Source organism: Primulina eburnea, chromosome 15 (assembly GCF_022965805.1).
Source record: "Primulina eburnea isolate SZY01 chromosome 15, ASM2296580v1, whole genome shotgun sequence".
Classification (NCBI taxonomy): domain Eukaryota; kingdom Viridiplantae; phylum Streptophyta; class Magnoliopsida; order Lamiales; family Gesneriaceae; genus Primulina; species Primulina eburnea.
The window spans coordinates 23,738,991-23,811,079 of NC_133115.1; the positions used below are offsets into that span (position 1 = coordinate 23,738,991).

The 72,089-nt window shown below is 38.3% G+C and overlaps 5 protein-coding genes and 1 long non-coding RNA gene across 6 annotated transcripts; 3 read left to right on the top strand and 3 right to left on the bottom strand.

Annotated features, from left to right (window-relative positions):
* Window positions 1-14,439: 14,439 nt before the first annotated feature.
* Window positions 14,440-15,024, bottom strand: LOC140815564 (uncharacterized). Its single transcript, XM_073174643.1, has 2 exons — window positions 14,896-15,024; window positions 14,440-14,772 (listed from the first exon to the last, which is right to left on the bottom strand). Exons 1-2 carry the CDS (start codon window positions 15,022-15,024, stop codon window positions 14,440-14,442), a joined length of 462 nt encoding a protein of 153 aa, XP_073030744.1.
* A 9,292-nt stretch (window positions 15,025-24,316) lies between these two features.
* Window positions 24,317-25,976, top strand: LOC140815565 (uncharacterized). The gene is made up of 5 exons (XM_073174644.1): window positions 24,317-24,396; window positions 24,512-24,914; window positions 25,050-25,220; window positions 25,271-25,681; window positions 25,779-25,976. Exons 1-5 carry the CDS (start codon window positions 24,317-24,319, stop codon window positions 25,974-25,976), a joined length of 1,263 nt encoding a protein of 420 aa, XP_073030745.1.
* Window positions 25,977-35,952: 9,976 nt separating this feature from the next.
* LOC140815566 (uncharacterized) lies at window positions 35,953-36,558 on the bottom strand. Its single transcript, XM_073174645.1, has one exon. The coding sequence runs from the start codon at window positions 36,556-36,558 to the stop codon at window positions 35,953-35,955; it is 606 nt and encodes a 201-aa protein (XP_073030746.1).
* A 6,213-nt stretch (window positions 36,559-42,771) lies between these two features.
* Window positions 42,772-47,194, bottom strand: LOC140814857 (uncharacterized). Its single transcript, XR_012114183.1, has 3 exons — window positions 46,796-47,194; window positions 46,420-46,480; window positions 42,772-43,069 (listed from the first exon to the last, which is right to left on the bottom strand). It is a non-coding gene; the product is annotated as an uncharacterized lncRNA (long non-coding RNA).
* Window positions 47,195-49,821: 2,627 nt separating this feature from the next.
* LOC140815567 (uncharacterized) lies at window positions 49,822-52,903 on the top strand. The gene is made up of 5 exons (XM_073174646.1): window positions 49,822-50,124; window positions 50,283-50,517; window positions 51,626-51,910; window positions 52,002-52,672; window positions 52,781-52,903. The coding sequence occupies exons 1-5, from the start codon at window positions 49,822-49,824 to the stop codon at window positions 52,901-52,903; spliced, it is 1,617 nt and encodes a 538-aa protein (XP_073030747.1).
* A 1,404-nt stretch (window positions 52,904-54,307) lies between these two features.
* LOC140814817 (rhomboid-like protein 14, mitochondrial) lies at window positions 54,308-57,410 on the top strand. The gene is made up of 2 exons (XM_073173910.1): window positions 54,308-54,715; window positions 56,390-57,410. The coding sequence occupies exons 1-2, from the start codon at window positions 54,512-54,514 to the stop codon at window positions 57,167-57,169; spliced, it is 984 nt and encodes a 327-aa protein (XP_073030011.1). The 5' UTR covers window positions 54,308-54,511; the 3' UTR covers window positions 57,170-57,410.
* The last annotated feature ends 14,679 nt before the right edge of the window (window positions 57,411-72,089 follow it).

Below are 72,089 nucleotides of genomic sequence, written 5' to 3' on the forward strand. Positions count from 1 at the left end.
TTACTTTTTAAAATAAACACAAATATATTACTAAAAATCTGTCAACTATCACAACATAAAAATGATGAACATTTTGAAATATTGTTTTAACCTTAATTCTCAAAAAATTATAATTTGCGGAAGAATCGCAAGGTCCTCAGGCTTCTCGTGCGCTACCAGCTCAGTCCACTCAGTCCTCAGCACCTCCAGTCTCCTCGACAACAAATTGTTCACCTTAATCAATCACACCCACTGAGTCTAAAGACTCAATACACCTGAACCGCAATAACAAGGTACATATTCATATCCAACAGTGAAAAATATTATAATTTAAATTAACTTACATGATCTTCAAAAGCATGAATATAAACATAAACATATTCATATTCATATCATGTCATCATGTACATATTCAATTCCCTATTATTGAATTCAGATCATTAGTTGTGACTTTAGTATCAAGTGTTGTTCGAGGATCCATCTATGTACAACCATGGTACTAGGCAACGGGGACATCAGTGACACTCTCACTCGTCAGCTGAGCCTTGACCTTACATGTTTCGTGTTCATGTTCATATTAATCACAATCAATTCACCTCCATCATATCATGTCGTTATATTCATCACTTATAAAAATTTATTCATATACATACATTTTGTTGAAACCAATCATGCAACATATTTTCAGGATTTTTCATAAAAATTCCATATTCATATAAAATAAACATTTTCAACATGCATTTTCAGTTGTCAAAGCACTGCCAGAACTTATAACTCAATTCAGATGATAAATGTCCATTTTGCATCTGAAACCATAATTTGACCATTTTACTCCTGGACCTTAAAATTTCGACCCGAGTCTATCCAAACTTATTAAAACACCTTAAATCATACTGATAATCATTTCTTAGACATAAAATTGAGCCCATGCATTAAATTCTATAATTCGTTTCAAAACTTGGATCGGAGTCTGGTTTTAATCCGAATCAAACCGAAACGAAACCAAACTTTCCTAAACTTAAACCACGACTTAACCACGCCATACAAGACCTTAAATCACATAGACCAAACCTTTTAAACCATTGACATGCATCTAGAAGTTGAGGGATATTTTTCACATTAGAAGACCAAACCCTAGCTACATGTTCAAGCAAAAAAACTCGTCCCAACACCGAACCAGCTCGGACCAGACCAAAAACTAGACCTTCCTAGACCATGATTGGACCATCCCGGACTGATATAACTCTGGACCACTGCCCCATGCTCGCGGACGTGCATGGTTTGACCTAAACACTCCAAAACGTAACCCCCTTCGAATCAACTGTGCGCCTATCCATATTCCTTCAAACCAAACATGCACCGGCCATCTAGGACCTCGACTCAGACCATTTGGAGTCTGAACCACAGCTTGGAACGGTCCTATGCACAGCAAACCCTTGCCGAAATGCGATCGCCTCCAACACATCCAAACCGAGCCAAAAATGTGAAGTCCGATCAGCCACTACAAGGACTTGTTCCAGATAAGATATTTCCACCTAGACCCTCTATAAAACTCCTTTATATCATCCCCTAACCATCAAAACATGGCAGCCCCTTCATCCATGTCAAAAACGTGAGCCATAAACAAGTTTTCCAAAGATATTTCATGTCAAAACCATGTAAAACAATGCATATAAGTGGATCTACGATATGGCATGCAAGACCCATCAAAATTTCATAGTATGACATGAATGATGAGAAAACAAAGGTGTAGAGTGTGGCTTTGCGTCCATATGCTCGAAAAATCTCAAGAACGATACGTAGAACGAACACCGGAGGGACGGGACAATTTTCATTGGTGCTGGTGTGTGTGATTGTGTGCAGCCGTGAGGTCGAGGGGATGGATGCTAGGATTTTAGGGTGTGTGGAATGATGGGAAATAATAAAGAGATGGGCAAAATCTTGATATACAAAAGTGTAGTGACCTAGGCCCAAAAAATATACTAAACATGTCCATCAAGCCCAATGACGTGCACGTAAAAGGTATCATTTTGGTACGTGTTTTAAAATATTAGCTGAGTCCTCAATAGTCCTCAATTTTGCCAAAAATTGACGACCGATTTAAAATATGACTCGACGTGTAAAAATACCATAAAATCTTTATTTTCAAAAATCACCTATTAACTACATCATATATTAAATAATTAAAAATAATTATTTAATAAAAACATTTTCCTTAAACTGTCCCCGGTCTCCTTTTCTCTTTCGAGCATCGAAAATACTGTAAAAAGCCCTGTTACATGAAATCTAGTAAATCATCCAGTAAAACATGTAATCATGTCATAAAAATGCAATTAATGCATTTGAAACATTTATTTAAGCATTTTTATAATATCCTAGATTTGCATGCAATCAGGTTACATCGTTTGAATTTCTAGAGCTTACAATTCCTCCCCCCTCCTAACTAGAATTTCGTCCTCAAAATTTAAAGCATATCGAAAGGCTCTGGGTAGCGACTCCTCATCTCAGTCTTAGTCTCCAAAGTAGCTTCCTCCTTGTAATGATTTAGCCACTTGACTTTGACCATTTAAACCAAGTTGTTCCGGAGTCTCCTTTCCTGTCTATCCAGAATCTGCGTAGGACTTTCCTCGAAAGTCAAGTTCAGTGTCAACTGCAGAGGCTCATAATTTAGCACATGCGAAGGATTCGACATGTACTTTCTCATCATCGATATGTGGAGCACGTTATGTACTCCAGCCAGAGTCAGCGGCAATGCAACTCTGTAAGCTAGTGTTTCAACTCTCTAGAGAATCTTAAATGGTCCTATGAATTTAGAACTGAGTTTGCCCTTTTTCCAAATCTCATTACACCCTTCATAGGTGCCACTTTCACAAATACGTTGTCTCCTGCAAACTATAGATCTCTACGTCGTTTATCTGTATAACTCTTCTATCAGCTCTGACCAGTCTTTATCCTATCTAAGATCTTGACTACTAGCTCTGCAGTCTGCCTGACAATTTCTTGGCCCAACTCTGCTTTTTCACCAACCTCATCCCAATATATCGGTGACTGACACTTGTTCCCGTAAAGTGCCTCATATAGAGCCATATATATGGATGCCTGATAGTTGTTGTTGTATGTGAACCCCACAAGAGGTAGCTTCGGTTTCCATCTGCCATGGAAATCGATCACACAAGCTCGGAGAAGATCCTATAGAATCTGAATCACTCTCTCAGACTGTGCGTCGGTCTGAGGATGAAAAGCTGTACTGAACAGTAAATTGGTACTCAATGCCTGATACAGACTTGTCCAGAAAGCAGAGGTAAACCTCGGGTCTCTCTCTGATACAATAGACATTGGAATCTCATGCAATCTGAATATCTCTATGATGTACAGTTCTGAGTATTGAGTCATGGTGAAAGTCTTCTTAATAAACAGAAAGTGCACTGACTTCTTAAGCTGATCGACTATCACCCAGATGACATTATATCCTTTAACTGTCCTGGGTAACCTTGTCACAAAATCTACAGTGATGTTCTCTCATTTCCACTTGAGAATAGGGAATGGCCTAAGCTTCCATGCATGTCTATGGTGCTCTGCCTTAACCTGATGGCATGTCAAACAATAAGACGGAAAAAGCAAAATATCTCGCTTCATGCCCGGCCACCAATACAAGAACTGCAAATCTTTGTACATCTTCGTACACCCTGGATGAATAGATTATGGGGTATTGTGATCTTCCTTCACAATGACTTCTCTCATAGTGTCTCCACTAGGAACCCACAATTGGTCATGATATCGGACTATGCCATCCTCGACAAAATAAAATTCATACCTTTGGACTCATCTCTCAGTCTCCACTACTGCAATTGATCATCAGAAGACTGGTCTGCTCGAATCCTATCTCTCAATTTCGACTGAACTATCAGGGTAGTGAAATTAGGAGCATCTCCCCTAGCAAACACTGCAAGCTCGAATCTCTGAATCTGTAATGCCCGAGATTTTATATCGTGTTAAATTACGATTATAGATTTTAAACGAGACGATTATGAAGGGGCTAACCAAAACACGAAATGAGATCACGTATGGAATTGTTATGAATTTCAGAAAGAAATTGACTAGAATTGATGTCAGATTCGTACAGTGGTTGATTGTAAATTAGTGGAATTGGTATAGACGGATATAGTATTACCAGTATCGTAAGATTGTACTGTTGTACCGTCAAAATATGATAAAACAGAGATGTTGTGATTTGATTAGATTATTGATACAGAATATTGGTATTGTCATTGCCAGATTGAACAGTAACAGACGTTGAATCAAGACTTTGATTGTATCAGATCGACAGCAAGAAAGGTATAAATAAATGTTGATTCGGGATTGCACAACTCGAGTTAGGTTTGACTTGAGTTTCCCTAAATCACATACTTTATTTTATTGCATTGATATTTGCAGATTATCAGATTGATATGTTAACGTATTGACTTAGAACAGAGTCAGAGTCCGAGTCTAGGGCAGACAGCCTAGCTAGGGCAGAACCGCCGAGTCTTTCTCAGAACCGATAAGACTCTAGACTTACGGTGTATCGAAGAGCCTTAGATGTAGATCGACGTCTAGCTCAGACACTCGATACAGCATACCAAAGTCTAAATTAGATTGGGTACCCTAGATTTGAGATAAGATAAGATTAGATCACGAGTCATTGATTCATGTAGTCAGATTAGATACATGTTTTGATGTTTGTTTATGCTTTTATATATGTTTTATATGATTGCATTTAATACATTGTTTATACTGGGATATTTATATCTCACCGGAGTTATCCGGTTGTTGTCTTGTTTGTATGTGTGCATGACAACAGGTGGGACAGGTACAGGGTCACAGAGATGAGGACAGATCAAGATTAGAGTGGTGATTCCGGACTTGGACTAGAGATAGGGTTTAAACACTTGATAGTAGTTGTCGAACCTGAGTATGTATGATTGTATATTTTATCAGATTTATACTTTTATACTGATATGTATAGGAGTTTGATTCCATTACCTTCCGCATTTAAAAAAAAAATTTAGACCCTGTTTACTATAATTGATTAATTAGTCCCAATCATGATTAAAAAGATGATTAGCGTCCGGGTCCCCACAACAGGTGGTATCAGAGCGATAGATCCTTTAGATTGAGATAGAAGAGGCTAGTGAGCGGGGTAGATTGAGGTTTTCTTTCCTGCTTTTGAATGCTAGCATGTATTACTACTTTATTACATGTTACTTGTTTATCTGATTTGATATAGTAATATGTTTTATTGAGATTGGATCAGTACTGATTCTAGATCAGCAGTAAGATGATCAGAGGAGGATTGAAACAGAATTGTTGTACTTGTTGCTAATGTATTTGATTATCAGATATGCCTCCGAGACGAGTACCAGAACAGGGAAGTACATCAAATCCTCCAATGGATGTCACACCGACTCCAGTGGAAAGGTTACTGAAACGATTTCAGTCTTTTCATCCGCCAACCTTGAAAGGCACAGAGAACGCTGTAGAGTGTGAGAGTTGGCTTGATGATATAGAGATGTTGTTCGAATCCTTGGAGTATACAGATGAGAAGAGGGTGAAATTGATTGGACACCAGTTACACGACGTTGCCAAGGACTGGTGGATTATGAGAAAGAGAGCCATGGAGCATAGAGGTACGATGATTACCTGGAATATATTTAGAACTGAATTTTATCAACGATTCTTTCCAGTGTCGTACCGGAAGGACAAGGGGGCGGAGTTTGCCAACCTCAAGCAAGGACAGATGAACATAGATGAGTACGTGTCAAAGTTCTCCTCCTTGCTGAAATTTGCTCCACATGTGGCTGACAGCGAAGAAGCTACTGCTGATCAGTTCATCAATGGCCTGAACCCCGATATTTTCACATTGGTGAACACAGGGCGACCGGATAATTTTACTGATGCCCTGAATAGAGCCAAGGGAGCAGAAGCCGGTCTGATGAGACAGAAAGGGGCTTCATTTGTGCCTCCAGCACCGAGACCACAGCAACTACCTCCCAGATTTGAGGGTGGCAGCAGCAGTGGAGGGAAGAAGGAATTTTTGAAAGCCAGGGGAAAGCAATTCAAGAAATCTGGCAGTAGTTCTTCCAGCTCCGGTGATTCCAGATTGAGCCAGAGTTACACTGGAGTTTATTGCAAGACTTGCGGAGGAATACATGCTACTGAGCAATGCCAGGGAGTGACTGGTAGTTGCAATTTCTGTAAACAGTCGGGACACTTTGCTAAAGTGTGTCCCCAGAGAGGTTCCCAAAGATCGCAGGGGGCCGAGTCATCGGGATCAGCAGCACAGACTGAGAGACGATCAGCTGCTGTTAATACATTTCAGCCAACGCCAGCTCAGTCACAGCAGAGGCCAGGAGGAAGCCAGACAGTTGGCCAGCCTCCTAGACAGCAGGCCAGAGTCTTCGCTTTGACAGAGGAGCAGGCCCAAAAAGCACCAGATGACGTTGTGGCAGGTAACTGTTCTTTATGTGGTTACTCTGCTTACGTACTGATTGATACCGGTGCTTCACACACATTTATTTCTGAACGTTTTGCATTGAGTCATGCATTGCCTGTAGAGTCTTTAGCTACTGTAGTGTCGGTATCTTCGCCTTTGGGGATAGGTTTGATATCTGTAAATTCTGTTAAGCGTTGTATACTACAGTATGACGGGCATGAGATTGAGTTAGATTGCATCGTACTTGGGTTGTCCGATTTTGATTGTATTATCGGTATTGATATGCTGACCAAGTACAGAGCGACAGTTGACTGTTTCCACAAGATAGTGAGATTCAGACCAGATATGGCTGAAGAGTGGAAATTTTACGTGAAGGGTTCTAGATCGAGAATTCCTTTAGTATCCGTACTATCTATGACTCGATTGTTACATAAAGGAGCAGAAGGGTTCCTTGTATATTCAGTAGATTTACTGAAGTCGAGTCCAGCATTGGCTGATCTGCCAGTGGTACGTGAGTTTGCTGACGTCTTCCCAGATGAGATCCCGGGATTACCTCCAGTTCGAGAGATAGACTTCAGCATTGAACTGATGCCAGGTACAGTACCGATTTCTAGAGCTCCGTACAGAATGGCACCAGTTGAATTGAAAGAATTGAAGGATCAGCTGGAAGACTTACTGGCCAAGGGGTACATCAGACCGAGTGTGTCTCCTTGGGGTGCTCCAGTACTATTCGTAAGAAAGAAAGATGGTTCGATGAGACTCTGCATCGACTATAGGCAACTGAACAAGGCAACGATAAAGAATAAATATCCTTTGCCTCGTATTAATGATTTATTCGATCAGTTGCAGGGTTCTTCAGTATATTCCAAGATTGATTTAAGATCGGGATATCATCAGTTGAGAGTCAGAGATTCTGATATTTCAAAGACAGCATTCAGAACCAGGTATGGACACTATGAATTTATTGTCATGCCGTTTGGGTTGACGAATGCTCCAGCTGTGTTTATGGGATTGATGAATTGTATCTTCCAGAAATATCTCGATGATTTTGTGATTATTTTCATCGATGATTTTTTGATTTATTCAAAGAATATGAGTGATCATGCTGAGCATCTAAGAACTGTGTTGCGAATTCTAAGGGCTGAGAAGTTATACGCTAAACTGTCGAAATGTGAGTTTTGGCTAAGACAGGTAGTATTTCTGGGTCATATTATATCTGGAGATGGTATATCAGTTGATCCCAGTAAAGTAGAAGCCGTGATTTCTTGGCCAAGACCGACATCAGTACCTGAAATTCGCAGTTTCATGGGTTTAGCAGGATATTACCGTCGTTTCATTAAAGATTTCTCGAGTATAGCTAAACCAATTACTCAGCTGACTCAGAAGAATGCTCCATTTGTTTGGTCTGAAGAATGTGAGACCAGTTTTCTGGAGTTGAAGAAGAGGTTGACCAGTGCACCGGTGTTGACTATTCCATCCGGTACTCGTGATTTTGTGGTTTATTGCGACACTTCTCACAGAGGGTTGGGATGTGTGCTGATGCAACGAGGGAATGTTATCGCTTATGCTTCAAGACAGCTTAAACCACATGAGACCCGTTATCCAATTCATGACCTAGAATTGGCAGCCATTGTCTTTGCATTAAAGATATGGCGACACTATCTTTATGGTGAAAAGTTTGAGATATATTCTGATCATAAGAGTTTGAAATATCTGTTTTCACAATCTGAATTGAATATGAGACAACGAAGATGGCTTGATTTGCTTAAAGACTTTGATTGTGAAATCAAATACTATCCAGGAAAGTCTAATGCAGCAGCTGATGCACTGAGTCGAAAGGTATGTTCTTTATCCTTATCGACGATTGGTGTTTCAAATTTGATAGAAGACTGCTGTTTGTCTGAATTAGAATTTGAAACAGATTAAAGACCGTTGAGAATTTATACGGTGCAAGTAGAACCAGAGCTGATTATCAGAATTAAGGCAGCTCAGCGAGGTGATCAGAATATACAGAAATCAGTATCGATGGTTAGAGCAGGACATCGATCAGAATATCAGGTACGTGATAACGTCTTGTATTTGAATAATCGTCTAGTTGTGCCGAATATTTCAGAGTTGAGACGATAGATATTGTCAGAAGCGCACAACAGTCGATTCAGTATTCATCCTGGTGGCAGAAAGATGTACAATGATTCGAAAAGACAGTTCTGGTGGAAACAAATGAAGACTGATATCGCCGAATTTGTTTCCAAATGTCTGAATTGCCAACAGGTGAAAGCAGAAAGAAAGAAACCAGGAGGTTTATTACAGAGCTTGTCCATTCCTGAATGGAAATGGGATCACATTTCCATGTATTTTGTGACACAGCTGCCACGTTCCTCCCGAGGTTGTGATGCGATTTGGGTCGTAATTGACAGATTGACCAAATCCGCATGTTTTATACCGTACAAGATGACGTACAGATTTGACCAGATGGCAGAGATCTATGTCAGAGAAGTGGTCAGATTGCATGGAGTGCCGAAGTCGATTGTATCAGATCGTGATCCTCGATTTACTTCGCACTTCTGGCAGAGTTTGCAGCAAGCTCTCGGTACGAAGTTACATCTGAGTACCGCATATCATCCACAGACCGACGGACAGTCAGAGCAGACTATCCAGACACTGAAAGATATGCTGAGAGCAGTAGTGCTAGATTTTAGCACTAATTGGCAAGATGCATTGCCTCTTTGTGAGTTTTCGTACAACAACAGCTATCAGACGAGTATTGAGATGGCACAATTTGAAGCGTTGTACGGAAAGAAGTGCAGATCCCCTCTCTATTGGGATGATATCTCTGAAGTGCCTGAAATTGGACCAGATATGATCAGAGATATGACAGAAAAAGTGAAGCTAATTCGAAAGAAAATGAAGGCAGCACAAGACAGACAGGCCAAATATGCCAATGTTCGACGTAGACCGTTGGTATTTGAGATAGGAGACCGAGTATTTTTAAAGATTTCACCTTTCAGAGGAGTTGTCGGATTTGGCAAGAAAGGGAAACTGTCTCCACGATATATTGGGCCTTATGAAATTCTCGAGAAGATAGGAGATCGTGCCTATCGACTCGCTTTACCGCCTTCATTATCTGGGATACATGATGTCTTTCATGTATCGTTATTAAGGAAGTACCTTCCTGATGCTTCACATGCTATTCAACCAGACGAGGCCGAACTGGATGAGACGTTGAGCTATGTTGAAAAACCGATCCAGATTATTGATCGCAAAGAAAAACAGCTCAGAACGAAAATGATTCCACTTGTGAAAGTGCAATGGACTCGTCATGGTGTAGAAGAAGCAACTTGGGAGACTGAATCAGATATGAGACAAGAATTCCCAGAGTTGTTTCGATAATGTAAATTGTATACAGTTTTGTATATATACTCCTTATTGATACGAATAAAATGCCTGTGATTTCGAGGATGAAATCGTATCTTAGGGGGGGAGAAATGTAATGCCCGAGATTTTATATCGTGTTAAATTACGATTATAGATTTTAATCGAGACGATTATGAAGGGGCTAACCAAAACACGAAATGAGATCACGTGTGAAAATTGAAGTCCGAGGACAGTAGCATCGGCGCACATGCACGAGTATACGCGCGCACATGCGCGGGAGGTCCCGAAGGGTTGGCGCACATGCGCGACTGAATGCGCGCACATGCGCCAAACAGGCAAAAGACCTCGCGCATATGCGTGGAAGATGTCGCGCATATGCGGGAGCCTATGCAAATGATGTCCAGAAGACATCGCGCATATGCGCGGAACTAAGTCGCGCATATGCGCGAGTTGCCAAGATCGAGACAGTAGGTCTTGCGCATATTCCCCAGAAATGTCACGCATATGCGCGAGACATGCAAAAGGAAAAATTGCCGAGTGGCTTATTGCATGTGGCGGATATATATATATATATATATACATGCAAATCTTCTTCAGAAAAAGGAGAAAAGAAGCCGAGGGAAGAAAATAGTTTTTGGAATTTTTAGAATTCGATTTACGATCAATCCGTCCGTTAGATTTTAAATCCGACTTCGGTACTGTGTTCATATCAACGCAGGCTACTACAGGACGTAAGTTTTATTACGTTTTGACATGTTTTAGAATTATGATGTTGTTAGAATTGAATACACGTCATATATGTTGTTCTTGACATGTTAGACAGTGTAGAATCGAAGTCAGATTAAGAAACAGACTGAATATGGAATTGTTATGAATTTCAGAAGGAAATTGACTGGAATTGATGTCAGATTCGTACAGTGGTTGATTGTAAATTATTGGAATTGGTATAGACGGATATAGTATTACCAGTATCGTAAGATTGTACTGTTGTACCGTCAGAATATGATAAAACAGAGATGTTGTGATTTGATTAGAATATTGGTATTGTCATTGCCAGATTGAACAGTAACAGACGTTGAATCAAGACTTTGATTGTATCAGATCGACAGCAAGAAAGGTATAAATAAATGTTGATTCGGGATTGCACAACTCGAGTTAGGTTTGACTTGAGTTTTCCTAAATCACATACTTTATTTTATTGCATTGATATTTGCAGATTATCTGATTGATATGTTAATGTATTGACTTAGAACAGAGTCAGAGTCCGAGTCTAGGGCAGACAGCCTAGCTAGGGCAGAACCGCCGAGCCTTTCTTAGAACCGATAAGACTCTAGACTTACGGTGTATCGAAGAGCCTTAGATGTAGATCGACGTCTAGCTCAGACACTCGATACAGCATACCAAAGTCTAAATTAGATTGGGTACCCTAGATTTGAGATAAGATAAGATTAGATCACGAGTCATTGATTCATGTAGTCAGATTAGATACATGTTTTGATGTTTGTTTATGCTTTTATATATGTTTTATATGATTGCATTTAATACATTGTTTATACTGAGATATTTATATCTCACCGGAGTTATCCGGCTGTTATCTTGTTTGTATGTGTGCATGACAACAGGTGGGACAGGTACAGGGTCACAGAGATGAGGACAGATCGAGATTAAAGTGGTGATTCCGGACTTGGACTAGAGATAGGGTTTAAACACTTGATAGTAGTTGTCGAACCTGAGTATGTATGATTGTATATTTTATCAGATTTATACTTTTATACTGATATGTATAGGAGTTTGATTCCATTACCTTCCGCATTTTAAAAAAAATTTAGACCCTGTTTACTATAATTGATTAATTAGTCCCAATCATGATTAAAAAGATGATTAGCGTCCGGGTCCCCACAGAATCTCTGCCTGCAATGGTCTTTGAACTGACAACTGAGCAATCACTTTATTCTTCCTACTCAATGCATTTGCGACCATGTGAGCCTTTCCTGGGTGGTAGCTAATGTCACTGTCATAGTCCTTAACCAGCTCTAACCACCTCTGTTGTCGTATATTCAGCTCTTTCTAGGTGAAGAAATAAAACAAAGTCTTATGATCACTGAAAATATTGCACTTCTCCCCATACAGATAGTGTCTCCAAATCTTCAGAGCGAATACTACTACTGCTAGCTCGAGTTCATGAGTCAGATAATTCTTCTCATGCACCTTCAGCTGTCTGGAAGAATATGCTATCACTCTACCATACTGAATCATAACTGCGCCCAAACTGAGCCTCGAAGCATCCTTATATTGAACAAACTCTCCTTACCCTGATGGCATCACTGGAACTGGCGCTGAAGTCAAGGCTTGCTTTAGATTCTCAAAGCTCTCCTGGCACTATGATCCCAAACGAACTTGGTATTCTTCTTCTTCAAGGCAGTCATGGGTACCCCAATAGCAGAGAACCCTGAACAAACTTCCTGTAGTACCCAGCAGGGCCCGAGAAACTGCGGAGCTCTGACACACTCTTAGGCACTGGCCAATCTCTAACTATCTCGTCCTTTCTGGGATCTACCTCAAATCCATCTATGGAAATAATGTGGCCTAAGAACGTAACTCTCTCGAGCCAGAACTCGCACTTGCTGAACTTGGCATATAACTGTCTTTCTTGCAATATCTGCAGTGCTGTTCTCAAGTTCTTACTGTGCTCGTCCCTGCTCTAAGAGTAAATCAGTATATCATCTATAAATACCATGACAAACTGATCAGAATACGGCTGAATACGCAATTTATGAGATCCATGAAGATCATTGGGGCGTTACTTAGCCCGAAAGACATCACCATAAACTCGTAGTGCCCATATCGAGTCCTGAAAGTTGTCTTGTGAACATTTTCCTCTATCACTTTCAGCTGGTGGTATCTTAAATGAAGATCTATCTTCGAAAACTCTGAAGCTCCTTCCGGTTGATCAAATAAGTATTTGATTCTAGGCAAGGGATACGTATTCTTGATGGTGACCCTGTTCAGCTCTCTATAACCAATATAGAGTCGCATACTGCCGTCATTCTTGTTCACAAAAATTAACGGTGCGCTTCATGGAGAAAAACTCAGGTGAATAAAAACCTTGTCCAGCAAATCCTGAATATGATCTTTCAGCTCTTTCATCTCCACAGGTGCTAAATGATAGGGTGCATTCGAAATCGGCATTGTACCAGACATCAACTCAATAGACAAATCCACTTCTCGGTCTTGTGGAATGCCAGAAACGTCCTCAGGAAAGACGCTATGAAAGTCTATGACAACCTCGACATCCTCTAGTCTCTGATCGACTGCCTCAGATACTGGCACAATTCTTGCCAGAAATGCTTGGCAGCCTCTCTTCAAAAGTTTTCTCACAAAGATATCTCAGATAAAAAAGACCTCCTGCTGGGTAGTAGAACAGACACTGACCTCCGTCGGAAAATCTATCGAAGCTCCATTCGAAGATAGCCAATCCATGCCAAGACAGATGTCAAACTCAGGCATCGGTAGTATAATCAGATCTGCCTGCACAACATTCTTCTGTAAACGAAGCTTCAAGCTCTTCACTATCTTTGAAGTAAATATCTGATCACCAGAAGGAATCGAAACTCTAAAGCTCAAATCTATGTACTCTATTATAATTCTCAGTCGCTTTACAAATATCTCGGATTTAAATGAATGTGTAGCTCCTGAATTTGGTATTGCATAGGCAGCTACACCTTAAATAAATATACTTCCTGAGACAAAATACCATAAAAAAACATTCAAGCCTAATAAATAAATAAAAATTTAAAAACAATAACCCATACTTCTCGGAAAGTTACTCAAAATTTATTCTTAAAAATTCAGAAATTACACACTTTGCCCGCATAAAATTTTGGAAATTTCATTTCGTTCCCTATGGTTCTAGAATTTTGCAAAGTAGTACCCGAATTTTTGAAAATTCCATATTTCACTCTAGTAATTTCGGTCACCTCAAATTCATTCCTTGGACTAAATAAAATTACAGTATAACCCCTGAGATTCTCGGCTTTATAAATTTATGTTCTTAAAATTTTGAATAATTTCAATTCCACCCTCAAAATTTTTAACTTATTCAATTCAACACTTCTACAAAATAAAGTTGACATTTCATGCCCAAATTTTCAAAAATTCCATGTTATCCCTTAAATCCATCTAATTAGAGCATGAAACCTAATTTTCTTCGAAGTTCTTGACTCCCAAAACAACTCTATTAACCAACTTAACATTTCATGTAAATCAAGCAATGTAAAAATGTTGAGTAAATAGGTTACAAATGATCAACGTTGTGTCTGGCCCCGCTTCTGCCTCCTCGACATTCATTACATAGGTTGTGTCAGTAGTGGGTCATTTGTTTCTCGACAATCAGCAGCCTTGTGACCTTCTTCCTTGCAGATGAAGCATTTAAATGTTCCCCATATACATTTACCATAATGAAAACAGTTTCATTGTTTGCATGGTTGTCTCTCCTCCTGCTTCGGGCCACCTGAGTTCTTAGTGGACTTCTGCTGCCCCGGATTCTTAAACTGACATTGGGGCTTCTGCCGCCCCTAATTTCTAGGAGGCCCTGTGAACTGCTTCTTATTGGGCTATGAAGTCTGCTGAGACTTATGCCTCTTCCTCTGCATCTCTACATCGACGTCTCTCAGTGCTTTCTCCACCTGATATGCACAAGAAGTTTCCGCTTCATAATCTATCGATCTCATCAGCATAAAATCTATACGAATAGTGGGCCTGAGGCCATCCATGAAGTGCCTCAACATATCCGCAGCGTCTCTTGCAATAAGGGGCACAAAGTGACAGCCCCTATCAAACTTCTGGATGAACTCTGCAACAGATGTGTCACCCTGTCGGAGACTTATGAACTCTCTAATCAGACGCCCCCTAACTTCTGCAGTAAAATACTTGCCGTAGAAGAGGTCCTTGAATTGGTTCCATGTGAGAGTAGCTAAATTCACTGCATCAGCTGCTCCTTCGCACCGCAAGAACGCGTCGTCTCACAGCAAGGACGCGTCGTCTCACAGCATATAGGTGGCACATCTTACCCTGTCAACATCCCCCATGTCTAAATATCGAAAGTGCACTTCTAGGGACCTGATCCAACCCTTAGCCACAAAAGTGTCGGTGGTGCCACTGAACCCCTTCGGATTCAACCTCTTGAACTGTTCATACATATCGGGCTGCTGTCTAGAGCCTGCTGAGCTTGCTCCATCAGCTGTGATACTCCTTCAAAACTCGGGTAGCAGGATCTCTTGGTGATGGTGGTGGAAAAAAGCTCTGTCATCTCCAGGAATGCCATCCTGCCTGTCAGTACTAGGAGCTCGTCTGGGAGGCATATTGTCTTAATACAATCCAAATTCTAAATGTAACCAACATGCAATTCAATCTAGCTTTTAAATCATTTAACCTAAAAACATATCAACATGTACTTAAACATAATAACATGTAAACATGCAGGTGATATAAATAAAAAAAAAATTAAAACTTACAGACTTGAGGCTTGATGACTGATCTTCTGAATCTAGCAGTGGCACAACCCTCTACAAGAAACCTTGCTCTGATACCTAATGAAACATCTACTAAACTACTGATTTTTTTTTAAAAAAATATTCCAAGCCTAGGCCGAAACCAACATACACATAAAACTTATAAAATTCGAAACTTGTTCCATAAAATAATTCCAACTACTGAGTAAGATGTACTACAGTTGAAATTCTCAAACGATAATCCAACTTAAAGATACTCTTTAAAATAAACACCAACATATTACTAAAAAATGTCAACTATCACATCATAAAAATCACGAACATTTTGAAATAGTGTTTTAATCATAACCTTTATAAAATCATAATTTACGGAAGAACCGCAAGGTCCTCGGGCTTCTCGTGCCCCATCAGCTCAGTCCACTCAGTTCTCAGCACCTCTAGTCTCCTCAACAACATATTCACCTGCATCAATCATACCTAGTGAGTTTAAACACTTAACACACCTGAACCGTATAACGAAATACATATACATAAGAAACAGTGAAAAATACTGTAATTAAAATAACTTTCATGATTTTCATAAAACATAATATAAACCTAAACATATTCATATTCAAATCACGTCATCATATACATATTCGTTTTCTATTTATTGATTTCAGATCATTATTTGTGACTTTCGTGTCAGCTGTTGGTCGATGGATCGATTTACTGAGCCTTGGCCTTACATGTTTCGTGTTTGTGTTTTTATTAATCACAACCAAATCACCTCTTCATATAATGTCATCATATTCATCACTTATAGAAATTCATAAATATACATATATTTTCTTGAAACCATGCATGCAACATATTTTAAGCATTTTTCAAAAAATTTCCATATTCATATAAAATAAACATTTTAAAAATGAATTTTAAGTTGTCAGGGCACTGTTAGGACTCCTAACTCAATTTAAGTGTAAAATGATCATTTTGTCTCTGAAACCTTAATTTGACCATTGTACCCATGGGCCTTAAATTTTGACCCGAATCCATCCAAAATTATTAAAACACCTTAAATCATACTTATAATCATTTTTAGATGTAAAATCGAGCCCATGCATTAAATTCTATAATTCGTTTTAAAACTTGGATCGGAGTCCCATTTTAACTCGAATCAAACCGAAACGCAACCAAACTTTCCCAAACTTAAACCATGAAATAACCACGCCCTACCAGACCTTAAACCACTTAGACCAAACCTTTTAAGACCCTCAAAATGCACCTGGAAGTTGCTGGAATTTTCAAAACATTAGAATACCGATCCCTAGCTACATGTTCAAGAAAAAAAAACTCGACCCTACACCAAACCAGCCCAGACCAGACCCAAACTATACCTTCCTAGACCACGATTGGACCATCCTGGACTGATATAACCGTGGACCACAGCCCCATGCATGTGGACGTGCATGTTTCGACCTAGACACTCCAAAACAAAACCCTCTTCAAACCAACCGTGCGCCTACCCCTAGCCCTTTGAACCAACCATGCACTGGATGTCAAGGACCTCGACTCAGACACTTCAGAGTCTGAACCATAGCCTCAAACGGTCTTATTCATAGAATCCCCTTGCCAAAACTCGATTGCCTCCAACACATCCAAACCGAGCCAAAAAAGTGAAGTCCGATTAGCCACCTACATGTACTTGTTCCAGATAAGATATTTCCACCTAAACCCTCTCTAAACCTCCTGTAGATCGTCCCCCTAACCTTCAAAACCTGGTAGCCCCTTCATCCATGTCAAAAACTTGAGCCATAAACAAGTTTTCCAAAGATATTTAATGTCAAAACCATGTAAACCAATTCATATAAGTGGTTCTATAATATGGCATGCAAGATCAATAAATATTTCATAGTATAATGTGAATGATGAGAAAACAAAGGTTTAGGGCGTGCCTTTGCGTCCAAACGCTCGAAAAATCTCAAGAAAGATATGTAGAACGAACAACGTTGGAACGAGATGATTTTCCCTCACTTTTACCTTGAACCTGACCAAAAGCTGATGATGTGTGCAAGTGTGTGTAGCCGTGATGTTGAGGGGAGGGAGGCTATGGTTTTAGGGTGTGTGGAATGATGCGAAATAATAAAGAGATGAGCCAAATCTTGATATACAAAAGTGTAGTGACCTAGGCCCAAATATTCTACTAAACAGGCCCATCAAGCCCAATGACGTGCATGTAAAAGATTTTGTTTTTGTATGTTTTTAAAAATATTACCCGAGTCCTCAAAAGTCCTCAATTTTGCCAAAAATTGAAAATTGGTTTAAAATATGGCTCGACGTGTAAAAATACCATATAATCCTTATTTTCAAAAATCACCTTTAAATAATTAAAAATAATTATTTAATAAAAAAAATTCCTTAAACTGTCTCTGTTCTCCATTCCTCGTTCGAGTATCGAATACTGCAAAAAGGCCTATTATATGAAATCTAGTAAATCATGCAGTAAAACATGTAATCATGTCATAAACATGCATTTAATGCATTTGAAACATTTAGTTAAGTGTTTTTAATAATACTCTAGATTTGCATTTAGTCAGGTTACGTTGTTTGAATTTCTAGATCTTACAGACTAACACAAATACGAATACGAAAGGATATGATGATATGTAAGGACATACTCAGTTGATGATGAGAGTGTCGTTGATATCACCACAGTCTCGTACCATGGTTATACGTAAGATTGATCAATCGACCAACAGCTGAAATGGAAGTCACAATTAATGATATAATTCAATAAAAAGAAACATATATGTATATCATGAAAGAAAAGGTTACGATGAAAGAAAAAAAGTTTAAAGTTATACATGTTCATGAAAAGATACTTTGTTAAAAGTATTTTTCATTGTTGCTTGTGGATGTATATGTATTACTTGTTATAACGGCTAAGATTTGTTGAGTCGTTAGACTCAATTGGTGAGAATGATACATGTGAGGATGTTTATGATGATATGGGAGGACTTGATGGTTGAACTGGCTGGATTGATGGTGCACATAACCCGATGACCAATGCTAGTTTTCCGCACTATTATGATTTTATAGTACTTTAAATATTTTATTAATTTTTTCTTATGATCGGTTTTTGAGAGGATTTAAGACGTTTATGTTTTTTGAAAAATTCTAGTTTTAGATTTTGGTTTGACGGTTTACGATTTTATATTTTGCACTGCGTATTGGATTCTGAGCAAAATAGTCGATTGTGTTATTTTAAATGATGCAAAAAAAAATTACTTATATGTCTAAGTAGTTGGCCGAAAGCTTTTAAAGAAAAAAATTTCCAGTAGATTTTAAAGAAAAACGAGTAGTAGATGTTTCAATAAGATTTTTTAAGTAGTTGGCCGAAAGTTTTTAAAGAAAAAAAATTTCTAATATATTTTAAAGAAAAACGAGTAGTAGACTTTCAATAAGATTTTAAAAACAAATTATAACATATTACTTTGAAAAATTTTGAATGGCGAAGTAACGTGTTACTTAAATTTAAAGTCAAGCACGTTTTTTTAAATGCGAAGTCTAAACCGGTATCTTACTTCATCAGTTATGCAGCCGAAGTATATTACTATCTATGAATTTGTAATTTGAAATTTCCAAAGTATAATATTAAAATTCTACTTGTGTGTGTATTTTTGAGTTCACAACTCATGTGATTTCAGATAAAATTTATCTCTAATACGGACTTATCCTTATTAGCCATATTATGTGAATCTACACCTTGATCTCAAAAAGTCAGAACTCAGTTCTAATTGTGTCCATCTGATCAGGGAAAGAGTATTTAGTAGCACCACCTCATGATCCTCTATGTATCACTTATATTTCTGCAAGAACTAGTAGGTTATTGTTAGAGTATAGTACAATTCCTGCAAAACATATGTCGATCAAATTTGCAACCATTGGTATACGAGAGTTGCATATGAATTCAAAAACGATGTAATGTATCTTTGAGTAATCATAGTGGCATCGTCTGTGTAACTAGGAAAACAATTTTCCTTAAAGGACAACTCATACTCTGGCTAGAGATTCTTTGTACTATTATGTCATCAGATCACAAAGGATACACCTGTATGTGAGCAGTGAATCCTCGACACAATGCATCAACTCCAACGTAATTCGAATCTGTACCCATCTTCATATCTGATGACCTTAACATAGTTGGTAAACGAGCCAAAGTGCAACACTAGTACGTAAATCCTCTATAAAATCCCGAGTCAAAAACTAATGATGTACAACCATAACTATAGACTAATCCACTCGATAAGTGATAATCACTTGGAAAGTCTGACAGAGGGTTGCTCAATGATTTATCATATGAACATTCATCTGTATGATGAGACATTTTCATGCCCATACTAATGAAACGTGGGGTTAACATCACAGATGTTAGTTTCGAGCTTGAACGACTTTTATCATTATTTTAGGCGGATCAATTGACTATGAACCATTTAAGATATACAATACATATTAAATGAATTTTATGATCGACGTGACTCGTAAACCTCATAGTGCCATAGTTTATTTAATAGCTTTATCTATACACCTTACATAGGTATACAAATAAATTAAATGTCATAATTTCTTAAAACATAAAATATCATTAAAATAAAATTTTGTTTTTTTATTATATAAAATTTAATAAAACACAAACCATAACTTGACTTGATGATCACCTACACAGGCCATTCTAAAATAGTTTTTAGTTTGGCTTCATCGACTTGAATACCATCTTCTCCCACTATGAAACCAAGAAATATGAGATGACTAGTCGATTGATATACAACTTATTTTTCGCAGGATTGAAAGAAATTCCCTAGGATTTTTCAAATTCTTGTAGTCATCTTGGATATAAAAAATATAATATTATCAAAATATACTACTACAAATTCCGCAATAAATGGTTGAAGAATTTGATTTATTAGACGCATGAAAGTACAAGGTGCATTAGGCAATCCAAAAAGTATCACCGACCATAAAAAGCCATCTTTAGTTTTAAATGTTGTTTTCCCCTCATCTCCGGGCGGAATACGAATACGACTATTGGTGATAGCCACATTAGAGCACGGTTCATGGATGAGCTGTGATATTATATGGATAGCCCAATTCAGGGTAAATCTGTAGGAAGAGTTCATCAGGATCCGGGCAGGTGAATGCCCAGGACATCTTATCCCCGAGTTATCAAAAGCCCGGGCTCTCACACAAAGCTCCCGGATGATTTCTACCCAGGCTACCTCGATAACAGTAATGTACTCAAGTGTTTGAGTAGGTAAGATCTTGTCTTGATAATCGTTCCTGACAAAATCCTACAGATGTGAGACGATTGAAAATTAGGGCAGCATGACAGGAAGTCACTCATTGCCTTCCTTCCTATAAATATCAGGTTCTTCTTTCATTGATTATTATTCAACAGCATATATTCACACATATATTTACTAGTAGCATTTATTTCTCTATATAACTACGCTGGTTATCTTCATCACCTTCCACGTGCTGACTTGAGCATCGGACTGGCCACACCGGACACTACTTCAGCGCCCATTCATGAGTTTATATTCTTGTTTGCAGGTTGTAGTTGAAGCCATATTTTGTTGCTCATCTTCCCAAACAAAACTTTCATCCGATTCAGTGGATTGCCCTGAATCCGCTTACCCAAATCACTCGGATCACATCATTGGTGCTGTCTGTGGGAATTTGAGCTCAAGACATAGATATGGCTATTACAAGAAGGACAAATCAAGACACTTCCCGGGTTCCTGAAGATGATATACTTATCTCTGGACAAGGTGGTCCTCCGCCCACAAGACCTCCACCTGTTATTAATTTGTCCCCTGAAGAGTCGGCTCAAATTATATCCAATGCAGTAGAGAAGGTCGTAACAATAAGGGCCCCTTCTCATCATGCTACACAGCCTGAAGGGGAGCAGGAGCGAGAGGAAGAAATGGAGGAGAGAGAGTCTATTGCTAGTTCTAAGGCTCCTACTGTGGCTGAGGAACTTGAAGAGCTGAGACAGAAGATGAAAGTTCTGGAGGGGCAAATGGAAATTCGGAATCATGCTCGGATAATCACTAAAGGATGCCCCTTTGTGGATGCCATTGTTCAAGAATCTCTACCCGGGCATTTCAAATCTGCTAAAATCAAATACTATGATGGCAGTGTTGACCCTGAGGAGCATTTGGCCCGATTTGAAATATGGTCGTGCTGAACTGTTATGCTGACAATATTAAGTGCAAAGTGTTCTTAACCACTTTGGTTTACTCAGCCCAGAGATGGTTTAAGGGACTGACCCCTCAGAGTATACAATCCTTCGAGGACTTCCATAAGGTATTCTTGGACCATTTCAGTAGCAGCAAAAAAAAAAAAAACAAGAAAACTGCCTTCTATATTTTTGAAGTGAATCAAAGCCCAGAAGAGAGTTTGAGGGCTTATATCAGGAGGTTCAACCGAGTTTCTTTGGATGCCCCCCCTTGTGCTCCCGAGACAAAAATTACTACATTTACTCAGGGCTTACGGGAAGGGGAACTTTTTTGATCGATAACCAAGAAAGCGCCTGAGGATTTCGAAGATCTATTGGCCCGGGCGGAAAAGTAAATCAATATGGAGGAGGCGCAGAAGCAGAAGAGGGAGGCTTTGAGGAGAGGGAAGGGCGACCGGGTGCCTAAACCAGAGGAGAGAGGACAGAGAAGAGGTAACCCCAAGCATTTTTTCATCATGTGCCCTTGAAAATTTCTCGGGACCGGGATGTCCAAGAGTGTAGCAGGGACAAAGGACTTCCGGACACTGAAAAGAGATTATGTCCCACCTGCTGCCCACAGATATAATCCACCAAGTAAAAGGCCGAGATTTCTACCCTGGACAACTCGGCAGTCAGGGCCCAGTGCCCGGGAGGACTCGAAAGATGCCCCAAGTAGGAGGAATAATTCGGAGCCCGAGAGGAAGAAGGCATCACCCCCTGTCTTGGGGGTAATAAAAATGATTTCTGGAGAATCTACTGATGGCGATTCAAATCGGGTAAGGAAGTCAAGGAGTAGAAGAGATTGTATGGAGGTGGTAGGAGGGAGGAGGAGTGAATCAGTTATCAGCTTTGGCCCGGAGGATCTCAAGGGTGTCATCCTTCCTCATAATGATGCCCTGGTTATCCAAGCTAGGGTAGCTAATTATAACATTATGATGGTTTTTGTTGACTCGGAAAACTCTATGAATGTCATTTTCAAGGAGGCTCTACTGCAGATGGATTTGCAAGGATATCAGTTGGTTCCGATTGAAACAGCTCTTTTTGGTTTTGAGGGTCATGCTGTGCATCCTACCTGAAGGAGAAATTATTTTTCCTTTACCCCTTGGTACTGGGGGGTTAAGGAAAAAAGTTATGACTTCTTTTATAGTCGGGGATGCACCCTCATCGTTCAACATTATTCTGGATGACTGACCATGAATGAATTAAAGGACGTTGCATCCACATACCATCAAAAGATAAAATTTCCAGTCGGAAGTCAAGTGGGGGAAGTCCGGGGAGACCAACCTTCTTCCCGAAAATTTTATATGGAAATAGTCAGGATAGATCAAAAAAGGCTAAGGAGGGAGAAGAAGGGAATGGTTCATAGTAATGTTGAGAAAGAAGAGGTACATTTTGTAGCAAAATAAGAGCAAGAGATGGTGGGCATTGAGTTCGGGAAGGAGATCTGGGTGGCCCGAGATCTTGACTCATCCACTCGGGTCAATCTATTGAAATGTTTCAAAACTAATATTGATGTTTTTGCTTGGTATCAACATGAATTATCAGGCATCTCATCCCAGGTGGCTGAGCATTGCTTCAATATCATTCCGGGATCTCAGCCAGTGAAGTAAAAGAAAATACATTTTGGTCCAGAAAAGGATAAAGTAATTGATATGCAAGTCCATGAGCTATTGAGGGATGGTTACATTCGAGAGGTACAATTTCCTACCTCGCTCTCGAATATAGTACTAGTCCCTAAGGCTACAGGGAAGTGGAGGATGTGCGTGGACTTCAGAGATCTTAATAAAGCCTGCCCCAAAGATCATTATCCTCTTCTTCGGATTGTTCAATTGGTAGATTCTACTTCTGGATATGAACTGCTTAGCTTTATAGAAGCTTACCAGGGGTATCAACGAATTCCCCTGGCCTAAGCTGATCAGGACAAGGCCAGTTTCATTACTTCAGGTAGCACGTTTTGTTATGTGGTCATGCCCTTTTGGACTGAAGAATGCTGGAACCACATATCAACGACTAATGAACCGAGTATTTGCAAAACAGCTGGGGAGAAACATTGAAGTTTATGTGGATGATATTCTTGCTAAGTCGCAGGAGGCTTCTTGTTTTATTGTTGATCTGGAAGAAACATTTGCCACTCTCAGACATTATGGGATTAAGCTCAATCCTGCCAAACGCATCTTTGGAATAAAGAGTGGTAAATTTCTGGGCTTTGTAGTTACTGACCAAGGGATTGAGGTTAACTCCGAGAAAGTAAAAGCCGTTTTAGACATGTCATCACCTCAGACCATCCGAGAGGTGCAAAAGCTAACCGGGAGAATTGCTGCTCTATCCAGATTCATCTCCCGATCTGCACATAGAAGTTATCCTTTCTTTCAAATCCTCGAGAAGGCACAAAATTTTGGTTGGGATGATAAATGTGAACAAGCATTCAAAGATCTTAAAAGCCATTTGACCGGACTTCCTGTCCTGGTGAAGCCCGAGCCTGGGGAAAATTTTTTTGTTTACTTATCTACTACAGAATATGATGTTAGCTCAGTGCTTATACGGGAAGAAGGTTATGATCAGATGCATGTCTATTAAGTCAGCCACGCTCTCAGAGGAGCCGAGCTCCGATATAGTGAATTAGAGAAGATAGCTCTATCCCTGATCATGACTGCTCGAAAATTACGGACTTATTTTCTGTCTCATCCAATCACTGTGCTCACCAACAGTCCTCTCGAGATAATCATGACTCACTATGAGGTTTCCGGGAGGATGGTAAAATGGACAATTGAGTTGGGAGAATATGACATCGAGTACCCCGACTGGCAATTAAAGCTCAAACTCTACCAAAATTTCTTTCAAAGATGATTCAACAAGATAAAGAAGAGGTGTGGAGGGTCTTTGTTGATGGGGCGTCTAGCCTCTCTGGATGTGGAGTAGGATTAGTGGTAATAGCCCTCCAGTTGAAAAAATTAAATTGGCCTTGAGAATCGACTCTCGGATGACCAATAACGAAGCAAAATCTGAAACTGTTCTGGCAAGTATGCCTGCTACCAGGGAAGCGGGAGCTTATCGTATCATCCTTTATTCTGACTCACAACTTGTAACCCAGCAGATAAAGGGAGATTATGAAGCCAAAGATGAAAGGATGCTCAAATACTTGAAGCTCATTTTGGCTCAAGCAGAATCTTTCGTGGATTGGAGCATTGAGCATGTCCCTCGAGAGGAAAACAATGAAGCAGATGCCTTGGCAAAAATAGCTGCCTCTCTGACAGAAATGAGCACCTTGGAAATAATAATTTTCACACGACTCATTCTTTCTACCGAGGAAGAATCGCTACTAGTACAAATAAAACGCTTGGATGACACCCCTCATTGAGTTCATGACCCAGGGCCATTTACCTGATGATCAAGTCCGGGCTCAAAAGATTAAGAGACAAGCTCCCAGGTTTGTTCTTCTAAATAATATCTTGTACAGGAGATCATACTAGGGTCTCTATTCAAATGCTTATCTATGGGAGAGGTGGATTACGTACTCCGGGAAATTCATGAAGAAAGTTGTGGGGACCATCTTGGAGGAGTAGCGTTGGCCCGGAAGGCAATGCTTGCTGGATATTGGTGGCCAAGTATGAGTCAAGATTCTGCTCAAGTGGTTCGGGCATGTGATGGTTGTCAACATCATTCTAATTTTCTGCACAGTCCAGCCACTCCAATGAAGCCTATATGGTCATCCTTCCCATTCGATCAGTGGGGGATGGACATTATCAGTCCCTTTCCAATTGCTCGGGCTCAAAAAAAATTCTTTTAGTGGCCATTGACTATTTTTCCAAGTGGGTAGAAGCCGAGCCCCTGGCAATGATTACTGAGAAGGAAGTTTTGAAATTTCAATGGAAGAACATTGTATGCCGGTTTGGAGTTCTCACAAAACTAATATCAGATAGTGGAAGGAAGTTTCAGGGAAGAGAGATCACATCCTGGTGCCAAGAAATGAAAATCACTCGATCTTTCACTTCTGTTGCTTACCCTCAAGCAAATGGTCAAACAGAAGTTGTTAACAGAATTATCGTGCAAGCTTTTAAAACGAGGCTACAAGGCAAAGGAAAAGACTGGGTGAAAGAGTTGCCTAGTGTTCTCTAGGTATACGGGACTACTCCCCGAGCACCTAGTCAAGAAACTCCCTTCAATCTGGTGTATGGTTCTGAAGCAGTTCTTCCTGTTGAGATTTGGGCAATCTTCTGCCCGGGTAGAATCTTACCCGGATGGCAATGATCAGTGCCGGGCAATGGAGTTGGATATGGTGGAGGAGAAGAGAGAGCGGGTTATGATTCGAATGGAATCTTACCGAGGTCAGGTTATGCAATCATATAACAAACGAGTCCGAATCCGAGAACTTTCAAGTAGGTGATCTGGCGATGAAAAGTCAATCCAGCTAGGGATGTGGGTAAATTGGAGGCTCGGTGGGAAGGACCTTTTAAGATAATCCGAAAAGTTAGCTCGAGAGATTTTTATCTGGAGGATGCTCAAGGATGCTCTCTCAAGCGACCTTGGAATGTATTTCATTTGAAAAAGTATAATGCTTAAAGATATAATTATTATCGAATACATAATGAAGTTATTTTTTTCTCAGAAAGCGCATAAATATTATATCTAAACCCGATAGGTATAAAGCCCCGACCAATCTATAAGTCCCGAGACCAATTCCCCGTCCCAGGGCTCCGTACCCTGGTTATTTCATAAGCCCAGGGCTCCGCACCTTGACCATTCGAAGTCCCGAGAGTAGCTCCCCGGCCCAGGGCTCAATATCCCGGGTACTTATTCAAAATACCGGCTATTTTACAACACTTAGAAAAAATACAAGAATTAAGATTCACAATCAGCTTATGAATAAGAAAAAGCTCATTATTTCTAAGCTCGGGTATATATCAATTATTATCAAGTTATTGAAGCAAACAGTTATAGGAGAAGAATATTTCATTAATAAAAGCCTGAAGACAAGAATTACAAGAGAAATTAAAAAAGGGAAGATTATTCTACATCTATTGGGCTAGACCCTGGCTGCTCTTCTTCTTGAGCATCCTCCTTCTCCTCTTCGGCATCCTTGGGAAAGGATGCTATGTCTCGTTCAAAGTCCTGAAACTCTTCCTTCTCCGCTGAAATTAGCCCGGCTTCTTCAAATTTCTCTCATCATTTGTCAAAACCGGTCTTGAAAAGAGGATAAGCTCGATTTTCAAAGGCTTTCATGAATTCTGGAGACTGGAGGAAGGAGGCCTGCCATTTATCTTGATTATGTTTGGCCGCATTCAGGGCACTCTCAGCAACCTATGCCTTGGAAATCTGTCTATCTACCTCATTGGTCAAAGAATTAGTCCTTGGTTCTAAGACCGAGATAGTACCCTTAAGGTTTCTTCTTGGACAAGGCCCTCATTAGCATCAGCTATGGCCTTTTCCAGATCCGCTTTAGTTATTTCTAGATCATTCTTAGACAGTGAAAATTGCTGGTTAGCCCTATCCAAAGAAGTGCGGAGGCCAACCACTTCTTTTTTGTGAGTAGATCGGACCCGGGATAGCTCTCCTTCGAGTTGATCGTGAAGCTCTTGCATGGCCCGGGCCTGATTGCCTTTTATGGTGGCCACCGCAGCTACCTCTTCAAAGGCCGAGATTATCATTTGAACAACCTGTACAAAGGAAAAAGTCAAAAAAAAAAGAGAAGAAGAAGAGAAGATCGAAGAACTTACGGATCAAATCCGGTTGGATCCTTCAAAGAGTTTGGGGGTGGGGAGGGAGCTCTTCAAATGCACCTCCTCAACTGGAAGCACCATCTGTTTGAGGAGCAGGAGTCCAGTCGGAGTAGCTCCCTCCGAGAAGACGTTTGCCCTAGTAGGCGGGCTGGACTGAATAAGCTCTCGGAGCGCTTGAGTTTGCAGAGAAGGATATGAGTGTGAAGCTCGGGAGGTGCCCTGCTCTCCATCCTGATTAGGCCCGGGGAAGACGAGCTCAGGGCTGGTCACTGCTTTTCTTTTCCTCTGAATGAGAGGAATATGATCCTCCAATTCTTCTTGGGAGCTCGCCCGAGTCGCATCCCGGTCTTGTTGAGCCTCTTCCCAGACAGACTCAGTAAGTCGGGCCGCCTCCTCTTCACCTTTTTCTTTTGCTCAGCACCTGCCCTCTGAGCCTCGGCCGCCCATTTCCTTCCAAAGGCCTCTTGCATCTCTGAATTATCTGCACAAAGGGAAGAAAAGTGGTCAATATTATTACATAATAATAAAGAACAAGACAGAAAAGTAAAAAGGTCGGATTAGTAAGTTACCAGGTTGAGCGCCCAAGCCAACAACTTCTTCAATAACCCGGTTAATGGGGTCCTCTGCCTGGGCACTCAACCCATACGCTATTAAATTTTCCTCAAAGATGAGGGCAGAAGAAGAAAATTTCTGACTCTCCACCAACTCTTGGCTTCAGGTGTATGGCTCCTCGAATTTATAGGACCGTGGAAGAGCAGGTTGAGTAGGAAGAGAAGGGAGGAAACCAGTCAAACAAGAGAGGTGGGCCAGGAGTTGAATGAAAAAGTAACGTCCTTTCTATCCCTTCTGGGAAGAAGGGATATCATCAAGGAACCGAGATTTCAGCCGGGCAGACAGAGAGAAGGCGTTGTCTCCCAGCCGGCAAACAAAAAAATAATGGAGAATCATGGAGGTAATAAGAAGGTCGTACATTTTAAAATGGATATAGGCCAATGCTATAATCTGGAAAGAATTTGGGTGTAGTTGGTTGATGGGTACCCAAAAAAACTTGGCGGTTTCAATATAAAAGGAGAGAATGGGGAAGCGAAGGCCATTCCTAACCTGATCTCGAAATAAAATGATGAAACCTGGAGGAGGGTGGTCAACCCTATTAGAGGAACCGAGAATTAGTATGGGAAAGGATGAAGGCATGGAGCCTAGACTCCAGAGTTCCTCTTCAGCTCCTGAGCGCATAGTGCTGCACATTGAAGCGAACCAGGGAGCTCTTGGAGTCTCAGATTGAGTAAGGGAGGAAGCTCGGGCTTTGCCCTTGCCCTTTTTTAGAGCATAGGAAGGGCCGGAAGAAGAAGGTTTTGATTTTTGGGTTTGGGTTCGAAGAAGATTGAGTAAAAGAACATCTCGGGGGAGGAGAAGAGGGATAATTGGAGCGCATCGCGGTGGACTCATCGCTAGGCGAGCCTCACGCATTTGCTCCGGAGGTGGAAGAGGTAAAATCATACATTTTAAAGAAAAAAATAATGAAAGAACTTACGAGGATGTCGGAGACAAAGTTGCTGACGGGAGTTCGTCGGAGTCAGAGGAGAGCGACGCACGTCAGAGAGTTGAGTGAGAATGAAGGAGAGATTTTGAATTTTCAAAGGTGACAAATGAAGAGGGTTCCTCGCCTTATATAAGAGAGGGTAGAATGATATCAACCGTTGATCTAAATATGAATCGGATGGATACAATACATCTTGGAAATTGCGCTGGCAGATGAAAGGACGTGCACGGAAATCGAAGCGTGTCAGACTGATCGGATTCTCAGAATACGAAACATTTTTGACCGTTTAAATTTTAGGGCACACTTCATCATGACATCAGCCCTACTACCCTAGAATACTAAACGACAAAATATTCTTAAGTCCGAGAGACATGATGTAACATCTACTCATTTTAAAAGTGCAGAAATATTTTATTTTAGAAAAGCTCTCATCTCAAAAATAAATACTTTAATATTTTTCGTGCATGCAACCCTACTAAAGAAAAATATCATTTAAAAATAATCATAACATTTGACAATTTAAAAGACTTACTACAATTTAAAATGATCAGATTCATCCAAGTAGGAAATCGCAAGCATGGCCAAATAAAGATACTAATAATCCTCAGTATATCGAAAACAATGTATAAAATATCCAAGACCTCTCATCTCTCCTAAAATCATGATGTGCGGAAAAGTGTGGTCCTCGGGTCGTTCGCACATCCAGGCCTATGTACTCAGAATTCGGCACCTCCAGTCCCCTCAAAATCATGATCATCTGCATCATACACGCCTAGTGATTTTAAAGACTCAACACACCTATACCGTGATAACAAATACATATACATAACAAGAAGCAGTAAAAAATATCGTAATCAACATACATGTCATATATGCGGTAAAATTGTATGCATAAACATGACCTGTCAAAGCTTTTTAATGATCATAGTACATATCATCATAAAAACATATACGTGTTCATTTTCTTAATTTGAATTCTGTTCGTCAACTGCGACTTTCGTATTATCATGTCATTTGATGGATCCATCTACGTGTAACCGAGGTACCGGGTGGCAGAGGCATCAGCGACAATATTACCCGTCCACTGAGTCCCAACCTTTCGTGCCGTCGTGTTAGTCACAATCAACTCCCATCCTTCAAAACATGTCATCATATTCACCACTTAAATAAAAGCATGCATATACATAATATTTCCTTCAAACCAAGCATGCAACGTATTTATCATATTTACATAAAAATCCTATACATGATACACAAACATTTCAAACATGATAAAATGTGCTCAGGGCGCTGCCAAGACCAAGATCTCACCCCGGATGCAAAATGATCATTTTGCCCCTGGAAACCCAAAATTACCGTTTTACTCCTGGACCTCTAAAATTTGACCCGAAGCTTACCAAACTCCTTAAAATATTCCAAAACATATTTTTAAGTATTCCTAGACGTAAACTTGAGTCGAATACCAAACTTAACCGATTCATTTTAAAACTTGGACCGGGGTCCCGGTTTTAACCCGAATCGGCTCGAAACCTAACAAAATTTCTCCCAGCTTTTTACCACACCTAATAAACATCCAAAAGGCCTTAAAACCAACAAGACTAGACTCATAGACCCCTCGGCCATAACCTGAAAGTTTCTGGAACAAATTTGCCGTTCACCCACCAAAGCCCTACGTACAACCCCTCCTATAATTAGTTCCTAGCCTACAATCAACGGGACTAGCTACTGACCTACCGCCCTTGGACCATCTTAGGACCCCTCTGAACCCCTTGAACCCATGCACTAGGCCCCATGCACGAAGCACCGTTCACTCGATCGGGGATCACCCTTAGCGCACACCACGCTCCATCGGCTACAAGGCTCGTTACAGCAATGGTCTGGCCTTACTAGGCTGTGGCTTAGATCCACCAGGGTCTGATCCATGGCTTGGTTCGGCCCTTGCACATCCGGTCCGAGTAAAGCTGCTGATATCTTCACCCACGAACCAAAGCATCAAGGAATTCACTCTTCTCCCTCCCAACTCAACAAGGTCACGACTCCAACTTAAAACCCCAACTCAATTCCGCCTTGCAACAGATCAAAATAAAATCATGAGTGGATGAAAGTAATGCATAAACTTGAAGCAAACCGAATAACCTCCATGCATGAAACTGGATCAAAAATTTCGCATAAGATTAAGCACACATCAGTATGTTTATGGCGTATAAGATGCAGACCAAAAGTACTTGGAGTTCCTGATGATTCTTTTGTGAACAAATGCTAGAATGGTACACGACCAAGGCACGGAGAAAACTTGAGCTCAAAGGAAATGGTGAAGCCGACTTCCTGGTTGATGCAGCTCACGGGGAGGTGTGTGAGTGAAGGGGGAGGGCGGCTGATAGGATTAATATTTAGGTTTAGGGTAGTTTAGGGAAATAATTAAATAATATATTAAGCTCTAATGGGCTTTTAATTATTGTTTAAAAAGTTTACAAAGAGTTTCAAGCCGAATAAGCTTAAAAGTAGTCCCATTAAGTCCAAACACACTCCCATAAAATATTTCGTGTTGGCAAGTTTTTTGAAAATATTACCCGAATCCTAAAAAGTCCTCCGACTAGATAAAATTTGCGTATCGCTGAAAAATATGCTCTGACGGGTAAATTATCCAACAAAGCCCATTTCGTGAAAAATACATTTAAAACATCTTTTTTAATTAACAAAATTAATCATGTAATAAAAATAATTTTTCTGATAATTCCCCGGTCTTCGTTCCTCGTTCGGGCGCGAAATGCACCTAGAAACCTTAATGCATGAACTTTTAAAATTTCATGAAATAAATCCTATTATGCATAAAAATGCATTAAAACAATTAAACACATAATTTAAATTAAATCTTAGATTGCATACATTCAGGTTACGTGAAATACATTCCTGGGCTTTTCAACTCTCCTTCCCCCCCCCCCCCCAAATTAAATTTCGTCCTCGAAATTTAGAACGTATAGAATAATTCTGGGTAGAGACTCCTCATCTCGGTCTCCCACGTGGCCTCCTCCTCGGAATGATTCAACCACTTGACCTTTACCATCTGGATCACCTTGTTCTGGAGCCTCTTATCCTGTCTGTCCATTATCTGTGTGGGTTTCTCCTCGAATGATAGCTGCGGTGTCAGCTGAAGTGGCTCATAGTTAAGCACATGCGAAAGATTCTACATGTACTTCCGCAGCATAGAGACGTGGAACACGTTATGAACTCCCACCAGATTCGGCGGTAAAGCAACACTATATGAGAGTGTCCTGACTCCCTCTAGGATCTCAAATTGTCCAATGAATCTATAGCTGAGCTTGCCCTTCTTCCCGAACCTCATCACATCCTTCATCGGTGCTACCTTCATGAAGACATGATCCCCTACTGCAAGCTCAAGATCTCGCAACCTCTGATCTTCATAATCCTTCTGACGGCTCTGTGCAGTCTTCATCATGTCCCGAATCCTGGCAACTAAATCTGTTGTCTGTCTAATAATATCCGGACCCAACTCTGCTCGCTCTCCTATCTCGTCCCAATAAACTGGCGACCCACACTTCCTCCCATAAAGTGCCTCGTACGGAGCCATACCTATTGATGCCTGATAACTGTTGTTGTATGTGAACTCTACAAGAGGTAACTTCGGCTCCCAGCTGTCCTGGAAGTAGATCATGCAAGCTCGGAGTAGGTCCTCCAGAATCTGAATCACTCTATCTGACTGACCATCCGTCCGAGGATGAAAAGCAGAACTGAATAGTAGCTTCGTAACCAACGCCTGATGGAGACTCTCCTAGAATGCAGATGTGAACCTCGGATCCCTGTCTGACATGATGGAAATTAGAATCCCGTCATTTCTGACTATCTCCCTGATGTACAGCTCTGCGTACTGAATCATGGTGAATGTATTGCTAATCGGTAGAAAATGAGCTGACTTAGTGAGCCGATCAACAATCACCCAGATGGCATTAAATCCTCCAGTAGTACTCGGAAGCCCTGTCATAAAATCCATGGTGGTATTCTCCCATTTCCGCTCGAGAATAGGGAGTGGTCTTAGCTTCCCTACAGGTCGATGATGCTCTGCCTTGACCTGCTAACAAGTTTGACAATCGGAGACGAATCGCAGAATATCTCGCCTCATGCCCGGACACCAATACAGAGTTTTTTGATCCTTATAATTCTTCGTACTCCCTGGATAGATAGAGTACGGGGTGCTGTGGGCCTCGCTCAAGATATCTGCCCGAAGGGAATCACTGTCAGAAACCCATAGACGGTCCATATATCAGACTATGTCATCAACAACTGTATACAATCTCTGGCCCTTAGCCTCGTCCCTCTATCTCCACTTCTGTAACTGCTCGTCAGAAGTCTGCCCTGATCGAATTCGGTCTCTAAAAGTTGGCTGGACTGTCAGAGTAGCAAGATCTGGGGCCTCACCCCTGGCATAAACTACAAGCTCAAATCTCTGAATCTCAGCCTGCAGCAGTCTATGCACTGATAAATGAGCAATCAATACGTGCTTCTTGCTCAAAGCGTCCGCAACCATATTATCCTTACCCAGATGGTAGCTAATGTCACAATCATAATCCTTCAACAGCTCAAGCCACCTCCTCTGTCGCATATTCAGCTCTTTCTGTGTGAAGAAATACTTCAGGCTCTTATGATCTGTAAAAATCCTGCACTTCTCCCCATACAGATAGTGTCTCCAGATCTTCAAGGCGAATACCACTACTTCTAGCTCGAGGTCATGAGTCGGATAGTTCTTCTCATGGACCTTTGGCTATCACTCTGTCCTACCAAACCAAGCTTAGATGAATCTGTATACACTACAAACTCTCCTTGCCCCGATGGCATAGCTAGTACTGGTGCAACGGTCAAAGCCTGCTTCAGTCTATCGAAGCTCTCCTGGAACTCAGATCCCCAGATAAACTTGGCGTTCTTCTTTGTCAGGGCGGTCATAGGCACCGCAACATAAGAGAAGCCCTGAATGAGCTTCCTGTAGCAACCTGCCAATCCCAATAAACTATGGATCTCTGTCACGCTCTTAGGAACTGGCCAATCTCTGATTGCATCTTTTCTGGGGTCGACCTCAATACCATTCCGAGAGACTATGTGGCCCAAGAATGCCACTCTATCAAGCCAGAACTCGCACTTACTGAACTTGGCATACAGCAGTCTGTCATGTAGAATCTGCAGTACTGTCCTCAGGTGTTGTCTGTTCTCCTCTCTGCTCTTCGAATATATCAGGATATTTCGATGAAAACTATGACGAACTGATCCAAGTAAGGCTGAAACACGCGATTCATGAGATCCATGAAGATTGCTGGCGCGTTCGTCAAACTGAAGGGCATCACCAAAAATTCATAATGCCCATAACGCTTCCACAAGGCTATCTTATGCACATCTGTCTCTCTCACCTTCAGCTGATGGTATCCGGATCGGAGGTCTATCTTCCAGAACACTGATGCTCCCTGAAGTTGATCAAACAGATCCTCGATCCTGGGCAATGGATACTTATTCTTAACTGTGACTCTGTTCAGTTCCCTGTAGTCAATGCACAGTCTCATGCTGCCATCCTTCTTTTTGACAAACTGTACTGGCGTGCCCCATGGAGAAAAGCTATGGTGAATGAATCCATTATATAGAAAATCTTGTATCTGATCCTTCAGTTTTTTCATCTCGTTATGTGCTAGACGGTAGAGTGCTTTAGAGATCGGCACTGTCCCTGGCATGAGCTCAATAGAGAAGTCCACCTCTCTGTCTGGTGGAATGCCTGAAATATCGCCAGATAAAACATTGGAGAACTCCCTGACCACATCAACGTCCTCTAGCCTCCGACTGACTGGATCAGACACTGATACAATACTTGCTAGGAATGCCTGGAAACCTCTTTTCATAAGCTTCCTCGCGCACAAGCAGGAAATGACGTGAGGCATCTGCGGATGTCTGGCTGCCTCGAATAAAAACAACTTACCACTGGGTGGTCAGAGAGATACTAAACTCTATCGAAAGTCTATGACAGCTCCGTTCAAAGAAATCCAATCCATACCAGGTATAATGTCGAACTATGGCAACGGTAGCACTATCAAGTCTGCCTGCACCGCATGCTTCTGTAGTTGAAGCTCGAATTTCCTCACTATCGTGGAGGTAAACATCTGATCCCCGGATGTAATCGACACTCTGAATCCTGAATCCATCACCACTGGTATGATTCCTAGTCGCTTTACGAAAGATTTGGATATAAACGAATGTGTAGCCTCTAAATCTAGCAATGCATGCGTAGCTACACTTGAAATATATATCCTCCCTTCGACATAACAACAATCAAATCTAAGCGTGTTGAAACTTAAAAATTTTCTTACTGGAAATTACCCCAAAATCCTAAAAAATTTCTAAATTAACCCTATGCATTCCTCGAAAATTTCGATGTTAACCCCCAAAAATCTTGAAATTTTCATTTTAGCACCTAAAGTTTCGAAAATTACACTTTGGCCTTTCAAAAATTTTTAATTTATCCTCTATAATTCTCAATTCATATAATTAAATCCTTAATTCCAACTAGTTAGAGCATGCATCCTAATTCTTCTATGTTTTCAATCTCATAATTAAATTCTAATAATCATCAAATAATCCAGTGCAATCAAAGCGGTAAACATAAATCTGAAGTGTAAAGGTTACCGGTGATCAAACTAGAGTGGCTCCACCTCAGCCTCATCAGCATGCATCACATATGCCCTGCTGGTAGTGGGACCCTTGTTTTGAGGGCAATCTGCCGCATTGTGCCCCTCTTGTTTGTCTACGAAGCATCTGTAGGTGCCCCACATGCATTTGCCATAGTGATATTTGTTGCATTGCTTGCATGACGGTCATCCCTCCAGCCTGGGAGCCCCGGTGCCTGAGGTGGCCGCTGCTGCCCTGGCCCCCTATACTGTCCCTGGGGCTTCTGCTGCCCCTGATGTTCAGTGGCCTTGTATACTGCTTCTTCTGAGGTTGTGAATTGTATTGGGCCTGATGCCGCTTCTGCTGCATCTTTAAGTCTATGTCTCGCAGAGCCTGCTCCGCCTGGAAAGCGCAGGTGGTGGCCTCATCACATCTCGTCGGCCTCATCAGCATAACATCCGGCGAAGGGTGGGTCTCGGTCCGTCCATGAAATGCATCAGCTTCTGGGCGGCATCCTTGGCGATAATAGGCACAAAGTGGCAGCCCCTATCAAATTTCCTGATAAACTCTGCCACAGACGAGTCCCCCTGGCGGAAACTCATAAACTCCCTCGTCAGGCGGGCCCTGACATAAGCTGGGAAGAACTTGCCATAAATAATCTCCTTGAACCTGTCCCAAGTGAGAGTAGCCAGGTCGACGGCATGGGCGGCTCTCTCCCACCATAGGGACGCATCATCCCTCAGCATATAAATGGCGCAACTGACCTGGTCCCCATCTCTCATCTGTAAGTAGTCAAAGTGCAGCTCCAGCGATCTAACCCATCCCTCTGCCAAGAAAGGGTCAGTGATACCCCTGAACTCCTTCGGGCCGAACCATCTAAACTGTTCATAGATATCGGTCTGCGGTCGGGGCGCCTGCTGGGCCTGCTCTATCAGTCTATCTATCCCCTCTAGTACTCGGGTAGCTGGGTCCGCTGGCGGTGGTGGAGGTCCTCTGCCACCCCCAAGAATCTCATCCTGCCTATCGGTACTGGGAGCACATCTCGGAGGCATATCTGAATACAGTCCAATTTATAAACATAACCCATTATGCAATTAATCTAGTTTTTAAAATAATAAATCCTTAAATCGTAAAAGCAGTTATACATGAACAGTAACTCATCATAAAGCATAAATCATTTTAACATGCAGGTGACAATATATATCGTTTAAAACATTTAAATCATAAAATCTTACATACTTGAGGCTTGAAATTGAGCAGCAGAAGCTGGGGGTGGCACAACCCTATACAGGACCCTTGCTCTGATACCAAATGTAACATCTTCTAATTTTAAAAGTGCCGAAATATTTGTTTTTTTTAGAAAGCTCACATCTCGAAAATAAGTATTTAAATAATTTTTCTTGCATGCAACCCTACTAAAGAAAAATATCATTTAAAAATAATCATAACATTTGACAATTTAAAAGACATACTACAATTTAAAATGATCAGATTCATCCAAATAGGTAATCGCAAGCATGAGAAAATAAAAATACTAGTAATCATCAGTATATCGAAAACAGTGTATAAAATATCCAAGTCATCTCATCTCTCCTAAAATCATGATGTGCGGAAAAGTGTGGTCCTCGGGTCGTGCCATATCCACGTCTGTCTACTCAGAGTTCGGCACCTCCGGTCCACTCAAAATCATGATCACCTGCAACATACGCGCCTAGTGAGTCTAAAAACTCAACACACCTGTACCATGATAACATATACATATACATAACAAGCAGCACTGAAAAATATCGTAATCAACATACATTCACTACAGGAAATTCCACATTTAACCACACTCAAAAGACAACGGTTTTATCATAAACCGTAGTCTTTTTCCTTATAATAACGGTTTTAATGAGAACCGTTGTCTTTGTGAATTTTTTCCTTGTCAAAGACAGCAGTTTTTTAAAAACCGTTGTCTTTTGTGGGTCAACGACAACGGTTTTAGCAAATCATTGTCTATGGACGTGATTTTTGGTTGTCAACGACAACGGTATTGAAAACCGTTGTCTTTATGCTGGTTTTTTATTTAGCTAAACCAACGGTTTTTGTTAAAACCGTTGTCTTTTATGGGTTACGATAACGGTTTTTATACCGTTGTCAATGTAAGGGTTTTTTTAGTAGCTACGACAACGGGTATTAATATTGTTGTTTATGAGCGCGTTTTTATATAGCTAAGACAATGGGTTTTAACGTCAGTGAAAGACAACGGATTTTTTAGTAGCTACGACAATAGTTTATAAAATCGTTGTCTATGTACATTGTTAGGGCCAAAGACAACGGTTTTAAACTGTTGAAATATTTAGCGACGGCTTTTCTTCAACCGTCGCAAAATATAGCAACGATTTCAAGAACCTTCGCATTTTTAAATTAGCGATGATTTTAAAAAAAAACGTCACAATTTTAAATTAGCGACGGTCATTTTTAAATTAACGACGGTTTTAACATAAAACGTCGCTATATTTAGCGACGGTTTTATTAAGCGACACTAAAAATCATCGTTGATTTAAAAATTACGACAGTTGTTTAAACAACTGTCGCTAATAGCGGCGTCTTTAGATTAATCGTCGCTAATAGCGACAGTTTAAGCTAAAACCATCGCTTAACAAAAACCGTCCCAAATTGTCTATAAATATCTGTTTCCTCAGTCCATTTCTTCCAGAATAAATTTTTCTCTCTTCCACGATTTCAATTTCGCTTCAATTCTTGATAAATTTTTGAAGTGTTAGTTAAGATTATAAATATTATTAGTTTAGTAAGATTGAAAGTTCTTTTTTAGATTTATTAAAAAATTATAAAAGTAATATTTTTTTTATTTTACGTAAACCAATGGCGACGGTTGTTCATATGATTTCCGTCCCTATTGTTTTACGTAAAATTTAAAAAAAAATCGTCGCAACATTTAGCTATAGGACCTTTAACAATGATTTTTCATTGTTACAACAATGGTTTTTCCCCGTCGTCTTAACTTCTACGACAACGGTTTTTCACCGTTGTATTCGAGCGCACTCTTTAACCACAGGGCCTTTCACAATGGTTTTACAAGACCTACGACAACGGTTTTTCATCGTCATCTTTAGACGTATACGACAATGGTTTTTCACTGTTGTCTTTGAGCGCACCCTTTAACCACAGTGTCTTTAACAACGGTTTTACAAGACCTACGACAACGATTTTTCACCGTTGTCTTAAGCTTTTTTTTTGTAGTGATTTCATGTCTGCGGTTAAATCGTATGCATAAACATGACTTGTCAAAGCATGTTAATGATCATAGCACATATCATCATAAAAACATATACGTGTTCATTTTCTTAATTTGAATTCCATTCGTCAGCTGTGAATTTCGTATTATCATGTCATTCGATGGATCCATCTAACCGAGGTACCCGGCGGCGGAGGCATCAGCGACGACATTTCCACCGAGTCCCAACCTTTCGTGTCATCATGTCATCGTGTTAGTCACAACCAACTCTCATCCTTCAAAACGTGTCATCATATTCACCACTTAAATAAAAGCATGCATATACATAATTTTTCCTTCAAACCAAGCATGCAACGTATTTATCATATTTACATAAAAATCATATACATGATGCATAAACATTTAAAACATGATAAAAATGTGCTCAGGGCACTGACAGGACGAAGATCTCACCTCGAGTGCAAAATGATCATTTTGCCCCTGGAAACCCAAAATTACCATTGTACCCCTGGACCTCTAAATTTGACCCGAAGCTTACCAAACTCCTTAAAATATCACAAAACATATTTTTAAGCATTCCTAAACGTAAACTTGAGTCCAGTTCCAAACTTAACAGATTCGTTTTAAAACTTGGACCGGGGTCTCGGGTTTAACCGAATCGGCTCGAAACCTAACCAAATTTCTCCCAGCTTTTTACCACACCTAATAAACATCTAAAAGGCCTTAAAACCAACAAGACTAGACTCCTAGACCCCTTGGCATAACCTGAAAGTAATTTGTCGTTCACCCACCAAATCCCTACGTGCAACCCCTCCTATAATTAGTTCCTAGCCTACAACCGACGGGACCAGCTATTGACCTACTGCCCTTGGACCATCCTAGGACCCCTCTGAACCCCTTGAACTCATGCACTCGGCCCCATGCACGAAGCATTGTTCACTCGATCGGGGATCACCTTAGCGCCACCACGCTCCATCGACCACAAGGCTCGTTCCAGCAATGGTCTGGCCTTACTAGGTCATGGCTCAGGCCCACCAGGGTCTGATCCATGGCTTTGTTCGGCCCTTGCACATCCGGTCCGAGCAAAGCCGCTGATCTGCTCACCCACGGAGCAAAGCATCAAGGAATTCACTCTTCTCTCTCCCAACTCAACAAGGTCACGACTCCAGCTTAAAACCCCTTTCTTTCCCTGTGATACAGACCCTCAACAACACACTATAGCAGCCGCCTTGAAAAATATCAAAAGAAAATCATGAGTGGATGAAAGTAATGCATAAACTTGAAGCAAACCGTGTAACATCCATGCATGAAACTGGATCGAGAATTTCGCATAAGATTAAGCACACATCAGTATGTTTATGGCGTATAAGATGCACAACAAAAGTACGTGGCGTGCCTGATGATTCTTTTGTGAACAAATGCTAGAATGGTACACGACCGAGGCACGGAGAAAACTTGAGCTCAAAGGAAATGGTGAAGCCGACTTCCTGGTTGATGCAGCTCACGGAGAGGTTTGTGAGTGGAGGGGATGGGGGCTGATAGGATTAATATTTAGGTTTAGGGTAGTTTAGGGAAATAATTACATAATATATTAAGCTCTAATGGGCTTTTAATTATTGTTTAAAAAGTTTACAAAGAGTTTCAAGCCCAATAAGCTTAAAATTAGGCCCATTAAGTCCAAACACACTCCCGAAAAATATTTCCTGTTGGAAAGTGTTTTGAAAATATTACCCGAATCATCAAAAAGTCCTCCGACTCGATAAAATTTGTGTCGCTGAAAATTATGCTTTAGCAGGTAAAATGCCCAACAAAGCCCATTTTGTGAAAAATACATTTAAAACATCTTATATTAATTAATAAAAATTAATCATGTTATAAAAATAAATTTTCTGATAATTCCCCGGTCTTTGTTCTTCGTTCGAGCGCGAAATGCACATAGAAACCTTAATGCATGAACTTTTAAAATTTCATGAAATAAATCCTATAATTCCTTAATTATGCATAAAATGCATAAAAATAATTAAAAACATAATTTAAAGAAAATCCTAGATTGCATGTATTTGATCACGTGAATTAAATTCTTGGACCTTACACATGAGGCGCCATCACCTCATCTTGTATCTGGGAGACATGATGCCCCCGATGGTTTTTTGGCCCGAATTGGTCATATTTTTGTTGAAGTCCAAGCATGACTGATCGGGACAGCGAGTATGACTCTAACCCGACTATTTAAGAGATGGGTGGTGATACCCCATTAGAGCCCGGGTCATGGATGACCTGGGATATTATATGGATAGCCCAAATCAGGGTAAATCTGCAGGAAGATTTCATCATGATCCGAGCAGGTGAATGCCCGAGACATCTTCTCACCGGGTTATCAAAATCCCATGCTCTCACACAAAGCTCCCAGATGATTTCTACTCGAGCTACCTCGATAAGAGTACTGCACTCAAGTGTTTGAGTAGGTAAGATCTTGTCTTGATAATCATTCCTGACAAAATCCTACTGATGTGACACGATTGAAAATTAGGGCGGTTTGATAGGAAGTCAACATCTAAGGTTACAAGTGGCAAGTAGGTACTGAAAACAAGACAATCATTACCTTCATTCCTATAAATACCAGGTTCTTCTTGCATTGATTATTATTGAACCGCATATATTCACACATATATTCACACCAGTAGTATTTATTTCTCTATAGAACTACAATGGTTTTCTTCATCACCTTTCACCTGCTGACTTAAACATCGTACTGACCAAGCCAGACATTCCTCCGGCGCCCATTCACGAGTTCAACTTCTTGTTTGCAGGTTATAGTTGAAGCTATTTCCGTTGCTGATCTTCCCAAACAAAACTGTCATCTGATTCAGTGGATTGCGTCGACTCCGCTTACCCAAATCACTCGGATCGCATCAACTATAAAGCTACTCATATCAAGATTTTGAACACCATAGCTCCCTCTAGATTGTCAAACATATAGTTAAGTCTCCACATGGGAAATCGATACTTGGTAGTAATACACGTCTGTCGACTACCATCCTTCTTTGGTGTAAGAAAAGTTGTTAGCTACATAGATTAAAATTCTAAATTGATTCACTATGGCGTATATTTTGAGTTTTATATCCTACTTTTTTATATAACAAGAAATAGGTGTGTGTGTTCTTGTATAGGGTACACGAACTGATGGAAAAAATAAAACTATTTGCATTTGATTATCGAATAATCATATGATTCGATTTAGGATCCTTTTGTAACTTATTTACTAATCTTCTCTGACCACGAATGGAAGGGAATCGATTTACACAAACCAAATTATTTGTTTTCTATATTGAAAGCAAGTCTCTCGGGCCCTCTTTGTTATTAATAATCATATTTTTTTATGTCCAATAGGATCAGAGAAGTTATTATCTAAACAATAACAACTCCCTCCAACAAACTCAAATTATCTAAATGAATTGTTTGGATCGGGTCAGTCCTCATGGGCGACTCATTAACCCACCTTATTTTTCTTGCATGAGCTAACCTGTTCGGGTAAGTTTTTTTCAGAATGTCGAGTTCGTATGCAAACCCATACTTGATTTTTTCAGGTTGGTGTCGGGTACCCGACAATTTCTGATCGGGTTCGGGAAGTCGAAATATTGGTTACCAACCAAAAAAACTCGTACCCGGTAACATCAATATGACGCACAATAAATATCGAGATGGATACGGTTCGAGGGTGAAAACCATCTGCTTATAGACCCTGTCCAGGTTATTTGAAAATCGAATGGGTTTAATGGGTTTGAATTTAGTGCATCGGCGGATTTATATAAGAGCCTAAAAATGGCCAAATCTATTTACATAAAATCACAGTTTCTGCCAAATATAGAAATATCCCGCCAAATTGATTAGTTAAAAAAGGAAATAAAGTGAGATTCTAATTTATTAATTTCGGTTCAAACTATTGACTTAAGCCTTTATGATTCAGAGTAAATGATTTGTCTTTCCCATTGTTAAATAAATTAAGTCTGACAAAATATTTTTTTTTTCAATAATAAATCAATAAATTAGAACAACAGTCTTAATTCCAGTCGTTTGGGTTGCCTTAGCCTTATTTGAATTTGAATTCAAATAAGGTAGCCCAAGAGTCTAAAATAAAGATAGAACGTGTATAAATATTTGTTAAAATATTAGTCATTTTTACATATTCTGTCAAAATCAATCTCACGATTCTCAAATCTCGAATTCAAAAATTCCTCCATTGTTCAGCTCCATCTCTAAGGTGAACCCTACGAAGACACAACGGTGCCTTAAACTCGGATTGGTTAGAAGCTATGAAGTACCTGTATTTCAAAAAGACACATATAGTTTAGAATATGTCTTTCATGATCGAGAAGTAAGAATATTTATTTTCCTATTCGACATCAATTTAAATTATTCTGTATTAGATATTATGAAAGTTTCTCATATATGACAGAGTTCACGCATACATGCTAGCATTAAAAAGGATGAGGTGATGCAAAAGATTGAAAACAATTCTCAGGGAAGGGCTTGTTTTTGCCATAAAAAATATGGTAGTTGCAGAAAATGGAATGATGTTCAAGACCACAAAGAACAAATAAAAAATTATTTTTATTGCAAACACTAATGTCTGTGAAATTTTCGAAGACACATTTCCCAATTTGATGTATGAATTCTAGTCTTTTTCTGCACTATCAACTGCATCATATGTAACTTATGAGATAATCCTTTTTGGTATGAGAATTTATAGTTTCATTTTCATGGGCATTTTAACTAATATTATTTTCTTACACTTTTGAATTTTTTTTGGATAGATGTCATTGGATGATTGGTTGCAATAGATTCTCTACAAAACAAAGAAATCGAAGGACGTCCGCGAAAGCTTATTGACATTATTTTAGAAGACACTGAGTAAATATTAATAAAATAATTTGCATATTTATACATTTTTTACTAACCATCTAATATGTCCATTTTATTCAGGAATAATAGGTTAACATGCACTTTATGGGGAGATTTTGTTGATAAAATGACAGCCTATTTGAAAAATATTGGTGAGGAACCTGTGATTGTTATTCTTCAAATGTGTCGAGCAAAAAAATTTCGAGGTGAAATACGGGTATCAAATGTATACCATATCACAAACTTGGTAGTCAATGGAGATTTAGAAGGAATTGCTGAATTCGGAAAAAGGTATTTCTCCATTTTTTTTAATTTACTTTAAATTATTTTTTATTACGTATTAAATAAAAAACAATAATATAAATCTTCATGGAAATTAACTAATTGGATATGCATTTAGGTTTGTGAACGAAATCAATACACCAAAAACAATCAGTACCATTTCATTGGTTTCATTGGCATCAACTAACGCAATTTTAAAGGAGCTTTCCAAAAATAATATTTGAAGTATAGTACAAATTTCTGAAGATAACCAGGTAAGAAAATGTCATAAATATACTTATTACAAAAATAAAAATTTCTAATGATACATTTTAAATTTAATATTATTTTCCATTTAATTTTTTAGGTCCGAAATTTTTGGGTTCTCACAAAAATTGTAGGTGTTGAATCTTCTCGTGAATGGTCATATTTGTCATGTAAGAAATGTCCCAAGAAAGTGACACCAGTGGGTGATAAGCTTTATTGTGAAAGGTGTGATCGTTTCGATGTGACTGGAAATTTAAGGTTTGATTAATAATTTTAAATCAAATTATGTTTTTTACCGAATATATTCTTTGATGATTACTGTTTATTTTTGGATAAAAAGGTTGAAGATTCATCTTCGAGTTGTTGACAACACTGAAAATGTTGTTTCTTTACTTTGGGATCGAGAATGTGTTGGACTTATAGGGAAGACAATACTAGATTTGAGGAATGATGTCAAGGAAGAGGTTTTCGTATATTTATTTTTTACTTCTGTTTTTATATAACACAAGTCATGCTAAATTTATTTTATATTTCAGCTATCAAATTTAGAAAAAATCCCTAAAGAATTGAGGATTTAGTGGATCGCAAAGTTCTTTTTAAAGTATAAGTACGACCAAATCAGATTCATGGATTTTTTGGAAACTATACTGTCATGAAAGTCACTGTAGACCCAAGTGTAGACCCAACTGCCATTGAAAAATATTGTGGAGAAACTTTTGAAAGTCAGGTAAATTGATTTTTCTTTAAACATGTCATAATTTATATTTCTCAAGAGACATCTAGATTTTAATACAATCAGCATTATATTTATTGTTCTACAGGAATCTAACGTTTTTTCAAATTAAAAAAGTGCAGATATTGGAGACATAAATGAGGTAAAGATTAAAGTTTAAAACATTTCATAACATCAAAATTCTGAATGTTCATTTTTTAAAATTATAGATTTGTTCATCTGAAGATGAAGTAACAACTCCTTTGAAATCAACAGCCAAGGCCGAAATCAGCAATCTAAGCAAGAGAAAGATTAAATTATGTTTTTTAAACTTATTTTAGAGTTAATCTTCAGTAAATTAAGAGGAGTGTAGTTCGGATTTGCTATCTGAAGTTATCGTTATGCTTTCTTTTTCTTCACGATATGTTTCACAGCTATGTTGGGTGTTGGATTGTTGACTTTATAAGAATTTTCTTTTTAATAGTTGCATTTGATTTTATTTTTTACCAAAAGAACATACACCCGATTCCAACAGCGCCATTATCATGTCTATGCCCAAAACAATCTATGGGCCGCCATAAAAGTAAGTATAATACAACGGAACAAAAACTTAAAAAATCACTCTAAAAAAATTTTTGAAGGGAGTTTAAATTTTGATTATGGGTACTAATAAAGAGAAAAACTACAATTGATGATACAACCAATAATGAATGGTACATGTATAAGAATTCTGAAAATTAACATTAAGAAAGTTGAGATTTTGAAAACTACTTTGTTTTGGCTAATTAATTAAGTACTTATATAATATTTAAAGCCATAAAATATAAAAATACTATAAATAATTATCCCATTAGATTTTTAAGAGTTCGAAGTGAACATTAAAAATAATCACACATTCAATAATTATTAGTTGAAATTGAAAAAAATATTTCGGAAGGTAATTTTAACTGGAATGTTTGTAAAATGGACTTAGGTTTTATATGGGTTAATAAAGAAATCAATAATTACAGATAAAAAATAAACTACTATGAAAATAATTATAATTATCTCATTAAATTATTTAGAGTTTCGATACATTTAAGAAAGAATAAACATGTTAAAATATTTACACAAGGCAACCACATATGCACAACCCAAGCACGAGCACCATTTTTCAAAAAAAGCTCCTATAAAGTTTCTTTTACTCTTACAAGTTACAAGTAGAAAAAACAAAATTATCAGAAGCTGAAGATAAACGGTATGTTTCTCAATTTTGTATCCTGAAACTACTTTTTGAATGGAATAAGTTTATATATCAAATCTTAATTTTATATGTTTTTTGACAGATTTTCCGGACACAACGAGAGAAGTTTAGACTCCACCATCTTACAGAAACACATCTCAAAAACTCAAATAGAAAATGAAAAAGTTGACAACATCTACGATTATTAATAACAAGCGCACCAACAATAATACCCAAACAAACGGTATGTTTCTCATGTATTGGTCTCTAACTTTATATTAGATATAAATTATGGTCAGGAAAGTTACCTTATATTTCTATGTTGTGTGGAAATAATCCAAATGTTTTCTTTCCCGCTGAGGATTGAAACTGTAAAAAAATATATAAAAAACGAGATTTTTACATCTTCCACATTTAACAACTGCCAAAATATAAATTTAAATCATACCAACTCTTTCGAATGTATAAACAATATGAACAAAGATTAATAAAGAAATATAATCTGAATATAATATGTATAAAAATTAATTAATATATTTAAAAAGTTAAAAAATACGAGAACATCAATGCACGAGACTTTTCCTTAATCTATCTGAATAAACATTTTATATAGGTTTATTTTATCTGTAAAAAATTTTAAAAAAAAACATTCAAGAGATATAGTCATCGAGATAATATAGTCACCGAGATATAAGTTGAATAGAGATTGATATTTTGATTGTTGTATCCGAACTAGAATATGTTCAGATCTGAAGTGCGTAATAGTTTTAAATAAAACTCCAAGTTCAGATCTGAATGATAAATGTATAACATAGCTTTTAATCAAAATAAAACCGATTAGTTAAAAAAACATAAAATAAATCATATGATTTCTCAGATTTGAAGTGTGGAATAGCTTTAAATAAAGCTCCAGCTTTAAATATAAATGAAAAATGTATAAAATAGCTTTTAGTAATAAAAAACCGAAATCGATCCAACAACATAAAAGAAATCATATAATTTCTCAGATCTGAAGTGTGGAATAGCTTTAAACAAAGCTACTGGTTCAAATCTGAACGCAAAATGTATAAAATATCTTTTCGAATAGCTTTTGAAATTCCAAAAAATATGTGTAACATGTCTCTTGAGAATATTTGAAATGGATCCAAATACTAATCATGAAACAAATGTTGATTCTCAAGAGCAAAAAAACCCTAAAAATTACAAACTTAAAAAAAAAACCGGTGGGAGTTTGTATTTTGAGACATGGGAAAACGAAAAGTAGAGAGAAGTGGTGTCCAAAATGAAAGCTTTTGCCGCATATATTGTTTATATATTACAATAATAAGGTTAAACTTTTTCTTTGGGCCTAAGCACACAATGTGCATATGTCCAAATATTAAATGTTATATTGGACCTTTGTTTATATGAATTTTTGTTAAATTCAAGTTGATATGGGCATTAAATTTTATTTAAATTTATACAATAGTAAGTTATGTTAGGAGTTGCAAAAAACGAACACAATTATAATTCAAAGAAAAATTTGAGGTCAGATTGGGGTTTCAGGTTCGGGTTAGAATATGAATATGTCTTGGAAATAAAATTCGGGTAGGGTAGGGTAGGGTAGGGTCGGGATCATGTTGACACATTTCGACTCATAAGACGTTGCATCAAATTACGGATACACACTTTGAAAAGTAACTTAATTATTTGAAATTTATAAATTAAGATTTATTAAAATTTCAATTTTTAAATTTTTTATTTTGACAATTGTAAAAAATATCGAAAAGTGGAGCTTCAAATAATTAAGTTATTTTTTATTCTTCATTTTTTGTATGCTGTTATCACAAAAAATTCAAAATTTAAACATGTAACATTTATTTTCTAAAAACTTATTTTTTTTCCATTAATTAATCATTTAGAAACAATCGGACTATTAAATTTAAATTTATAAACACATGAAACATAATTATCTTATTTAAAAAAATTATTCATATCTAAGTTTTTTAAATTTAAATTTTTATCATGGTTATATGTTTTCAACATAATTATCAGGTTGGCAAGTTGAATTGTTTAGTCGGATCGATTTTAGTTTTGTAAACACAGGAAAAATAATTATCTTATTTAACTAAAATTTGATTATCATGTTTGTAAACATAAATAATTTTATTATGATTATATGCTTTTAATCTTTATAATTTTGTTGTATTGTTAACAGAAAATTTGGATTTCAAACCAAGAACATCTCAATGATGTAGCTTAGATGATTCGGTTAAGAAGATGATTTTTACAAGATCAAGATCTCCTTTACGTGATATTAGAAATGGTATGATATTTTTGATTCAACCAGATAATATTTTACGTTTTTCATTCTTTTTTAATATTAGATTCTGCACTTGTGCATTAAGCCAATTGTCTGCAAATTTTACTTCACAAACATTTTCCAACTCATCCACAAAACTTTCAGCGATAATTGACCTAACAAATGATGATGATTTTCATCTCTCTTCTTTTACGACCGATCAAAGAGTGAAAACATCTTTTGGAAAAATGAAGTATGTTTCTCACTTTAATTCCCAAAAAATATTTTGTTTTCCTATGTGTAATAAAATGTGTATTTTTTTTCTATGATGTTTTTTTTTTCTTTTCGATCTTGTGATAAAATACAAATGAAATTTTTTGGTCATGTTCCATCGAGAGACATGTCACACATTATAAAAATATATACAATTTAGCACAATAATTAGTTTTTTTGGCATTTTATAAATCTTTTCAATTTAGCATAGTAATTAATTTCACTGCATGTGTTAAATTTTATGTATATTTATTTCGTTATACCAATAATTATATTGGTTTTGCAGCTGACATATCTGTTTCAGTACCTATAAACTTAACAACCATATCAGAGAATCGACAAGATTGCCATAATCAATTAGAAATTATTTCACTGCCATCAATCGGTAAGATTATATTTTTGTGTTTCTATCTATTTTTAAACACATTTTTTAAAATATTTTTTTTCATTTTATTTTTTAAATATCAATTTTTTATTTTACTAATATATGTTTGATTCCTACACTGTATTAATAGATTATTGGGATATAGGCGATACATGGTACAAATGTGAGTTTTGTGGTGCGATGTTCTGGTATGAAGAGAGGGTGTCCAAATAATAAATCTCAGAAGTCCTAAGTAATCTTTATGTTGTATCCAAGGAAAAATAAAACTTCCATTTTGAAGAAACCACCTCAAATATTACATGATTTATTGTACGGAACGAGCGACGAGAGGAGACATTTTTGTGAAAACATCCGATCATACAATAACATGTTTGCTTCACGTCGATGGGAGGAAGGATAGATTCAAGTCTAAATCAAGGCGACTCTCTTCCAGTTTTTAAACTTCATGGTCAAAATTATCATTTAATCGGAAGCTTACTTCATGTCATGGTGTATCCCCTAAGTTTGCTCAGCTATACATTTACGACACAGAAAATGAAATTTCAAATCGGATTTCTGGTGTCAGGTATATCTACAAAATATATTTATATTACTTTATCATGTTTTTGAATCATTTGATACAAACTAAATTAAATTACGCCTCATCAATATATTTTACAGACAAAATAACAACACAAATAATCTTCATTTCCAGATAATTTCAGATTTGAAAGTCATGTTAGATGAAAACAATGTTTTGGTCAAGTCTTTTAGAATGACCAAATAAGAATTATGGAAGAACGACTATCCGATGTTAAATTAAAGCTGATTGGTAGAAGATGTGGTGATGGAAGAAGATATAATCTTCCTTCTGCTTCTGAAGTTGCAGCATTGATTGTGAGAGATTTCGACGAGCCTCTAGGTGATAGAGATATTTTAGTCGAAACACAAATGGGAAAACTTAAATGTATCAATCAACTAAATCCTGCATATCTTGCCCTCCACTATCCACTAATTTTTCCCTATGGTGAGGACGGTTACAGAGAAGATATCTCATTCTCAGAATCTAAATCAAATTCTGTAGGGATAAAAAAAGTGAGTATAAGAGATTTTTTTCATATCGACTTCAAGATAGGGATTGCGAATGTTCAACTATTTTATCTTCAAGAAGGCTTTTTCAACAATTTGTTATTGATGCATACACAATGGTTGAATCTTAAAGTCTGACATATGTCCGGATGAATAAAAAACAGTTGAGATTTGAGATGTACAAAGATCTTCATGATGCACTTCTGCGCAGTGAAACAAATCCGTCCACTCAAGGAAAACGTACTATATTGCCTTCTACGTTTACTGGAGGGGCCAGATATATGATTCAGAACTATCAAGATGCAATGGCTATATGCAAATGGGTCGGCTACCCAGATTTGTTTATGACATTTACATGCAACACAAAATGGCCAGAAATTGTGAGATTTGTCGAGGAACGTGGGTTGAAGCATGAAGACCGTCTAGATATTGTTTGCAGAATTTTTAAATAAAGTTAGATGCCTTGATTAAAGATCTCCGAAACAATAAAATTTTTGGAAATGTTAAGACAGGTAAAATAATTAAATTTTGGCAACTATATATTATTTATTATTATCATGAATATTAGAAAATTTAAATATTTTACTAAATATAACTAATTATTCATCTTAAATTGTTGCAGTTATATATACCGTTGAATTTCAAAAGCGAGGATTATTGCACGCCCACATTTTGCTTTTCCTCTGTAAAGAAGAAAAATATTCAACACTAGAGGCAATCAATGGTATCATTTCTGATGAAATACCAGACAAAAAAGAGGATCCAGTTTATTACGGTGCAGTACATGATCTCATGATGCGCGGTCCATGTGGAGAGGCAAGAAAGAAATCCCCATGCATGTCCGATGTTCGTTGCACAAGGAATTTTCCAAAAACGTTTGTTGAAGTGACATCAATTGATGAGGATGGATATCCAGTCTATAGACGCATAGATAATGCACGAACAATTCTAAAGAATGGTGTTAATCTAGATAACAATTTTGTTGTTCATCATAATCGTTGTTTGTTGATTCGGTACGGAGCTCATATTAATGTCGAATGGTGTAACCAATCTCGAGCGATCAAATATGTTCAAGTATATAAATAAAGGACATGATCGTGTGACTGCATCATTTTATCAAAGCTCGGATAATGACAATTTTGGAAAAACTGTTGATGAAGTCAATATGTCAATATGTACTATGACTGTAGATACATTTCCCCGTGTGAGGCGGCGTGGAGAATTTTTGGATTTGAGATTCAATACAGAAACCCACCTATTGAGCGTTTGAGCTTTTATCTTCCGAATGAACAAATATTATTTTTTCTGATATCGATCAAATCGATACTGTTCTTGAACGACATACTGTTAATCAAAGCTTGTTTCTTGCATGGATGGAAGCTAATAAGAAATATCCAGAGGTAAGAGAATTAACATATGCGAAAACAGAGATTTTCAATTGGACGTATTTTTTATGTTCCTCCGGGTTGTGGTGATATGTACTATTGAAGACGTCTACTCAATGTAGTTCGTGGTGCCACGTGCTATGATGATATATCTATTTTCAACGGCGTTCAATGCCATTCATTTCGTGATGCTTGCTATGCATTAGGGCTGTTGAATGATGATAAGGAGTACATTGATGGAATCGTTGAGGCAAGTCATTGGACTTCAACACAATCCTTGAGAGTTTTATTTGCTACTCTATCGTCATCAGACAGTACCCGTCAACTTGAAGTAGTTTGGGAGTCCTGCTGGACATATTTATCAGATGATATTTTATACAAACAACGTAACTTGCTGCATCATCAAGGTATGCACCAATATTTCACTGTATTTGTATCATTTATTATATTTTTGCAAGCTATAAGCATTTATATATTTTAAATTAATTTCTTTTGTAGAATTGGAATTGAATGAGGATAAAATTAAAAGTCATGGGTTGGTGGAAATTGAGAAGCTATTGCGAAGTTATGGAAAGAGTTTACGTGGATTTCAATCAATGCCATTTCCAAGTGATGAATATTTTCAGTCTTCACGAAATAGCCTAATACATGATGAGATGTGGTTTGATAGAAGAGTTCTGTTCAGAGAATATCATAATCTCCTAAATAATTTGAATGATCAAAAACGCCAAATATATAATTCGATTATGACTGTTGTTGATTTCGAATACGAGAGGGATTCTCTTTGTATATGGATATGGAGATACTGGAAAAACATTTTTTTGGAAAACTCTGTCTGCATGCTTGAGATCAAATGGAGAAATTGTTTTGAACGTATAGCATATCTTCTACACCCTGGTGGAAGAACTGCTCATTCTTGCTTTTCAATTCCATTTAATCCTACTGAGGAATCAACATGCAATATCAAGCAAGGAAGTCCTCCTGCAGAACTTATAGTAAAATCTAAACTTATCATTTGGGGTGAGGCTCCAATGACACACAAGTTTTGTTTTGAAGCTCTGGATAAAATTATGAAAGATATAATAAGATTCGTCAATCCTTCAAGCCTTCATATGCCTTTTGGAGGAAAAACAGTTGTTTTCGGCGATGATTTTCGACAAATATTGCCTGTTATTCCAAAAGGTAGTATATAGGATATTATTCTTGCCACTATTAATTCATCGTACCTTTGGAGACATTGCAAAGTTTTGATATTGACGAAAAACACGAGACTGCAGAATTTGGGTTCTGATGAAGAATATGCTGAAATGAAAAAAATTTCGGATTGGATTGCTAATTTAGGAGATGGAAAAATTGAGAAAGCAAATGATGGTTATGCAACAATTGATATTCCAGACTAACTTTTCCTGAAAGATTACAATGATCCTATTGCAATTGTTGAAACCACATATCCGTTGTTTCGAAATAATGTCAGTGATGCAACATATTTCTAGCAAAGTGCTATATTGGCCCCGACTCTTGATGTCGTTCAGTCAGTAAATGAATACATGATTTCAGTGAACCATTCAGAGGGAAGATTGTATCTGAGTTCCGATACAACGTGTCATTCAAATAAAATATTGACTTATTACATGATGTGCATACCCCCGAGTTCTTAAATGTAATAAAGTGTTATGGAGTACCAAATCACGAGTTAAACTTGAAGGTAGGAACTCCGGTTATGTTGCTACGGAACATAGATTATTCTCTTGGACTATGCAATGGAACTAGATTGATTTTGACAAGACTTGGAAATCATGTTTTGGAACGAAAGATTCTAACTGGAACTAATGCGGGTCATAAAGTTATTATTCCAAGATTGTCATTGACTCCTTCTGATCCAATACTTCCTTTCAAATTCCAATGAAGACAATTTCCTTTGATTGTATCATATGCAATGACAATCAACAAAAGTCAAAGGCAATCTTTATCTCATGTAGGACTTTTTTTTGAAAAACCAGTTTTCAGTCATGGTCAGTGGTATGTCGTTGTATCCAGAATTACAAATCCTGAATATTTAAAAATTTTGATATGTGATAATGATAGTAGCAAAAAAATTCAGCGACAAATGTTGTAGTTAAAGAAATTTTTCATAATATGTGAAGAAATTTGTTTCTTAATTATCTAATTTAATTTTTTTTTTGTATTTTTAAATTCTATAAAATTTAGCATAGTACTGAATTTGATGGTTAGATTAGGGGTGGACCGTATCGAACTACGGTATCGTATACCGTACCGTAAATATCGGTATAGAGTTTTTTCATACCGACACTGATACCGGAAATTCGGTATATCGCACATTTGGTATACTGAATTTTCGGTAGTTCATACCGGTACTGTACCGACAACGAACATTTTTTCGGCATACCGAAAAAATGTCGGTATACCGAAAACCGAAAAAATGTCGGTATCCGAAAACACATTTTCGGTATACCGACATTTTTTCGGTATACCGAACTTAAATTTTTTAAAAAATAATAATAATAAATTATTTTCGGTATATACCGAAATATCGAACAAAAAAAAATTTCGTACCGATACCGAAAATTTTGGTACGGTATGATATCTTACCGAAATTTTCGGTATACCGATTTTTTCGGTAAGTTCGATATTTTTTTCGGTACGATTTTTCGATATTTCAGTATTTCAATATATCGATTTTTTTGGTAAGTTCGGTATTTTTTTCGATACGATTTTTGACTATTTCGATATTTCGATATTTGTTTCCACATCTAGGTTAGATACTAATATAAAACAAAGGAAACGTCTGGAAGAGTCCAGTCTATGTACATACCACAACCGTAGGGACGAAGAAAAGAGAAGGAAATAAAAGAGAGAAAAGAATTCATTTTTAAATACAAGAATTGTTCACAATTCGTTTCCGATTTAGATTCAGCGGGTGAAAGGATCAAGAAAATTGAGTTTTGAGTGATCAGAATTTGTGTTCATTGAAAGAGTGTTGCTGGGAGATGGATGGAGGAAGGGGAAAAGGCAGGATACTTGCGCTGCTTTTGGTGCACGCGTTCGGCGAGTATTGGCGCTTGGACAGGAAGCCACCGGTCACGGCGGGGCTTGTAGCTGCTAATACTCTTATTTACTTGCGACCCAGGTTTCTGCAGCCGATTCTGCCTACCATTAACCAAGTCTGGTTCAATCCCTACCTTATTCTAAAGGTAATCGTGATACGAAACCGATTTGTGTTATCCTTTCTTTCATGTTTGTCTGTACTGGTTTATCAGTTCTTACCTTCTTGTTTGATCGGGGGTGTTATTTGTGTAAATATTCCCGATATTTGTTGGATGATTTTGTTGGGGTCTTGTGGGTTGTGGACCAATTCAATGTTCTTTTCTGATAAGAGAATTATCTTATCGGTTGCTTTGGTTTTAGAGTTCGATACTATTAGTAGAAAAGTGGGTATTGCATAAAATTTCATCATCATGTTCAGGCAACCTTTAGCATGTGAAGCCATAACGTGTGCTGTAACTTAAGTTTCCTAAGGTTCCCTTGCCTTCTCGCTCCCAAAATTTTTCTCTCTTTTAGGATTATATAATATATAAGCAATTGGAGACTCGGAACTATAGACAGGGGTATGGATTGCAAAGTTGACTGAATATCCCCAAGTGTAATGCATTCATTTCTATCCCACCCCAAACATATGCTAAAAAATTAGATTAGACTGATTAGTAGTTTAAGTTTTTGAGTGTCTTGTCCAACGTGTCTGATCATCCATGGGTTGGACTTGCTCATCCTCTAACAACTCAAAATAGTGTGTGTAGCATTTATGGCCGTCCATGGGCTACTGTCTTTCCTTGTTTTAGCCTTATATTTCGTCTCTTATTTTTCTTGCCTAGCAATACAATGCAGATTATAAAGCAGACTCAATTTTTGTGGTCAATCTTCGGAACTCATAATTCCGATTTATGTGTTCATGTGAGTTCTAGTCCTGCATAAGTCAATTCCATTTTAGTACCAGGTAGTTGATCATTTTCGATGTTTTATTTTCTTAATGTGTGCTTAATCATTAATTTCTTCAAACGAAACTCTGCGTGTTTTATATTTGAATTTCCACACTTGTAGCAAGTGATGTTGTATAATTTTTCATAATTCTGCTTGATAATCATGTACTGAGCATGTTTACCATCTATGTTGGGCATCATAGCAAGTGTCTCTGACTTGTCAAGTCAACAGCTTGATTCCTCGGTGTTTATTTGGCCCCAAATTGGTATATTTTCGGTAGGTCATCACTTATAGATGACAAGCTTGAACGATTGTGTAATCCGTAACCTCTGTTTAATGTATATATTATATTTTGAGTAAATGATATAAAGTGGCAATTAATTGGTTGTTAAATGTGTTTTGAGTGATGACTTTTAGGGTGATGTGCAATTTTCAATGTCAATGTTGAGGTAGTGATACATGGAAAACTCATTCTATCACATAGAGTGGACTGGATAAGAAATATTTGACGTGTGAGGCATGACGCATTATGGATTACGAGTCTTGAAGACAGGAAGATTCATGTTCAAACATGGCTTAATTACTCCGTAAACAAAGTGTGCCACAACCATCTACCAAAACCACAATTTTTGTTACTTTTCTTCCTATTGATGTTTTTCTGCTCCTTGATTAACTATAGTTTTAGTCCAGTTTGTTACATGGACTTTTACTGGCTTTTTGTCATGTTATTTTAAACATGTTCTTTTTATCTGTTACATTTTTTAGACTTTCAACTTGGAAACGAAGGAGACTTTTATTGATGTCAATGAATTTGATGTGTTTAATCAGCCTCTAATTTTATGAATATGTTTGGTATGATGTCATAATTTATGTTAATTTTATTAAAGCAGCACAAGGATCTGAACCGGTTTCTCTTATCTGCATTTTACCACGTGAGTGAGTCTCACCTTTTCTACAATATGTCGTCACTATTATGGAAGGGGATACAACTGGAGACTGCAATGGGAAGTGTGAAATTCGCAGCTATGATTGCTTCACTTGTGGGTATGTCTCAGGGCATCACACTACTACTTGCAAAAGCTTCTCTTCTTTTTAATTACGAGAGATTCTATTACAACGAATATTCTGCGGGTTTTTCTGGTGTGCTTTTTGCAATGAAAGTGGTCCTTTACTCCGAGGGGTACAATAATTATACATACGTGCATGGACTCATGGTTCCAGCACGCTATGCTGCATGGGCAGAACTTATCCTCATCCAAATGTTTGTACCTGGTGTCTCTTTTCTTGGTCATCTTGGGGGAGTACTTGCCGGACTTCTGTATTTATACATAAAATCTTTATATTCCGGTCCAAATCCACTTTTGCGGTTAATCAGCAATTTCACAGGCATTTTAAGTTGGCCTTTGAGATACATGAGCAGGATGAGGTCACGTTCTTCAAGAAGCAGGATTTCTGGTAGAGGAACTCTTGGCCGGAGTGGGGTAGGCAATGTAGCTGGTATATGGAGATGTCAATCGTGTACATTTGATAATTCAGGTTTTTCGAGTGAATGTGAAATGTGTGGGATGGGTCGTTATGATAGTGAGTCGCCCCGCTTTGATGATCACGATGCTTGGACTCTACCCCCCGAGGAATTGCGTCAGAGGAGAATTGACAGGTTTGGTAGATGATGATTGTGCAGAAAAATGTCATATGGGCCAGCTGATTCAGAAAGAAGTGCAAGTATTTGAACCCCTCAATTTGTAAATGATGATCTGAACATGGTACAATTTTATGCAGGAAAAAGGGATGACAAAGTTTCTTACTTTGAGTAATCAATTTAAGCAAATTTTAGGTGGCAGAATTGATCTGTTATCGTGGTGGAATGGCCATTTTAATTGCATCGATAATGTTTGGCTTTATATCAGCCTTATCTTTGATAATATAATGAGTAAAAGTATTAAAGAGTTAATCTATTACACTAAGATCAAATTTCCCCAATTTGGGGATTTAAAATATATATCACCAAATAGAACGTTCCAATCCGGATTCTATTTAAATTTATTATTTGGGAAAATTGGTTCTATAAGTTTGTCATTTTTGGTTTTTAGTTCGATATATTTGTCATCTTTGGTTTTTAGTTCAGTATCTTTTTATTATTTAGACATTTGATATTTTTTTCCAATTTTTATCACAGTTGCTAAAGTGACATTTTATTCTGGTGGCATGTAAAGGTTAAATTATAGGTTTTGCCACATAACATCAAATGTAAATTTTTTAACATAAACGTCAGCTTTTATTGGAGGGAAAATGAGCACCTCTTCCATCTCCTATCCATCGACTTATACGTGGAAGGAGGAAAAATTCTCTATTTTCCTCTAAAAAAACTCCCCAATTTTCAGAGACAAGATAAGTTATTTTGCAATAAATATAGATTTGAGGTTCGTCTAATCTTTATATAAGAAATTATCCAACCACCCAAACAGAAAAAATGAAACCAGTCATAATCCACCAAGAAAGAACTTCAAATTTTTATTCTTCTTTTTTTATATATTTTTTGTAAACTTCGAGCACAACTAATTTCCATTTCAAGTCAAGAATTATAATCATCGACCTACGACACATTAGTGAATCTTTTCATTTGAAGAAATCACACCTAGCACTATGCAATAGAAAGTAACATGTTTCACCAAACAAATTAGTACAAGACTATAAAAATCTAAGCACAAGAAAGCTGTAAAATCGAAGAACTGGAAAATAAGACATCCATCCTCCAATTTTGACAACCATGGAACATTCGACCTAGATTATCACTTGTCCTAAAAAACTTAATTGTGCTCTTTTTACATTGTAACATCTGAAAGTCAACCAACGTAAATTATATGTATGCAAATTATTTAAATTGTTTTATTTAATTGATTTTAAATGCTTAAATGATACATAGTATATGATTGAAGGTCTAAGGGCATGATTTCGTGAAAACTGAAAATTTTATCCAAATATTCGATAATAGGTTGGTGAAAGGAGACGGGGAACGATCAAAATAAAATATTTTTCGATAAATATTTTTGAGGCTTAATAATATGATTAATTTTTTCTAAAAATGCTGGAGCCCAAATTATTTTACGAGACGAGCTCGATTTTATTTGAGAAGCCTGTTTTGGTCAAACAAAGAAATTTTAAAAGCCTAAAAATTATTTTTTTTGAAAACAAGTTTTGTAAACTTTTATTTAACAATTGAATATGTATTATTGGGCCTAATTTTCCTATGATTGAAGGGGCAAATTATTCCTAAAAAAATCCAAAAGCCTAACCCATTATACATGCAATTTTCGAAATTCTAAATAGAAACCTAGGGTTATTTGGACTCCATTCAGCCGAAACTTCATACACGACACACACAAAAATTTTGAGCATTTTTTAGAGAAAAATATTCAAGGTCATTTGTCGCCCGTTCGTCTCTCTTCGCAACCCACGCCAACGATCGCATATTCGAGCGTTTTAAACGTAAATGCATGCTTCTAAAATCTTTTTATGCACCATTCAAATCAAAATATGCATGTTTTTATGTATTTTAGCATGAAAAATATTTGAATACAATTCGCTTAACGTTTTGATGATTATTTTCAAAGTTTTGAAGGTTTTACTATTTATTTGAGAATGCTATGAATTCCAAGGACATATTGCCAATACAAGATGTTTAAGAAGGGAAATAGAGTCGTTTAAAGGTAGAACATAGGCTGGAATCGAGCTTGGTCAAGGATGGATGAACCTAGGTTTTCATGGAGTGTTTTGGGCTTCAAGGGCTCGCCTAGGGAAGAACCGCGCCATGCTTGGCCAGGGCCTGTGCGTGGCTTGGTTTAAGGGCTAGGAGGGTCCATGGAAGGCTGGACCTGGCGGCAGCAAGATATGGAAGAGTACACAAACCCTACGACTCTTCCCCATTCACACGTGCGGCTGATTTAGGAAGGGAGAGATGCGCGGCTGGTCTAGGTGGCTAGGCTGGTCCAGTAGGGTCTAGGGAGGATGACATTAGGGGTGATCACGGTGCGGTTTTCTGGTTTTTTAAAAAAAATTCAAACTGAATTGCCATATACGGTCGGTTAGTATTTTAAACAAATAATTGCGGTTTTACATGTAGAATTAATCTTACGGTTTTGAGCAGTTTCAGGAGGTAGCATTCGGTTTAAGTTTTTTTAAATGAAAAATATTAGAACATGTATTCTAACATATTTGAAAACAACAATAATATAGTATCTTCAAATTTAAAATATAGTTCCAATCATGTAAAGATAAAAAAACTAGATAAAACAGTAATCAAGATTCAAAACTAACTTAATAATTTAACAACACAACAAATTCACAACAAAAATGATATTTATACTATTTTATCTTTTTTTTTTTACTTTCAAATTTCAAACAAAATACTGTGGTAAAAGAAATAAATACTCTGATAAAATACTAATATGAAGAATAATTAAGAAGAAGATACGTTCACTTTGTAGGAATAATAATTTTGAAAAGAGTTGAGATATAATGATTGACGACTTCTTTAATTGAATAATTTGTTTAAAAATTGTTATAATCCTATGTCAAATATTATTACAAGCAGTTTAAGCGGTGCGGTTTGGTGCGGTTCTTGGGAAAAAATAATCGAACAACGTATGCGATGCGGTTTATGATTACTATTTTTTAATCACGGTTTTTATAAAATATTAGGAAAAACGGTGCGGTACAATTCGGTTCGGGCGGTTTGGTCGGTTAATAAAAAAATTTGATCACCCCTAGATGGCATGGGGTTAGGACATGGTCTGGTGCAGCATTGTCCATAGTGGCTCAGGTGGTTGAGGGAGGAGTCTTGCGCAAGGATGGTTTGTGTGGGTTGGGGGCTCGTGAGCTTTTACAGGAGGGCTAAGGTAGGGTCCAGGAGGGTCAGGGTTAGATCTGGTCCTAGGTGGCTCGACGGTGGCTCGGTGTTTGGAAGTCGTGGCTTGACTTGGGAGAATTAGGGTTCGATTTTAGGCTAAGAAGAAAATTGGTTCGAACCATGGTCCACAGGGATCGATTCATGGTTCATGAGGGTATTTAAGGTATGAAAAGTTTATGTTTAAAGTTTGGGAATAAAATATTTTTAATTAATTCGGGATTAAAATACTTAACGGTTTAGTAATTAAGGAAATAAATCGAAAGGCTCGGGTTTACATCTAAGAAAAATAGAAGAAATTAATTTATAAGCTTATATGATGGTTTGGGATAGGCTTGAGTCGATAAAAGTAAGGAAACGTCAAAATCGAGAATTTTAGAGTCCAAGGGCAAAACGATTTCAAATACGAATGGTCTGTTAGTGTCCCGAAGAATCATAATACATACTAAATCATATTTTAAAACATTTATGATGAAAATATGGAATTTTATGTTTTATGATAAAGCTGTACGATTTTTACTATTAAAATGCTATTTTACGAATTTGGAAAAGATATGATATTTTATGAATAAAAAGAAAAGAAATATATTTTGAAGGATGTGAATAAACTGTGACAAATATGATATGATATATGATGATTGGGAATATAGTGAGGGAGAAGGCCGCAGAGAGAACCCGTTTACGGGAGAAGGTCCCAGAGGGAGCCCAACGATCGTATTTCCATTTTACGGCGGTGCCTAGTGCCCGTCCCTATGCGCAATAGTGAGCTAAGACTGATCAGTCAACCACATGATACGATTACAACTATTCTCTTTCAATAATCAAATTTCACCCCAAATGATATATGATGATATAAAGTTTTACGATTAAATGATTTATGATTACAATCTTATTTTAAATAAAAGTATGATTTTATTAATGTGCTTGTATACATATTAATTGTTACATATGGTTAGAACATTCTGATTCATTAGACTCACTAAGTTTGGATGGTTTCAAGTGAGGATGATATTTAGGGAGACACTGGCACTTGAGTGGATCGAGTTCGGTAGTACACTCCTGATGAACATTTATTGTTAGAATATTTCATGTTCGCAAGCTTGATTTTGATGTTAACAAAACTTGTTATTTTGTTTCTATTGATTTTACCTAATTGAGTAAAAACTGAAACTGATCAGGATTCGAACTGATCAATTATCGAGCCAAAACTGAAGCTATCGAAGAATGCAAACTGAAAGTACCAACTGATTAATCGAACTGAACCACTTCAACTGATAGATCTTAAATCTGTTCAACTGATTGTCCAGCTAATAGGTGGTTCAGCAGAAGACCTTCAGAAGCCCCGCCAGCTGATCAAGAGTTCAACTGATGAAAAACCTAGCTGACCAGTTCAACTAAAAAGAGTGAAATCAGTTCAACTGACGAGTCAACTTATTTTCCCAGCCCAACTGAAGATCAGTTCAAATGACCAGTTCAGAGCATCAGTTGGAAACAATCAGTTGCAGAACTCGACAAGCTTATTCAATGGGATCCAGCTCTGCACAAAGGTAAAAAAGCATATGTACTATCAATAATACAATAATGGACGTTGCAGCAAAGCCTAAAGACAAAATGTTCCAAAAGAATGCCTGTCATAAAAGTCGAGACACAAATTTCAAGGAACACATTCAAGCTGCAACAATCACACGTGATGAGTCTTGATGTACGATTGTATTACTGCTATAAATACAGACCAAGACCATCAACAAACAGATATGAATGAGAGGTGGAAAATCAAGAGAGAAAAGAAAGGGCACGCTTATTGCATATCAGCTTACAAAGAAGCAATCAGCCCAGTCGAGGGAACAATCCAAGTTCAGCTTAGTATAGAATCTTATTTCCCTCAGTGTGTGAGAACACCTTTTCAGTTGGTTTTAGATATCAGTTCTCACTAGGGGTGTGCAATCGGTCAGAACCGAACCGACCGAATCGAACTTTTCGAAAACCGAACCGACCGATTTTTGGAAAACCGAACCGACCTAATTTTGAAAAGAAAATCGAGGAAACCGAACCAATAAAAATTCGGTTATTTCGGTTTTCGACCGAAATAACCGATTTTTTTATTAAATAAACTTTTAAAACATATTTACACAAAACTACAACTGAATTTAATACATGATTCAAATATACAGAGATATTTATACAAAACTACAACTGAATTTTATTACCGAGTTAGGGCAGCCAATAGTTGGGTTTATTTCAATAGAATTGGGTTTCCAACTTTCCATCATGTAAAAAGCCCAGTAGAAAAAAAAATGCATCATATCCAAATTTGAGGCCCAGCATATATATTATATATATACGTATATATATTCGGTTTTATCGGTCTAACCGATTTTTTTCCCAAGAAAACCGAACCGAACCGAATAACTCGATTAAGCCGATTAAACCGAACCGAATTTCTAAATTTTTTCGGTTTTTTCGGTTTTCTCGGTTTGACCGATATTTTGCTCACCCCTAGTTCTCACACACACACACACAATGTGGGGACCCGGGCTCTAAATCAAATTCTATTTGGGATTAAATGGATCTGTGAGAAAATGTGGGTCAAATTTTCATTTTTTAACATTAAATCAAATGTCATTACTAAGCATAATCTTTCATTATTAATTTACATCATACATAATGTACAACATGATAAACGTGTCTCGTCCTAATACATCAATCCAACTAGTGTATAGTTTAATACAAACCATAAATACAAATACTACAAATCTAGTAAGAGCCACTAGTCATCTTCTGCGCCCGTAGTCACCACGCTATCTCGTACTCATCTCTGTCGTGACCCAGATCCTGCCCCACCTGTTGTTATGCACACATACAGACATAACAACAGCCGGAAACTCCGGTGAGAACACATCCCAGTATAAAACATGTATACATGCATAAGTAGAATAAAATCATAAAGCATAAAATCATACATGTATGCAAGTCTTAGGTTCCATAGTCTATGAAACCAATCTATAACCGCATGAAATCTGATGCAAATCATGTCTAGACTCTACTCTAGGGATCTCGGGGTGAATAAGACGTCATTATCTGTTACCTACCCTCCCAATCGGGGTAACTGTACGTCTTATTCCTAGACTTCGGTCGTGTCTGTATCGAATGTCTACAGTCGGAGGATGTCTGCTCCTATGCGTCGATACACCGAACGTCTAGTTTTGACAACTCTGTCAATGACTCTCCTATCTCAATGCTTGAATATAAATCTATAAACAATTCAAAATATATCAAAACATAAACAATAAATATAGTATGTGATTTGGTTGGGAAACTCTAATCAAATCTGATTCGAGTCGTGTCTTCCCTACAATCACATGAATTATACCTTTCTTGTCGTTGGAAGAAATCGAAGTCTCAAGACGGTATCAAATCTGTCAATCCAAATCTGAAATGTCAATGTTGATATCTTCTATCAATTTCTAACTCAAATTAACACATATACAATTCAGTAATCGATTCTGATATAATTTGACAGTATAACGGCGGATTCTCGATATACTGATCAATCCAAATCTCATCATATATCAATAATCAATAACCTCAACTCATAATCAATATCATAACCATTTCAAACTCTGAAAATCTGCATAATCTCATGCATATACATACTCAAATCTTATAACAATCACGTATAGTATCATTTTCTCGATCCGTTTACGTTATTACGATGTTTATATTCTTAAGAACATTTAATAACAATTACATCTTAATTTCTCCAACACATAAAATCTGAATCATGTTGGAATTCGAAGATACTTACATCCTCTTGTAGCCCTTGAAGAGAGGAGCTCAAAACCGAAATCGGATTAAAGTTTTGACGTGTAAATATTTCAAAATCACAAGTTTAAGATCCAAAGAAATGGAAGCTTTTCCTCTGAATTCTCTCGACCCTCAGTGTTCTGAAATGAAGGAAAGAAAGACACATTTCATATATGCATGGCAAGGGACATGTGTTATTGTTTTTCAAACAACACGCATGACCGCGGGTTCGGTAACTCTAGCAGCGCGGGTGCGCTCATGCTTCGGCAGAACTTTTATTTTCTAAAATCATCGACCGCGGGTGCGGTCTCATCGGCACCGCGGGTGCGGTCTTGTTCTTACCGTGGGTGCGGTATCGCAATGTCAAAATTAGGCACCCTACTGGACATCGACCGCGGGTGCGGTCCTGTTCTTACCGCGGGTGCGGTCTTGCTTCGTAAAAATGTGCAACTTTCTGTATATGCTACCGCGGGTGCGGTGCTTCCTAGACCGCGGGTGCGTTCTTGCTTCGGCAGTACATTCAAAATTCTAGAATTAACAACCGCGGGTGCACTCTTGTTCTAAGCGCGCGTGCGGTCTATCAACACTCTAATTTCTCATGTCTTTCTCCCCTCATTGCACGTCATGCATTCTCATATATTCCGAGTCTCACGTCAATGAAGATTAATAAATCTCGAGCCTTACATTTCTCCCCCTCTAAGAAATGATTTCGTCCTCGAAATCGCATGCAATCTAGTAAATTATCTATATACAAGATGTAATACAATCATAACTGAATAAATACTTACATCAAGTAAATAACTCGGGATGTTTTTGTCGCATGTCTGTTTCTGTTTCCCAAGTCGCTTCTTCGATGCCATGACGACTCCATTGGACTTTCACTAGCGGAATAGTTTTTGTCCTGAGCTTCTTTTCTTTCTGATCCAGAATCTGTATCGGTTGCTCAATATAACTCAAGGTCTGATCAAGCTCCGCTTCGTCAGGGTGAATGACACGGGAAATATCTGGCATATATCTACGCAACATTGATACATGAAAGACGTCATGTATCCCAGATAAAGAAGGAGGAAGAGTAAGTCGATAGGCTCGGTCACCAATCTTCTCAAGAATCTCGTAAGGACCGATGTATCGAGGAGACAATTTTCCACGCTTGCCAAATCTGACAACGCCTCTGAAAGGGGAAATCTTCAAAAATACTCTGTCTCCTTGCTCGAATACCAACGGCCTACGTCTGATATTGGCGTATTTGGCTTGCCTATCCTGTGCCGTCTTCATTCTTTTCTGAATGATCTTCACCTTTTCAATCATTTCACGTATCATATCAGGCCCAAGTTCTGGTACCTCGGATATATCATCCCAGTACAACGGATATCTGCACTTCTTGCCATACAAAGCTTCAAACGGTGCCATCTCGATGCTCGTCTGATAGCTATTGTTGTACGAGAATTCGCAAAGAGGTAGGGAATCTTGCCAACTAGTGCCAAAATCTAGCACTACGGCTCTTAACATAACCTCTAAAGTCTGGATAGTCTGCTCTGACTGTCCAACTGTCTGAGGATGATATGCAGTACTCAGGTGTAATGTCTTACCCAAAGCCTGCTGTAAACTGTGCCAGAAGTGTGAAGTGAATCGTGGATCACGATCTGATACGATAGACTTCGGCACACCATGCAATCGGACTACCTCTTTGACATACAACTCTGCCATCTGATCATGACGATATGTCGTTCTGTATGGAAAAAAACAAGCTGATTTGGTTAATCTGTCAATAATAACCCAAATTGCGTCACAGCCCCGTGAAGAACGAGGTAACTTCGTCACGAAATCCATGGAAATGTGATCCTATTTCCATTCTGGAATAGATAAACTCTGAAGTAAACTTCCGGGCTTCTTTCTCTCAGCCTTCACCTGTTGGCAATTTAAGCACTTAGACACATATTCTGCGATATCTGTCTTCATCTGTTTCCACCAGAATTGTGTCTTCAAATCGTTGTACATCTTTCTGCCACCAGGATGAATGTTAAACCGACTACAGTGCGCTTCTGACAATATCCGTTGTTTCAAATCTGAAACATCTGGCACTACAAGACGGTTATTCACATATAGCACATGATCACGTACCTGATATTCTGATATATGCCCTGATCTGACCATATCAATTGATTTCTGCACGTTTAGATCAATTCTTTGTGCTTCTTTGATTCTCATAATCAAATCTGGCTCAACTTGAATCGAAGAAAGTAGCAATGGTCTACTACCTGTATTAAATGCTAATCCAGACAAACATCAATTTTCAACTAGATTCGAGACACCTATCGTCGATAAGGATAGAGAACATACCTTTCGACTCAAGGCATCCGCTGCTGCATTTGACTATCCTGGATAGTACTTGATCTCACAATCAAAGTCTTTCAACAAATCGAGCCATCTACGTTGTCTCATATTCAACTCTGATTGAGAAAACAGGTATTTCAGGCTCTTGTGATCGGAGTAGATTTCAAATTTCTCGCCATACAGATAATGACGCCAAATCTTCAGTGCAAATACGATAGCCGCCAATTCAAGATCATGAATTGGGTATCGAGTTTCGTGTGGCTTCAGCTGTCTAGAGGCATATGCTATCACGTGTCCTCGCTGCATAAGAATACATCCCAGCCCTCTGTGAGATGCATCACAATACACAACGAACTCGCCAGTACCTGAAGGAATCATCAAGACAGGTGCACTGGTCAGCCTCTTCTTCAACTCTAGAAAGCTAGACTCGCAATCTTCAGACCACACAAATGGCGTATTCTTTTGTGTCAACTGGGTGATCGGCTTCGCAATACTGGAGAAATCTTTGATGAATATTCTATAGTACCCTGCTAGACCCATGAAACTGCGTATCTCTGGCACAGAAGTCGGTCTAGGCCAACTGATCACAGCCTCAACTTTACTCGGATCAACAGAAATACCATCTCCAAGTATAATATGACCCAAGAAGACAACCTGTCTCAACCAAAACTCACACTTGGACAGTTTAGCATATAATCTTTCGTTTCTCAGTGTTTGCAACACAATTCTCAAATGATTGGCATGCTCATTCAGATTCTTTGAGTATACCAAAATATCATCAATAAACACAATCACAAACTCATCCAAGTACTTCTGAAAAATGCGGTTCATCAAACTCATAAACACCGCCGGTGCATTCGTTAAACCAAAAGGCATGACAACAAACTTATAATGTCCATACCTGGTTCGGAATGCTGTCTTCGGTATATCAACATCTCGAACTCTTAGTTGATTATATCCCGATCGCAAGTCAATCTTGGAATAAATAGATGATCCCTGCAACTGATCAAATAAATCGTCGATACGAGGCAAAGGATATATGTTCTTTATCGTTGCCCTATTCAGTTGCCGGTAGTCTATACACAATCTCATAGAGCCTTCTTTCTTTCGTACAAATAGCACCGGAGCACCCCAAGGAGACACACTCGGTCTAATGTATCCCTTGGCTAGAAGATCTTCTAATTGTGCTTTCAACTCTATCGGTGCCATTCGATAAGGAGCTCTCGAAATAGGGACGGTACCTGGAATCAAATCAATGCTAAAATCTACCTCTCGAGTTGGAGGTAACCCTGGAATCTCATCCGAAAACACATCTGCAAACTCCTGCACTACTGGCAAATCTGCCAATGCCGGGCTTGTTTTCTGTAGATCTACTGCATAAACAAGGAACCCTTCTGCTCCTTTCTGCAACAATCTACTCCTAGTCAGAGCAGATACCAGGGGAATCCGAGATCTGGAACCCTTACCATAGAATTTCCACTCCTCTGTCATCTCAGGTCTGAATCTGACGATCTTGTGGAAACAATCTACGGTAGCTCTGTACTTAGTCAACATATCAATTCCGACAATGCAATCAAAATCAGATAGACCAAGTACAATACAATCTAAATCAATCTCATGTCCTTCAAACTGTAGTATACCATGTCTAACTGAAGTCACAGATATCAAACCACTTCCCAACGGAGAAGAAATAGATACTACAGTAGACATTGACTCGACAGGCAAGGAATGCAACAATGCAAAACGTTCTGATATGAATGTATGTTATGCACCTGTATCTATCAATACATATGCAGGATAACCGCAAAGAAAACAGTTACCTGCAATGACGTCATCTGGCGCATCTTGTGCCTGCTCCTCTGTCAATGCAAACACCTGAGCCTGTTGTCGGGGAGGTTGGCTCACCGTCTGGCCACCTCTGGCTCTAGGCTGGGACTGTGTAGGCGTGGGCTGGAAGGAATGGACAGACGAAGCTTGCCTCTCGGGCTGAGCTACTGAAGATGATGACGCTGCACTCTGAAATCTCTGGGCACCTTTTTGGGGACAAACTCTGGCGAAGTGTCTCGGCTGCCTGCAGTAGTTACATCTGCCCATCACTCCCTGACACTGCTCTGTGGCATGCCTACCACCACACGAACTGCAATAAACACCACTGTACTCTGAACTCTGACTCTGACCTCTCTGTCGGGATCCACTGGAGCTCGACGAACTGCTCCCGGCCCTCTTGAACTGCTTGCCCTTAGGCTTCAAAAACTCTTTCTTGCCACTCCCGCTTCCACTATCATATCGAGGAGGAGGTGGTGGAAACTGTACGGTGGGCGGTGGCGTCGGTCTCTGACCCGAAACACTATAGGAAGCACACCGTTGTCTGATCAAACCAGCCTCTGCTCCCTTTGCTCGGTTCAGCGCCTCAGAAAAGGTATTAGGTCGCCCCGTATTTACTAGAGTAAAGATGTCCGGATTCAAACCGTTTATGAACTGATCAGCGACTGCCTCGTCATTCCCTGCTACATGTGGTGCAAATCAAAGCAAGGAAGAGAATTTGGCAACATACTCCTCGATGTTCCATTGCCCCTGCCTTAAATTGGAGAATTTCGCCCCTTTGTCTTTTCGGTATGATACTGGAAAGAAACGTTGATAAAATTCATCTTTAAAAACTTTCCAAGTAATGTCAATACCTCGATGTTCTAGGGCTCGTTTCGCCGTTAGCCACCAACTCTTGGCCACCTCTTGCAATTGATGGCCGATCAGCTTTACTCTCCGTTCGTCTGAATAGGCAAGTGATTCGAACAACATCTCTATGTCATCCAGCCAACTCTCGCAATCAGCTGCATTTTCAGTACCTTTCAACGTTGGGGGTCGGAACGACTGAAACCGCTTCAACAGAGTCTCCATTGGTGTAGCGGTCACGTCCATCTGAGTGCCTGAAGTACTCCCCTGATCTGGCACTTGTCCGGCAGCTGGCTGTGGTACTCTTCAAGGCGGCATATCTGAATATCAAACAGATTAGTATACAGTCTATACCATCTGTCTCAGCGCTCCTCTGATCATATTCCTCTGATCAAGAATCAATTCTGATCCAGGCTTGATAATTATGCGCTGTAAATCAAATCAGATAATACAACAACACATAATATAGAAAGCAATAAATCATGCTAGCACATCAAGAGCAAGGAATATGACTCGATCTACCCCGCTCATTCTAGTCTATCTTAGTCTACAGAACCTACTGCTCTGATACCACCTGTTGTGGGGACCCGGGCTCTAAATCAAATTCTATATGGGATTAAATGGATCTGTGAGAAAATGTGGGTCAAATTTTCGCTTTTTAACATTAAATCAAATGTCATTACTAAGCATAATCTTTCATTATTAATTTACATCATACATAATGTACAACATGATAAACGTGTCTCGTCCTAATACATCAATCCAACTAGTGTATAGTTTAATACAAACCAGAAATACAAATACTACAAATCTAGTAAGAGCCACTAGTCATCTTCTGCGCCCGTAGTCACCACGCTATCTCGTACTCATCTCTGTCGTGACCCAGATCCTGCCCCACCTGTTGTTATGCACACATACAAACATAACAACAGCCGGAAACTCCGGTGAGAACACATCCCAGTATAAAACATGTATACATGCATAAGTAGAATAAAATCATAAAGCATAAAATCATACATGTATGCAAGTCTTAGGTTCCATAGTCTATGAAACCAATCTATAACCGCATGAAATCTGATGCAAATCATGTCTAGACTCTACTCTAGGGATCCCGGGGTGAATAAGACGTCACTATCTGTTACCTACCCTCCCAATCGGGGTAACTGTACGTCTTATTCCTAGACTTCGGTCGTGTCTGTATCGAATGTCTACAGTCGGAGGATGTCTGCTCCTATGCGTCGATACACCGAACGTCTAGTTTTGACAACTCTGTCAATGACTCTCCTATCTCAATGCTTGAATATAAATCTATAAACAATTCAAAATATATCAAAACATAAACAATAAATATAGTATGTGATTTGGTTGGGAAACTCTAATCAAATCTGATTCGAGTCGTGTCTTCCCTACAATCACATGAATTATACCTTTCTTGTCGTTGGAAGAAATCGAAGTCTCAAGACGGTATCAAATCTGTCAATCCAAATCTGAAATGTCAATGTTGATATCTTCTATCAATTTCTAACTCAAATTAACACATATACAATTCAGTAATCGATTCTGATATAATTTGACAGTATAACGGCGGATTCTCGATATACTGATCAATCCAAATCTCATCATATATCAATAATCAATAACCTCAACTCATAATCAATATCATAACCATTTCAAACTCTGAAAATCTGCATAATCTCATGCATATACATACTCAAATCTCATAACAATCACGTATAGTATCATTTTCTCGATCCGTTTACGTTATTACGATGTTTATATTCTTAAGAACATTTAATAACAATTACATCTTAATTTCTCCAACACATAAAATCTGAATCATGTTGGAATTCGAAGATACTTACATCCTCTTGTAGCCCTTGAAGAGAGGAGCTCAAAACCGAAATCAGATTAAAGTTTTGATGTGTAAATATTTCAAAATCACAAGTTTAAGATCAAAAGAAATGGAAGCTTTTCCTCTGAATTCTCTCGACCCTCAGTGTTCTGAAATGAAGGAAAGAAAGACACATTTCATATATGCATGGCAAGGGACATGTGTTATTGTTTTTCAAACAACACGCATGACCGCGGGTGCGGTAACTCTAGCAGCGCGGGTGCGCTCATGCTTCGACAGAACTTTTATTTTCTAAAATCATCGACCGCGGGTGCGGTCTCATCGGTACTGCGGGTGCGGTCTTGACACCGCAGGTGCGGTCTTGTTCTTACCGCAGGTGCGGTATCGCAATGTCAAAATTAGGCACCCTACTAGACATCGACCGCGGGTGCGGTCCTGTTCTTACCGCGGGTGCGGTCTTGCTTCGTAAAAATGTGCAACTTTCTGTCCATGCTACCGCGGGTGCGGTGTTGCTTCGGCTGTACATTCAAAATTCTTGAATTAACAACCGCAGGTGCACTCTTGTTCTAAGCGCGGGTGCGGTCTATCAACACTCTAATTTCTCATGTCTTTCTCCCCTCATTGCACGTCATGCATTCTCATATATTCCGAGTCTCACGTCAATGAAGATTAATAAATCTCGAGCCTTACACACAACCTCTCAAAATACCGTCTCGCACAAAGACGTAAAACTTGTGTATGTAGACTTTGACACACAGACGTTAAACAAGTGTTGGCTGGAAGCTGATGCCTTCAATCTAGACTAAGAGTTCAATCAGGCAATGGGTAAGTCCTAAGCTGGGTGGGTTTGTACAAGGTTTTGTATAAATCAAAGTCTTCTAGTGGATCCTACCCGAGGTAGTAGAAGGGGTGACGTAGGAGCAGTTGAATTCTCCAAGCATTCATAAATATATCTTATGTATTAACTGCTCAACTTTGTTTTAAACCGACTTGATCAGTTCAGTTCTGTCCATATTTGAACTGATAG

Excerpts from the sequence above, each read along its gene's own strand:
- LOC140815564 (XM_073174643.1), bottom strand. The coding sequence starts at position 15,024 with ATGTATGAACAGTTCAAGAGGTTGAATCCGAAGGGGTTCAGTGGCACC. Across the intron at positions 14,773-14,895 it reads ACATGGGGGATGTTGACAGG|GACCTCTTCTACGGCAAGTA; the intron begins GTAAGATGTGCC and ends AACCAATTCAAG.
- LOC140815565 (XM_073174644.1), top strand. The coding sequence starts at position 24,317 with ATGACTCACTATGAGGTTTCCGGGAGGATGGTAAAATGGACAATTGAG. Across the intron at positions 24,915-25,049 it reads CCGAGGAAGAATCGCTACTA|GAGATCATACTAGGGTCTCT; the intron begins GTACAAATAAAA and ends TATCTTGTACAG. Across the intron at positions 25,221-25,270 it reads TGAGTCAAGATTCTGCTCAA|TCCAGCCACTCCAATGAAGC; the intron begins GTGGTTCGGGCA and ends TTTTCTGCACAG.
- LOC140815566 (XM_073174645.1), bottom strand. The coding sequence starts at position 36,558 with ATGCCTCCGAGATGTGCTCCCAGTACCGATAGGCAGGATGAGATTCTT.
- LOC140815567 (XM_073174646.1), top strand. The coding sequence starts at position 49,822 with ATGGAAGAACGACTATCCGATGTTAAATTAAAGCTGATTGGTAGAAGA. Across the intron at positions 50,518-51,625 it reads TGTGAGATTTGTCGAGGAAC|TTCGTGGTGCCACGTGCTAT; the intron begins GTGGGTTGAAGC and ends TACTCAATGTAG. Across the intron at positions 51,911-52,001 it reads TAACTTGCTGCATCATCAAG|AATTGGAATTGAATGAGGAT; the intron begins GTATGCACCAAT and ends TTTCTTTTGTAG.
- LOC140814817 (XM_073173910.1), top strand. The coding sequence starts at position 54,512 with ATGGATGGAGGAAGGGGAAAAGGCAGGATACTTGCGCTGCTTTTGGTG. Across the intron at positions 54,716-56,389 it reads ATCCCTACCTTATTCTAAAG|CACAAGGATCTGAACCGGTT; the intron begins GTAATCGTGATA and ends TTATTAAAGCAG.